We start from the raw sequence: 71,230 nt of genomic DNA, 5'->3' as shown, positions 1-71,230 counted from the left end.
GAACCAGGTTGGAGGCTAAACTTCCAGGAACAATGCCCCAAACCATTGCACGAGTGGCCTGCCACATATTACAGGTGCCCCTACCTCAAGCACAAGAGGAAACTGTTACCTCTGTGACTGCTGCTGAAAGAAATCAACCTTGAAAACACTGGAAATTCCCTGATAGAAAAAAAATAGCAGCTGCACTCAGAGCAAGTGTCTTCATGCTGCCCTGTTCCAAGTCAGAGTCTTGTGGAGGTGTTTCTGATTGGGGAGCCTAAGTCACATGGCTGTGGCTTGGCCAACAGGGAGACTGGCGATTACTCATATCTCATACACTGAGGAGGCAGGGCTCATAATGTGGCGATTTTTTCATAAATAGACTATTCAAATTTGAGGGCAGCCACAAGTATGACACACACAAGGCTGCTATCAACTAATACAGAGAATACAAAAGTTAAGGAGCATGGGGTAAGGAGTTCCATTTTGAACACGTGGTGCTGCAGGTGTCTGTAGAACAGCCAAATTTAGCAGCAGGTGATAGGATATTTGAAGCATGCAGGTAACAGTTAAAACAATAAGCTGAGGGGCCGGCGCTGTGGCGTAGCAAGTGAAGCCAGTGCCTGCAGTGCCAACATCCCATATGGGTACTGGTTTGAGTCCCGGCTGCTCCACTTCTGATCCGGCTCTCTGATATAGCCTGGGAAAGCAGCAGAAGATGGCCTAAGGTCTTTGGGCCCCTGCACCCACGTAGGAGCTCCAGGCTCCTGGCTTCGGATCGGCACAGCTCTGGCCATTGTGGCCATCTGGAGAGTGAACCAGTGGATAGAAGACCTCTCTCTCTCTCTCTCTCTCTCTCTCTCTCTGCTTCTGCCTCTCTGTGACTTTGCCTTTCAAATAAATAAACAAACAAATCTTAAAAAAAAAAAAAAACAAGCTGAGTGGGTGGGATGGTCCAGGGTGAGCACGTAGAGTAAGAAGAGAAAAAGAGAATCCTGGCTGTGGAGAAGAAACTTGCCTGGATTTCTAATGCCCCCATGAAAAGTCCTAGCACCTGAGCTACAAGAGCATATCCACTATGCTGTAGAGAACGTTTACTTTCACATAATGTACACACATTTCCCTTTCCACATACATGAGGATGGGATCTGCAGTCATTTCCTAGCAAACCACTCTGATTTATAAGGATAATAAAACTCATCTTAGCTTTACCCAAAGATCCAAATGGTTACCGCCAGAGAACTAGGTCTTTAGGTGCCAGGAGTACTGGAGCATTATTTCCCCAGGTATTTATGTTTCAAAAGAGTTGAGGCAATCTTTAAAAAAAAAAAAAAGAAAAAGCACGTGGGCACTGGTTCGAGTCCCAGCTGCTCCACTTCCGATCCAGCTCTCTGCTATGGCCTGGGTAGGCAGTAGAAGATGGCCCAAGTCCTTGGGCCCCTGCACCCATGTGGGAGACCTGGAAGAGGCTCCTGGCTCCTGGCTTTGGATTGGTACAGCTCCAACTATTGCGGCTAACTGGGGAGTAAACCAGCGGATGGAAGACCTCTATCTCTCTCTGCGTCTCCTTCTCTCTCTGTGTGTGTAACTCTTTCAAATAAATAAATAAATCTTAAAAAAAAAAAGAGTTGGGCCGGCGCCGTGGCTCAACAGGCTAATCCTCCACCTTGCGGCACCAGCACACCGGGTTCTAGTCCCGGTCGGGGCGCCGGATTCTATCCTGGTTGCCCCTCTTCCAGGCCAGCTCTCTGCTGTGGCCCGGGAAGGCAGTGGAGGATGGCCCAGGTCCTTGGGCCCTGCACCTGCATGGGAGACCAGGAGAAGCACTTGGCTCCTGGCTTCGGATCAGCGAGATGCGCCGGCCGCAGCGGCCATTGGAGGGTGAACCAACGGCAAAAAGGAAGACCTTTCTCCCTGTCTCTCTCTCTCACTATCCACTCTGCCTGTCAAAAAAAAAAAAAAAAAGAGAGTTGAAGGCCATTCAGCTGTGATCAATATTGGTTGTGGCACAATAGGTTAAGCTCCTGCCTGTGACACCAGCATTCCATCCCGGAGTATTGGTTCGAATCCTGGGCTACTCAACTTCCTAATAATATACCTGGGAATGCAATGTAAGATGGCCCATGTACCTGGACCTCTGCTACACATATGGGAGATGAGGACAGAGTTCCTGGCTCCTGGCCTTGATCTGGCCCCACCCTGGCTGTTGCAGCCATTTGTATAATGAAGAAGTGAATGGATTTAGGCGTAGAAGACGCATGTGGCAATGATATTCTGGCTGTGAATCTGGTTGACTAATAAAAGAAAACCTTTTTGCTGATTCACGTGTCTCATGTTTTCTTTAGTATGTATACATAATAAAGTACTTCAATGTGTAAGTGGGATAACATCTCAGCCTTTCACTGTTTTGGGAAAAACATTGGGGAACATTAACATTTAGATAGTGGAGGAGGAAATGGAGATCAAAAGAAGAGCAAACAGGAATGGTCAGGGAAGTACATATGGAATAACTGGGAAACTAATTCAGTACAATGGAGACCAGCAACTTTCTTTTTTTATTTATTTATTTGAGAGGCAGAGTTACAGAGATACAGAAGCAGAGAGAGAGAGAGAGAGAGAGAGAGAGAGAGAGAGGTCTTCCATTTGCTGGTTCACTCCCCAGATTGCCCCAACGGCTGGAGCTGCACTGATCCGAAGCCAGGAGCTTTTTCCAGGTTTCCCATGCGGGTGCAGAGGCCCAAGGACTTGGGCCATCTTCCACTGCTTTCCCAGGCCATAGCAGAGAGATGGATCAGAAGTGGAGCAGCTGGGACTTGAACCGGCACTCATGTGGGATGCCGACGCTGCAGGCGGTGGCTTTACCCACTATGCCACAGCTCTGGCCCCAGAACTTTCAATATATGGAGAGGTCCAATAACATCAACAGTGAAAACTAGCTATTGGCTCTGGCAGTTTGAAGGTCACTTTGCGGAAGGCAATTTCAGTGAAACCATTTTTCAGTGAGTTGAAGCATGAATGGGTATAAGGCAATACATATGTGTAGACTACTACTATTTAGAAAAGTTTAAACTGAGGAGAGAAATTTGTACCTGATGAAGATTCAGGATGAAGGGAATTTTGTTGTTATTGTTGTTTTAAACAGGTGGGACCAAAGCATGTTTAAGTCTGAAGAAAAGACAGGATAGATTGAAATGAGTGGCACAGTGTGTGTGTGTGTGTTCTGGAATGCTGTCACAGTGGGTTAAGCTACCACCTGTGGTGCTGGCATCCCATATCAGAACATCAGTTTGAGTCCTGGCTGCTCCACTTCTGATCCAGCTCCCTGCTAATGTACCTGGGAAAGCAGTGGAGGATGGCCCAGGTGCTTGGACCCCTGCACCCACATGGGAATCCCGGATAGAACTCCAGGTTTTGGCTTGGCCCAGCCCTGCATGCTGTGGCCATCTAGGGAGAGAACCAGTGGATCAATCTCTGTCTCTCTCTGTCTCTCTCTCTTTCCTCTCTCTCCCTCCTTGCTCCGCCTTCCAAAAAACAAAATTAATCCTTAAAAATAGTATAAATAGGGGCCAGCGCTGTGGTGCAGCAGGTTAATGCCCTGGCCTTAAGCACCAGCATCCCATATGGGCGCTGGTTCTAGTCCCGGCTACTCCTCTTCTGATCCAGCTCTCTGCTATAGCCCGGGAAGGCAGTGGAAAATGGCCCAAGTCCTTGGACCCCTGCACCAGCGTGAGAGGCCTGGAAGAAGCTCCTGGCTCCTGGCTTCAGATTGGCGCAGCTCTAGCTGTTGCACCCAATTGGGGAGTGAACCAGTGGCTGGAAGACCTCTCTCTCTCTCTCTGCCTCTCCTCTCTCTGTGTAACTCTGACTTTAAAATAAATAAATAAATCTTTAAAAATAATATAAATAAATAAAATTGGAAGGCCTACCTCTTTAAAAAAATGAGAGAAGGGATAATTAATGGAGCAGGGCGCTGGAAGAGATTGAAAAAGAGGGCATGTAGGGCACAGGTGGACAGGTGGACTTTGAACATGAAGATGAAATGAAGATAAGGACAGATATGAATGTAGTGTTGTTTGCTGAAGAGGTTCAGCTGAGGCTGAAGTCCATAGATTGACAGTGATTGGTATGGTTTTGTGAATTTTCTGTAGCAGGTTGCAAACATCCAGACGGAAGGAGAAGGGTGGTTTGTTGCACTGCCTGAAGGTTAGTGGTTTGTGGGTTGGTGTGGCAGACAGGAATGCAAAGGGAACGGAGGGTACTGGTGACAGAATAGTCCAAATGATCAAGCCTGGGATTAAGAAAATTATCAGGAAATGAGGCAAGGAGGGGCTGACAGACTAGGAGAAAATAAAGGGCTCAGAAGTCTGTAAGAAGTAAAAGAACCTCACACAGGGGCGGATGTTTAGCCTAGCTGGTAAGATACCTACGTCCTATGTCAGAGTACCTGGGTTCATCACCTGGCCGCAGCTCCTGGTTCCAGCTTCCTGCTAATGCAGCCCCTGGGAGGCAATGGTGTAGGCTCTCAAGTGATTGGGTTCCTGCCACCTTCTTGGGAGACCGGGATTGAGTTCTTGGCTGTAGGCTTTGGCCAAGCCCAATATCTTCGTGTCTTTCCCTCCCTCCTTCTCTCCCTCTGCCTCTCATATAAATAAATAAATTCATGGTTTTTTTTTTTTTTTTGACAGGCAGAGTGGACAGTGAGAGAGAGACAGAGAGAAAGGTCTTCCTTTGCCGTTGGTTCACCCTCCAATGGCCGCCGCAGTTGGCGCGCTGCGGCTGGCGCACCGTGCTGATCCGATGGCAGGAGCCAGGTGCTTCTCCTGGTCTCCCATGGGGTGCAGGGCCCAAGCACTTGGGCCATCCTCCACTGCACTCCCTGGCCACAGCAGAGAGCTGGCCTGGAAGAGGGGCAGCCGGGACAGAATCCGGTGCCCCAACCGGGACTAGAACCCGGTGTGCCGGCGCCGCAAGGCAGAGGATTAGCCTAGTGAGCCGCGGCGCCGGCCATAAATTCATGTTTTAAAGATTTATTTATTTGAAAGGCAGAGTTATAGAGAAGCAGAGGCAGAGAGAAAGTCTTTTGCTGGTTCACTCCCCAAATGGCCACAATGGCCAGAGCTGTGCTGATCTGAAGCCAGGAGCTTCTTCTGGGTCTCCCATGTGGGTTCAGGGCCCAAGCGCTTGAGCCATCTTCTATTGCTTTCCCAGGCCATAGCAGAGAGCTGGATCAGAAGAGGAGCAGCCAGGACTAGAACCGGTGATCATATGTTATGCCAGCACCACAAGCAGAGGATTAACCTACTGCGCCACGGCGCCAACCCCATAACTCCATTTAAAAAAAAAGAATCTCCTGTGTGAATGAGGGCCTGAGGGAGCAGGAAGGGGAGGAGAAGACCAAAATTGAATACTGGAGTTATACATGTGAGAGGAGACCAGTTCTGCACCACAATAAAGTTCAAGATGTGGTGCTGTGGGTGTTTGTGACAGAAATGAGACGGAGAGGGTTAATGGGATAGCTAAGGGACTGAGATGTTGCTGGTTATGTCACCTCCCTGGACAATGAGTGTGGGAGGTCCAGGAATTAGAATGAGGAGGGAGAGCTTGGGGGCATGTGCCAGTATCTTTTCTTAAGGAGGGGAAAGTGAAGAATATATGACTTGGGGCTGGTGCTGCGGCTCACTAGGCTAATCCTCCACCTGCGGCGCCGGCACCCCGGGTTCTAGTCCCGGTTGGGGCGCTGGATTCTGTCCCGGTCACTCCTCTTCCTGTCCAGCTCTCTGCTGTGGCCCGGGAGTGCAGTGGAGGATGGCCCAGGTCCTTGCGCCCTGCACCCGCATGGGAGACCAGGAGAAGCACCTGGCTCCTGGCTTCGGATCAGCGCGGTGCTCCTGCCACAGCGGCCATTAGGGGGTGAACCAATGGAAAAGGAAGACCTTTCTGTCTCTCTCTCTCTCTCACTGTCCACTCTGCCTGTCAAAAAAAAAAAAAAAAAGAATATATGACTTGGCTGGAGTGGGCTCACTGGGATGGAGGAGGGTGGGTGGGATGATCATTGTAGCTAGAGGGAGAAGAGCAGCCAGAGGCATGGTTGGAAGTGTGAAACAGCCTGATCTTTTTAAGGAAGTGAAACTGGTCTGAGTGACGCCAAGTGTGAGTACAGGGACGTGGCAGCAGATGAAGCTGGATTAGCCGGCAGAGTTGACATATGGAGGGCTTGTGCACTAAACCAGATGATGCAGAACCACTGCAGGGTTTAAGCAGACTACTGCCCTGATTCTGCTTGCTTTTTTAGATCTTCGAAGGGCATGTGTGGAAAGTTAAAGTCATGTAGGACTAGCGTCCCCGAGTTCAGTAAGAAAGCTGTGGTAATTGCCCAACCCAGTAGGAGCGAGGGGCGTGGCTCTGGCCGGGAAGGTGGAGGAGGAATTCCAGAGCTATTTTGATATCCCGCCTGGACTCTTGCAGCTCTCCGCCCTTTCACCTATTTTCAGCCCGCAATATGAGGCCTTGTAGGTTTCTCTTTTTGGTTAATGCTCTTTTGTGGCCCAGAAGCAGCCATCATGACCGCTGAGGACAGAGTCCCTATCACTAATATCTTTTGGTCTCAGCTACTTGACTTGACTGGCTTCTGTTTCCCTCTTCCAAATCCTTCCGTTAATCTGAGACACGAATTTGGTGCCTTGAACGTTGTGGAATTAGGCTGCTTCCCCTTTTGTCTATGATCTTCTGTGTAGAGGGCCCGCCTCCTTTCTTAGTGCTCTATTGTATAGAGGTCCCTAGGTGGAAAATTAAAGGGCTGGGACTGTACACAAAAGCTCCACTCAGTGTGTAACACTATCTGATTCCCACCCCCGCCCCATTAGCATTCACTCTCTTTGTTCAGTGTTACTCATTGCCATTTGTGGCGGGGGGCCGATATTTCCACAGCCTACCCACCAGCATGCACATGCTAATTAGCCAAACACTAAATCTAGGCACTGCTGTGAAATGATGGGGATCAAAGCGGTTGATTATAAGAAATAGAGATTATCGGTTGCCCCTCTTCCAGGCCAGCTCTCTGCTGTGGCCAGGGAGTGCAGTGGAGGATGGCCCAAGTACTTGGGCCCTGCACCCCATGGGAGACCAGGAGATGCACCTGGCTCCTGCCATCGGATCAGCGCGGTGCGCCGGCCGCAGCACGCTACCGCGGCGGCCATTGGAGGGTGAACCAACGGCAAAAGGAAGACCTTTCTCTCTGTCTCTCTCTCTCACTGTCCACTCTGCCTGTCCAAAAAAAAAAAAAGAAAGAAATAGAGATTATCCTAGGCGAACTTTACCTAATCAGCTCAGCTCTTTTTCAAGTGTATTTATTTATTTGAAAGGCAAAGTGAAAGAGAGAAAGAGGAGCGGGAAAGAGATCTTCCATCTGCTGGTTCACTCCCTGAATACCCCCAGCAGCTGGACCTGCCATCCTGGTCCTCCCACGTGAGTGGTGAAGGCCCAAGCAATGCCTAATGTGCTTTCTTCATGGCATGGATCACTGACTGAAATTATCTTGTTTATTTTAAAAAAATTATTTTCATTTTATTTGAAACGCAGAGAGACCGAGAGATCTTCTATCTGCTGGTTCCTTTCCCCCTCAAATGTCCACAACAGGGGCCGGCGCTGTGGCACAGTAGGTTAATCCTCCACCTGTGGTGCCAGTATCCCATATGGTTCTAGTCCCGGCTGCTCCTCTTCCAATCCAGCTCTCTGCTATGGCCTGGGAAAGCAGTAGAAGATGGCCCAAGTGCTTGGGCCCCTGCACCCTGGATCCTGGCTTCGGATCGGCGCAGCTGTGGCCATTGTTGCCATTTGAGGAGTGAACCAGCAGACGGAAGACCTGTCTCTCTGTCTCTACCTCTCACTGTCTGTAACTCTGCCTCTCAAATAAATAAATAAAATCTTAAAAAAAAGGGGTCCACAACAGCCAGGACTGGGCCAGGCTGAGGCCAGGATTCGATACACGTCTCCCTCATGGGTGGCAGGGACCCGAGTACTTGAGCCATCTCCTGCTGCCTCCCAGGGTGTGCGTTAGCAGGAACCCGGATGGGAAGCAAAGGAGCTGGGACTCAAATCAGGCACTCTGATATAGGATGTGGCAATCTTAACTGCTGTGCCAAATGCCCACCCCTATTCGTGTGTTTTGTTTAAGTTTGTGGTAAGTAACACAGGCAGTTGAGGCTTGGACTTTGCTTCGAAATCTGCCTCTACCACACACTAGCTATGCCCTTGAACAGGTCATCTAGTCTCTGTAGATCTCAGCTTCCTCTTCTGTGAGGTCGGCATCTTAGGATTGTTAGAATTAAACTACTTCCCAGGCACATAAGCAGGAAGCTGGATCAGAAGTGGAGCAGCCAGAACTCGAACCTGCCCTCTGAAATAGGATGCTGGATGCTGGTGTCATAAGCAGTGGCTTAACCAACTGCACCACAATGCCCATCCCTCAGCTGAGCCCTTAAAAGGGATGGAGTTCTTCAGTCCACGTATATGGGGTACTGAAAATAGATTCCTAGAAACAGAGAAGAAGGGTGGGCACTAGGGTTTGGTGGGGAGAGGGAAATGGGAATTGTTTTTGAATGGGTAGAGTTTCAGTTTTGCAAGATGAAAAAGTTCTGGAGAACTGAGTGCACTTAACATGTACAAATGGTCAAGATGGTAAATTTTTATGTTTTTTTTTTGCCACAATTAAAAGAGGAAGGAACTAGCTATTTCTGGTGAGAGCCAAAGTCATTCCTGTGAGAGGAGTGGCTGGCATTGTGGTGGAGGGGTTTAAGCCACTGGTTGCAATGCTGGCATCAAATAAATAAATAAATAAATAAATAAATCTTTTTTTAAGAAAGGTATGAGAGACTCCATTGCTTACTTTGAAGACAGAGGCAGGGCCACACAGCCAGGAATGTGGGTGGCTTCTAGGAGTTGAGTGGGCTCCAGTGGACTATCAATAAGGACATGGGGACCGGGGCCTGCACTGTGGCATAGTGGGTAAAGCCGCTGCCTGCAGTGCCAGCATCCCATATGGGCTCTGGTTCAAGTCCCAGCTGCTCTGCTTCCCATCTAGCTCTCTGCTATGGCCTGGGAAAGCAGTGGAAGATGGCTCAAGTCCTTGGGCCCCTGCACGCGCATGGGAAACCCAAAAGAAGCTTCTGGCTCCTGGCGCAGCTGTGGCCGTTGCAGCCAGTTGGGGAGTGAACCAGCAAGTAGAAGACTCTCTCTCTGCCTCTCCTTCTCTCTCTGTGTAACTCTGACTTTCAAATAAATAAATAAATCTTTAAAAAAAAAAGTATATGGGGACCTCCATGCTACAACTGCAAGAAACTAAGTCCTGTGAAAAGCACCTGAGTTTGGAAGAGGACCCTGAACCTCAGATGAGTTCAGAGCCCAGCTGACACCCTGATTTTAGCTTGTGAGACTTCGAGCAGAGGACCAAGATAACCTGGGACTGCATTCCTGATCCCAATGTGTGTGTTGTGACAGGAATTTTTTTATTTATACATTGTATCTAGAAGCAGGTACATAAATTCTCAAATACTTAATTTTCAGAAATGTTCAAGAAGTTACTAATTTTTTTTTTTTTACAAATCAAAACACACATTAAAATCAATCAATGGATTTGGGATAGTTCATTCTGTGGGATTCTTTTTTTTTTTTTTGACAGGCAGAGTGGACAGTAGAGGGAGACAGAGAGAAAGGTCTTCCTTTTTGCCGTTGGTTCACCCTCCAATGGCCGCTGTGGCCGGCGAGTCTCGCTGATCCAAAGCCAGGAGCCAGGTGCTTCTCCTGGTCTCCCATGCGGGTGCAGGGCCCAAGGACCTGGGCCATCCTCCACTGCCTTCCCGGGCCATAGCAGAGAGCTGGCCTGGAAGAGGGGCAACCGGGACAGAATCCAGCGCCCCAAGCGGGACTAGAACCCGGTGTGCTGGTGCCGCAAGTTGGAGGATTAGCCTGTTAAGCCACGGCGCTGGCCCATTCTGTGGGATTCTAAGTACAAATGGCACACACCAGATTTGAAACATACAGGAAAAGTCACACACTGTCATGACTATAAAATTTTTTTAACACCGGGGTGGGCATTTAGCCTACTGATTTTTATTTATTTGAAAGGCAAAGTTACTGAGAGAGATGAAGACACACACATGAGAGAGAGAGAGAGACAGAGACAGAGACACAGAGAGATTCCATGTGTTGGTTCATTCTCCAAATGGCTACAATGGTCAGGGCTGGGCCAGTTCAAAGCCAGGAGCCTGGAACTCCATCTGGGTCTCCCACATGGGTGGCAGGGGCCCAAGCACTCTTCCACTGCTTTCCCAGGTGCATTATTAGGGAGCTGAACAGGTGCCAAAATGGGATGCTGGTGTTGCCGGTGGTGGCTTAACCCCATAACCCAGATGCCAGAGTCCCATATGTGAGTGCCTAGGTTAGAGTCCAGGCTCTGTCTCCCAACTGCAACTTCCTGCTAATGTAGACCCTGGGAGGCAGCAGGTGATCACAGCTCAAGTACTTGGGTCCCTGCCATTCATGTGGGGGCCCTGGATTTTACTCTCAGCTCCCAGCTGGCCAAATCCCAGCTGTTACAAACATTTGGGGAGTGAACCAGTAGATCGGCGTTCTCTCTTGCGCTCTCTCTCTCTCTCTCTCTCTCTCAGAGCTCTCTCTCTCTTTAAATATTTATTTAGTTATTTGAAAGTCAGAGTTACCGAGAAGGAGAGCCAAAGGCAGAGAGAGTGAGCCAGAGAGAGAGAGAGAGAGAGAGAGAGAGATCAATCTTCCATCCACTGGTTCACTCCCCAAATAACCACAATGGCCAGGACTGAGCCAAACCAAAGCCAGGAGCCAGGAGCTTCTTCCAGGTCTCCCACGTGGATGCACGAGCCCAAGTATTTGGGTCATCTGCTGCTGCTTTTCCATCAGGGAGTTGAATTGGAAGTGGAGCAGCCGGGACTTGAACCGGCGTTCATATTGGATGCAGACACTGCAGGCAGAGGCTTAACCTTCTACGCCACAGCACCAGCCCCTCTCTTTGCTCTTTCTTTCTCTGTCTCTGTCTCTCAAATAAATAAAAAAAAAATTGAAATTCTATAATACAACATGTATACCTATTGCAACATTCTATAAGAACTTTTTTTAATATTTCTAGATAGTAGAACTCTTGATGTAAAATTTGGAAGGCTTTTCAGATATAGCAAGTATATATTTTGCCATGTTATAATTTAATAATAAAAATGATAGTTATTTTTAAAAAACCTTTTTTATAGGGTTAAAAGGCATTAAAAACTAACTTTGTGATTTAGTTATTAATACTTTATTTTTAACATTTTTAATTTATGTCTTATTTTAAAAATTTATTTGAAAGGCATAGATCTTCCTCTGATGATGATGCACTCAATGGTTCACTCCCATCTGGCGGTTCACTCAAATGCTCTCAACAGCTGGGTCTGGGTCAAGCTGAAGCCAAATGCCAGGAACTCCATCTGGGTCTCCCATATGGGTAGCAGCGACTCAACTACTTGAGCCATCACCTGCTGCCTCCCAGGGTACACATTAGCAGGAAGCTGGAATTTGGAGCAGAGCTAGGACTCAAATCTAGGCACTCTGATCTGGGATACAGGTGGCCCAAGTGGTGACTTAGCTGCTGTTTTAAACTCCCACCCCCAAAATTATTTTAGAAGTTCAAAGTGAGTTATGGAAATGGAAATTGTTCCTTATTAGATTATGCAACAAAACTGCCTATTGCTGATAGTATGATTTCATTTTAAAATTAAGAATTTGCATTTGGGGTTGGTGTTGTGACACAGCAGTTAAGCCACTGCTGTGATGCACATATCCCATATTGGAGTGCTGGTTTGTGTTCTGGCCATACCACTTCCAATCCAATTCCCTGTTAAGGCACCGGGGAAGACATACTGCTTTATGAATGAGTCAAAATATATTTTTCCACTTAAATCTTACTGACTTTTTATCAAATGCAAATTCTTTTTGTAAAATAGTTATTTGCTTGAAAGGCACAGCAGGCGAGAGACAGAGAGAGAAAGATCTTCCAGCCACTCGTTCACTGTCCAAATGGCTGCAACAGCCAGGGCTGGGCCAGACCCAAGCCAGGAACCAGGAACTCCATCCTGGTCTCCCATATGGGTGGCAGTGGCTCAAGCACTTGAGCCAGCATCTGCTGCCTCCCAGGATGCATTGTCAGGAAGCTGGATCAGAAACAAAGTATCCAGGACTCAAACTGCCACTGCACTATGGGATATGGGTGTTGAAAGGGACAGCTTGATCTGCTGTGCCACAATGTCTGCCCCTAACTTTCCTTTTCCAAACTAAAATTGCAACTACTTTTTAACAAAATTTAAAATGCTTTAAAAATTATTATTTTTTTTTGAAAAAGCGAGTGATCTTCCATCTGCTAGTTCCCCAAAAGCCCCTCAGCTGAGGCTCAGCCAGAGCTCACAACTCAATCTGGGTCTCCCCCTGGGGATGGCAGGGACCACTTGAGCTATCACCTGCTTCCTCCCAGAGTGTGTGCACATTCGAAGGAAGCTGGGATTGGAAGCAGGGCTGAAACTAGAACGCAGACACTCTGATATAGGATGCAAGCATTTCAAATGGCGACTTAAGCACTGGGCCAAAAGCCTGCCCCTTACATTTGCTTTTTACTACTTGGGAGGCAGAAACAGAAACAAAGAGAATTCCCATGTGTGGTTTACTTCCCAAATGCCCACAAAGGCCTGGGGCTGGGCCAGGGTCAGGGCCAAAGCTGGAAGTCAGGAACTCAATCCAGATCTCTCACACGGGTGGCAGGGAACTCAATTACTTGAGCCATCATCTGCTGCTTCCCAGGATCTGCATTAGTAGGAAGTTGGAGTCAGGAATGGGAGCCGACCTTGAAATCAGGTATTCCGATGTGGGAGGTGAGCATCTTACCCAGTGTTTGAACTAATAAATGAAATGCCTACCCCAGAGCACATACTAAAAAGTTGCAGGTACAAGCCTTTGACCTAGCAGTTAAAAGGTACAAGTTGAGACACCACGTCCCATATTATAGTGCCTGGGTCTGAGTCCAGGCTCCACTCTCCATTCCAGATTCCTGTTTATGCAGACTCTGGGAGGGAGCTAGTGATGGATCAAGTAGTTTGGTCCCTGTCACCCATTACTGATTCCCTGGCTCTTGGCTCTGGCTTGGCCCAGATCTAGCTGTTGTGGGTACTTGAGGAGTGAACCCAGTAGATAGGAGATATCTCTCTCTGCCTTTATTTTTTTTACAGATTTATTTATTTAGTTGAAAAGCAAAGTTACAAAGAGGCAGAAGCAGAGCGAGAGTGAGAGCGATAGAGAGAGAGAGAAAGAGGTCTTCCATCCGCTGGTTCACTCCCCAGATGGCCACTATGGCCAGAGCTGCACCAATCTGAAGCCAGGATCCAGGAGCTCCTTATGGGTCTCCCACGTGGATGAAGGGGCCCAAGGACTTGGGCCATATTCCTCTGCCTTCCCAGTCCATAGCAGAGATCTTGATCAGAAGTGGAGCAGCTGGGATTCGAACTGGTGCCCATATGGGATGCTGGCACTGCAGGTGGTGGCTTTAACTGCTATGCCACAGTGATGGCCCCTCTCTTTGTCTTAAAAAAAAAAAAAAAAACTTCAGATACAGGTTTTGCTCATATGTCATGTAAGTTACTATTCAATGGAATCCAAAAGTATAATTAGGAGTGGCCATTGTAGTTAAGGCCCTGCTTTCAACACCCACATCCCATATTGGGGCACCAGTCCGAGTTCCCCTGCTACTATGCTTCACATCCAGCTTCCTATTAAGGCAGCTGGGAAGCAGCAGATGATGGCTCAAGTACTTGAGTTCCTGCTGCCCATGTGGGAGACCCAGCTGGCTTTGGCTTGGCTCAGCCTTGGCTATTGCAGACACTGGGGCAGTCACAGTGTATTAGTAATAAATGCTTAATGGCTTCTCCATATTTCTAGAAGCATTTACACATACTACTCATGAAATTATGGTGTGCAGAGGTCTTGGGACTGCCCTGAACCCATTGTATCATGTGGACATAGCTTGTTCCTTGCATTTTCTTATATAACCCTATGTGTAAGGTCTAGCTATTAGGGTCAAGATTTTGGGGGCCGATGCTGTGGTGCAGTAAGTTAATCCTCTGCCTGCAGTGCTGGCATCCCATATGGGTGCCAGTTCTAGTCCTGGCTGCTCCACTTCTGATCCAGCTCTCTGCTATGGACTGGGAAGGCAGAGGAAGATGGCCCAAGTGCTTGGGCCCCTGCCACCCACATAACAATGTTGCAGAAATTCTGGTGTCAGTGTCTTTCTTTTTAAAGGTTCATTTATTTTATTTGAAAGGCAGAGTTACAAAGAGGCAGAGAGAGAGAGGGAGATCTTCCATTATGTGGGTGCAGGAGTCCAAGGACTTGGGCCATCTTCTACTGCTTTCCCAGGCCATAACAGCTGAAACAGAAGTGGAACAGCTGTGACTTGAACCAGTGTCCATATGGGATGCTGGCAATGCAAGCGGTGGCTTTACCTGCTACGCCACAGTGCTGGTCCCTGCCACTACTCTTAAAACACTGACATGGGGCTGGCAGAAGACCTGGAGGAATCTCCAGACTCCTGGCTTTGGATTGGCACAGCTCCAGCCACTGCGGCCACTTGGGGAGTGAACCAGTGGATGGAAGATTCTCTCTCTTTCTCTCTGCCTTTGCCTCTCAGAAAAAAAATAAATAAATCTTAAAAAAAAAAAGAAAGAAAAAAAATGAGTGGTGGCAGGAGGAGTGCTCCTGGCACTTGGGTCTCTCCCTGAGGCATGGCAGATTCTTCTTTTCACCAGATTCTTCAGGAGTAGCATAACTCTTGTGTTAGAGCTCTCTCCTCTTTGCCAGGTCACACCTTCTCTTCTCTGTCAGGTTCTTTGAGTGCTGCTGCCTTCTGGGTTACAGCTTCTTTTCTCTGCTTGCTCTGTCAAGGAGTGCTGCTGTCTCCTGGGTTCTTTGACTCGTGATCATGAAGAATGAGGCATATGGATAAGGAATGGGTGGGCAAAGCAAAGTACACTTATTGGAAACAGAAAAAGCTTCCTGGAAGCCCCAGAGGGCTGTCTGCCCCAAGCTGCCTCTCAGGACCACGTGGTTCATATTTTTCTGTGTTTCTTTTTTTTTTTCTGTGTTTCTAAAGCAGGCAGTTCTTGGGGCTGGCACTATGGTGCAGTGGGTTAAGCCAAGACCTGCAGTTCCACCAAACAGTATGGGCACCAGTTGGAGTCCCAGCTGCTCCACTTTCAATCCAGCTCCCTGCTAATGTGTATGGGAAAGCAGTGGAGGATGGCCTGAGTATCTGAGCATGTGCACCCACATGGGAGTCCCAGAAGTTCCTTGCTCCTGGCTTTGGCGTTGCCCAGCCCTGGTCTTTGTGGCCATAACCAGTGGATGGAAAATATCTCTCTTTCCTTCTCCCTGTAGCTTTGTCTTTCAAATAAATAAATAAATCTAAAAAAAAAGCAGCCAGTTCTCCCTGATTGGTCAAGGTGTATACTAATGAGACGTGCCAGAGTGAACTAATCAGATAACTGACATTGGAGTAGCCTGTTTTGCGCAGAAGTTCACAGAGTTCTGACTGATGTCCCTTTGGCCAACTCAACATCTGAAGAATACATTGTATATGTTTCCCTTATTTCCTGTCTCCCCATCCCTCAGGGCTCCTGGAGAATTACATCTTATGTTTTTTCTTGGCTATGTTTTGTCTTTCCTTTCCAGGGCCCCCTGGAGCCCCTATCAACAATATCTGCTATCTAACACAGATGCACAGAGACTTTTCACTAGATATATTTGCTTTTATATTTTTAAATATTTATTTATTTATTTGAAAGGCAGTTACAGAGAGGCGGAGAGAGAGAGAGAGAGAGAGAGAGGTCTTCCATCCATTGGTTCACTCCTCAGATGGCCGCAATGCTGCCATCCAAAACAAGGAGCCAAGAGCTTCTTCTGGGTTTCCCACGGGGGTGCAGGGGCCCAAGGACATGGACCATCTTCCACTGCTTTACCAGACCATAGCAGAGAGCTAGATTGGAAGTGGAGCAGCCAGGTCTCGAATTACTGTCTATATGGGATGCTGACACTGCAGGCAACAGCTTTACCTGCTATGCCACAGTGCCAGCCCCTAGATGTATTTTAAGTTGTTCAGTTTTACTAAAAAGAGTGGTTTCAGTTTCTTACATTAATTAGATAACAAGTTCACAATTCTTTTTTTTTTTTTTGACAGGCAGAGTGGACAGTGAGAGAGAGAGACAGAGAGAAAGGTCTTCCTTTGCCGTTGGTTCACCCTCCAATGGCCGCCGCGCTGATCCGAAGCCAGGAGCCAGGTGCTTCTCCTGGTCTCCCATGGGGTGCAGGGCCCAAGCACTTGGGCCATCCTCCATTGCACTCCTGGGCCACAGCAGAGAGCTGGCCTGGAAGAGGGGCAACTGGGACAGAATCCGGTGCCCTGACCGGGACTAGAACCCGGTGTGCCGGCGCTGCAGGCGGAGGATTAGCCTATTGAGCCACGGCGCCGGCCAAGTTCACAATTCTTTTAATAGTTCTTAAAATTTTTCCCATATTATTTGAAAGGCAGAGTGACAGAGATAGAGATACAAACAGGTCTTCCATCTACTGGTTCATTCTCCAAATGCCCACAACAGCCTGGACTGGGCTAGGCCAAAACCAGGAGCCTGCAACTGAATCTGGATCTCCCACATGAGTGGCAGGACCCAAGTTATCACATGATGCCTCCTAGGGTGCACAGTAGCAAGAAGCCAGAATCAGGAGCAGAGTCAGGACTGGAACCCAGGCATACTGACATGGGATGTGGGCATCCCAGCAGTGTCTTATCCCCTATGCCAAGCACCTGCCCATCTGTAATAGTTCTTTTTTTTTTTTTTGACAGGCAGAGTGGACAGTAGAGGGAGACAGAGAGAAAGATCTTCCTTTTTGCCGTTGGTTCACCCTCCAATGGCTGCTGCGGCCGGCGCATCTCGCTGATCCGAAGCCAGGAGCCAGGTGCTTCTCCTGGTCTCCCATGCAGGTGCAGGGCCCAAGCACTTGGGCCATCCTCCACTGCCTTCCCTGGCCATAGCAGAAAGCTGGCCTGGAAGAGGGGCAAACGGGATAGAATCCGGCGCCCTGACCAGCACTAGAACCCAGTGTGCCGGCGCCACAAGGTGGAGGATTAGGCTGTTAAGCCACGGCACCGGCCCTGTTTTGTAGCTTTTAAAGTATATAGTAGAGGACAGTTTTATAAGAATAAACAAGATATATACTTTTGTTGGAATCTGTCATCCTGGAACATTTTAAAATTAATTTAGGGCTCTGATTGTACAATACTTTGTTATCTTTGACTTCAAAGTTTAAAAAAATACTGGAAAAACCCGAGTTACATTAATTTATAAATTTAATTACTTTTTGACGGGCTGGTGCTGTGGCATAATGGGTTAAACATCCACCTGCGGCCCCGGCATCCCATATGGGTACTGGTTCAAGTCCTAGCTGCTCCACTTCCGATCCAGCTCTCTGCTATGGCCTGGGAAAGCAGTAGAAGATGGCCCAAGGATTTGGGCCCCTGCTCCCACGTGGGAGACCCAGAAGCTCCTGGCTCCTGGCTTCAGATCATCGCAGCTCTTGGGGCCAACTGGGGAATGAACCAGAGAATTTAACTCTGCCTGTCACATAAATAAATGAATCTTAAAAAAATAAATGTAATTAGTTTTTGTTACTTGTGCTAATAAAATCATTTGTGGCTTTAAATATTTAAAAAAAACTGACTTAGTGTTGCATGGTACTCCAACCCATTTATACAAATTAGTTGTATAAACATGTTCTCCCCAATGTAATGCTGGCTAAACTGATTAGATTAAGGTAAAACATTTACTAAAGAAAAGTCTAGATAACACAAAAAATCACTATCCTAAGCATCTATGATATCTAATATTTCTTTGATAATAGTTTTAGTTGTCTTTACATGTTATACCAATTTGTATCAGAGTTTAATGACAAAAAAGGCAGTTTCTGAATTGGTAGCAGGCATTTCCTTAAGATTTTAAAATGTAAGTCCATTTTTAAAAATAGACAAACCACATATGACAATGAAGGTAATAGAAAAATGTGTAACCAACACATTCACATAACCTTAAAAATGATTTAGGAAAGGGTGTTCTAAAAGACTTGTTGCAGATCTGTGTTCTATTACCCAAGATACTGGGTAGAGGATCAAAAGTTATTTTCAGTGTATGTGTCAATTCTGTGTCTTATCACACAAATACTTTTCTTCAAGTCTAACTTTTGGAAAGCGGCCCTTGCAAGAGACAACAATGTTTATTCTACAAGTTTCATTCAACTTTACTTCTGCTTGAATACCCGTGAATGTGCTTTCAGTCCCTAAGCATCTTGGCAGATAGCAGCAAAAAGACAGCAAGGACAGATGAAAGAGAATCTGCAAACTCACACCATGATTACTTTGCACACGGATACAAGATAATTCATACTCTAAAACCTCAAGGCTTTCCTTTTTAAGAAAACAACATAAACTCAAGACAACTTGCCAACCCTTCCTCATCCCTCAACATTTTGATAAACTTTTTACACATAATATTGAGTTATGGCAGCGAAAGGTTTTGATAAGGATATAAATTTGTAAACTGTATTTTGCCCTCTTCTTCTCCATGCCCATGTGCAAGTTCATGATCTTTCAGCTAAGCTGCTTTCTTTTTTGGGAGGTGGGGGTGGGTAAAAGCAATTTTTGAAATACATCTCTTCTGGTATGCTGACACAAAACAAAGGACCCAGGTACCGCAAAGAACAAATCTACATACATTGTGATATTGGATTGGTCAGTCTGACAGAGTCAATGGCAGATCCAGGCAACCAAAACCTTGAAAAACAAAAGGCTCCACTTTCAGAGTCCCTGGTTGAATGTTCAATTAGAACAGTTCATTGTCCGTCCACATCTGGTTGTTCATGAAAGCAAAACCTATCATTCGAGTGTTCAATTCTAGCGTGAAGTGTTTTACCATGGAAGCGAAAAAACAAAAAAGAACCATCTACCTACCACATCAGCTGCTTCCCTTCTGCCCCTGTGTGGTTGGTCTCTAGTACCACCTTTATTTCCCAAGTTTTTTCAGCTGCTCTGAATTAATCACAACCATATGACCACTGCTTTTTTTGCACCAAGACATAAGCTCCTGCAACTCCAGGTGTAGGGATCAAAATTTAAATGATAGTACATTTTTTTCTGACACACGGACAGCTGTTCCTGTGTCTCCTGAGGTTCCTTTTGATTTGATTATTCCGCATTGGAGGTAGCAATGATGAGAGTGGAGGAATATCATCAGGACATGCCCTTGGGCTCTGCAATGTGCCTCTCTTGGTGCCAGTGAATAAGATGGACCCACAGAGATCTCTGATGGCGATGGCCAGGTCCTGCTCTACCTGCTTCTTATGGTTGGGGAAAGAGTTCCCTCCCACTTGAGAAGGAAGTGCAGAAACTTCATGGGGGAAGAGCTGTCCAGACAATAGCACAGGATACAGCTTTCATCTAAAGGTACAGAACATCAAACCCAGTCTTGAGGTGAAAGTCCAATAACTACAGGCACGTATTCATCGAGGCGAAGAGGCAAGTCTCCATTTCTGCATTTCGAAACTCTTCAATGAGTTGTTTTATTCTTTGCATACAGGCAGCTTCAGGCTGATGATTGTCAGTGCAAATCTTCTCCAACATAATTCTGCGCTGGACTCGGGTTGGAAGAATGAACCAAGCCTTTGGCTCTCTCCTCCGTTGTGACAGGCGGATCCATTTGGTCAGTTTGCAGTTTGGAGCCAAGGGGGAGGGTTACGGGGATGACTGAGGAGGGAGGTGGACATTTTACTGGCCCTTGAGCAGTCACATCTTCAAGACTGTTGGTGGCGCAGAGGGGAAAAGGCGTCCTCACCCAGAGGAGCAGAGGGCGTGCTCCCCCTAGACTTTCTGCTTTTTGTTTTGCAAAAAGCCGCCTTTTCAACGTACCCATTAAGCTTTCAAGTGTTTGATCTGTTTTTATTTTCCACCTTTTTCATCTTCACTGTGGATCTCACAGCTTGCCATATCTTTACTGGAGCTGCTACCAAATAAGGAATCATCATCTCCAAATTCCCTGGCTAGTGATGGTGCCTGCTCTGCCATGAAATCAGTTCCCTGGGAGCCAACCTTGTACTCAGGTTAAAGGATTTCTGGAAGATTTTTCAGACTCGTTTTCTTTATTGTGACTGGTTGCCTAATTCAGGGGGATTAATTTCTTCCCAGAATACTATCTATCCGCACACGTGGCTAGGCCTGCAACTCTGTCTTCTTTTTTATCTCCGTTTGAAAACCTCTGGATGCATCTTCCAGCGGCAGCGGCGCGGCTGCGGCGGCCAGCGCGTGTCACCCGCTGGATCCTCCAGCGCGGCGCTATTGCTGCGAAACGGGTCTTGTCTGAAGTGATGCAGCTGTGATAATTTGTTACCCAGCAACAGCAAAGTCACACACAACGTTAGAGGGGTTGTTGGGGAGGCAAAGTTTGGGATAGGGGTTGAAGAAGCAGTTGAGTTATTTACAGATGATTTAAATTTAGAATGGCTGCCCAGAAAAGGGAGAGAGAAAAATAACTGGAAATCTCGGCAAAAAAGAAACATACAAAAGTAACTCTTTCGATGCCCACATCAAGCCTTTATCACCCTCCTCGTGCCTGAAGTGATTCTTGCTGCCTCTGATATTTTATAGACCAATGTATTTTTATCACCTAAACAATACTCTTGCATATGGTTCGCATTCGGGTTTTCTGTGTCTCCCCAACTAGGGTTCAAGTTCTTTGAAGGCAAGGATCTTGTCTTGTTTATTTTTGTGTCCCCCTACAGTGCCTTGTACACAGAGACTAAGTGTGCGTGTTACTTGATTGACTGAAGAAAATCTGCCTGCCTAATGAAGAAGTCCTTCAAACTCAACCATACTATCCAGGTGCTATTCCTGGAAGGTACGGAGCCAGGGTTCTTGAGACTCCAGTAAGGGGTTTTTCTGTACTGAGCCTCTCTGAGCCCCACCGGGCAGCTTTTCATAGAAACAAATTTGAGGACAAGGAACCCTGTCCATAATAGCCTACTTGACCGGCACCATGACCTGGCATTTAACGAGAAGAGTTTTACCTAATTAACTAGCACCCGCTAATCAGTAAGGCCTAAACAGCTGCCAGTGGAATCTGAAGAAGTGTGTGTAAAAGCGGAAAAGCTGAGTTTATTTACTACAAATGGGGCACTTGTAGTGGGGAGGGGGGGTTACCAGTTACATGAAAGGACACAAAGAGGTCAGCTCGCAATTTCCAGAAGAGTTTGTGTAGTGAACATTGTTGTTGTTGTTTTTTTAACTGCATGACGTCTCTTAATTAATTATAGGATAGAAGAAATTAACATGTATTATGAATTGTCTCTGTGCTCTCGGCTGTGATTAACAGTTTGTTGACTGCTCAGAAGAAATTGAAGCAGAATTTGAGGAATTGTTAGTTTTTTAAATGTAGACAAGGGGTTGGGTCGTAGAAACTTTTTGGAGACATTCATTAACATGTTTTCTTAGATCAAGGACTTCTTGAAATACAAAGGCTCTCAGAGCTCCAACTTATAACCTCTAGTGGCTTGTGATAATTTCTTGCTTATGTAGTGAGCTACCCAAAATCCTTTCTGGAAGAAGAGATGAATTATAAATTAATACCAATGTGACAAACTGAACGGTGGACTTGATTTGTTCAAGGGAGTGGAAGCAATTCCTGCCTCTAGACGTGTGGTTTCTGCAAATGGTAAGTGAATACATTTATTGCTGTTCTGCTCAATACGATCACCTTGTGACAATTTGCAGAGCTAATTGGTGGACATTAAGTCACAACTTGGAGGAGAGTCATGGATTTAGACGAAAATGAATCATCTTTAACATTTTTATGGCTGCCTTTGGAGTGCAAACTCACCATGTCCCTGAGTTATTAAGCATTTGTCCTATTACCAGGGGTAGAACTCTTCTGAATAAGAAAACGATTTTGAAATTTCGGGCTATGTAGCTAAAAGCAGAGGATGTCTGGGTTTATTTGGCCCTCTAAAACTATGCCTTTCTCATCAAAGTGCTTAAACCTAGGGCTGGTGTCAGAACTAAGGCGTGTTCCAATTGGAACCCTTGTCTCCCACCGTTTTTAAAGAACAGCTTGTCTTTGAAATACAGTCATTTAAATGTATTTGCTCAGAACTGGCCCATCAGCCTTGTAAATTTTTTTTTTTTTGAGTTGGATAAAGTTGCTTAAACTTTTGTGTACACCTTTGGCATTGCTGTTAAAATGTACTTCACTAGCTAGGTAACCAAGTGATACTACTTTGGCAAATATGTAACCAGTGAGTACATGGATATTTTTCACTCTTCCGCCTTACTCTTAAAAAGCACTTGAACAGTCCTGCCCCAGCGAGGGCTCTAACAGGGAGCCCGGTTGACAGGGTTGCTCGCATGCGCTGTCGGCACAATTCTGTTTGTCGCAATGGGCCTTGCGCGGAAGCTTACAGGAGGGCAAGTGACTTTGATTGTAGTCATTGGGTCTGTAGCTCTGGTTACGCGCTGCCTCCGCCGGGTACTTGATTGTAACAGAAAGTAGTTCCGGCCCGTGTTGTTTCGGCCGAGGAGCCTTCGCCGCCATTTCAAGACCGTGAGAGGTAGGCGGCCAACCAGAGTTCCTAAGGTTCCAAGTCCGTAACTGCCGCCACCACTTAAGCCTTCCAAAATTCTGGTACGGCTGCTGCCCTCTTACTACTACCTCCAGAACCATTCTTGCCCGTAGTGGCGGCAGTGAGAGTCAGTTACCCCCTTTTTGCTCTCGCTCAAGAAGCTCCAGATGGCGTCTTCCGTGGGCAACGTGGCCGACAGCACAGGTACCGGTGTCCCATTCTACCTTGTCAGACTCCCTTTTGGGGTCTCGCGCCGTCTTCTTCCTCTCATCATTCCCTCCCTCCCTTCTAACCATCCCCATTGCATCAGTGGCAGCGCTGAGCTTTTCGTGGTCTGCTGACATCTCGAATTTTGTGCTGTCGTCTGCTCAAATATTTCCTCTTTAGTGCTTGTTTGCTTTTTTTTCTTGGTTTGTTGCCCTCCTTTAAATGTCCTAGCCTTTCACTCTCTCGGGATACTTCTCCTGCACGTGCGCGCTTAGAATGTCTTGGAATGGACTGCATTGGAATCCCTGCCCTTCCACTTTCCTTTGCAACCGGTTTCCCCCCCCCGATTCCAGCCCGTAGCCCTCTCCTTTTTCCTCTCCACCTCCTCCTACAGCCCTTTGCACCTAGCCAGATTTCGTTCTTCTTTGCCGGTATAGGGCGGGGGTGCTATTCCGTTGTAACCATATTCCCTCTTTGCATCACCCAAGGACTAGCAAAAGCTCGTCACTGTTATAAGTAACCTCCAGATCAGACACATTGGGCAGCTCCCCGCAGGGCAGCGCCTTTCCGGCTTTCTTTCGGTCGAGCGGTCCCAGTTTCGATTGGAAATTTCCAGGGATTCCCTTTGCCAGGGCCCAATTCCACCCGCTGCCCCCAGCCTGCTTTTTCCCACCCTGTGATCCCTCTCCGCCCGCGAGGAACCACACCCTTTGCTTCGCGAGGTTTGCCAGCCCTACGGGCCACTTCCTACCCCCGGGGGAGAAGCCACCCCAATAGTGTTGCTTTGGCGCTGACCACCCTGCCCGCCCAATTCTCGCTTTGTGTTACTTTCACGATGTATTCTTCCGCCACCGCCGCCGCCTTTGGGTCTTTCATTCCCATTCTTTAGCCCGGTATCTCTTTATTCATAGGGTGTATATATATATGTTTTTTTTTTTTAAGTTTCCATCCCTGCTTGAAGAGTTTGTAAAGCAACTGGAGTGTAGCTGTACAATATACAAGGCTGTTGCCCTTTGAGACAATTCAGTTGCGAGCATTTGGTGCTAAAAATAAGAGAACAACCAAATTCTAGGAGTGTCCTTCGGCTGCCTTTCCATATTGAGGCTATTTGGGGCGTGCGGGGGTGGGGAATTGGACTGCGCTTCTAAGGTTTCCCACGAGGTTATTTCTTTTGGTTTTTCCTAGTTGAGATGGATCAAGGGTTTTAGTTACTGTTTTGGACATTTTGCAGGAAGTAATAGGTGAATCTGTAATAGTATCTTAGAATTGTATGGAGTGGGAGTAATTAGTCTGAGCTCTCCGTGCTCCCCCATCGTGATTTTCTGAGATTTTAGATTCTGTTCTAGCTTGCCCTTTTCTATAAGTGTTATTTTATTTGAGGAAGTTGTGTCAAGTGTTAAAATAGATGAGCGGCTCGAAAAGTGATCAACGTAACGTGTTAAAAATAAGGAGCTAGGAAATAATTCTAGGGACTTGTCTAAAATGTAATTTTCTAATTTCTAGTAGAGCTATACCACCCTCCCTCCCCCAATTTGGATGCAAGACTGTCCTGTTTGTGGTCAGATGTGCCTTCTGTCAGGAAATTTACTTTGCTTTCCCGGTCTCCAGAACTCTCCTCAGCCTTAATGACTGGGGGAGCCAGGCTCAAATTTGATCTTGTCACTGTGACCTTGGTAGAATTAAGTAATTTGTCCATGGTTTCGAATTCCACTCCTCTATTGAAAGTGTTGTGGTGAACTCCCAGTCATGTATCACTGTTGTTTAAAGTATTTATTATTGAGCCTTAGGCAGTTTTTTTCCCATCTCTGGGCTTTAACTATATATACCCTTTATGTATCTGAATGAAGTCACAGCAAAGTGCTTTTGTTTGTTAGTCATTCTGTTGTGCCTTATCAACTTTTATATTTGAGTGCCCCCCCCCCCTTTAAACCATTGCTGTTGTAGGTAACTGCTTAGTTTACATAGGGTTGTTTGTAATAAAATCTTATAGTCAGTGCCAGAGCTTTTTGGAAAATGTTAGTGCTAAACTAGCATGGGTGGGATTTGCCTAATTTAGTCTCCTTGTGAATTTGGAATCATAGAGGAGCAATATAATCTTAGAGCTTTATTTAAAATGTTTGATGATCCCTTTAAATATTTTGGCTCCTGACAAATGAATACATCTTGTTTATCAGCTGTTTTAAAAATAGCACCTTGACTTTTAGTTTGTTTTTTTTTCCCATCTTAGGCTTGTTTCTGGTGTTGCTATTTTAAAACATTAAATTGTGAAAGATAGAAGCATATCAATGTAATTTAAAGAGTAAGAAACATCTGGCGTTCCCACCTAGGTTAAGAGATAGTTACCAATACTCCGTCTCACAGAAATCCAACCTAAAACTTTGGACAAAGTATTAAGTTTCCTGGGAGGTTATTCAGACATTATTAAATCTTTGTGACCTTTGCAACCACTTTTTCCCCCCCAGTATGTTAAATAAGTTGTAAGGAATGATGTTTAGTGAATCTTTAGATACTACCTGTGTTTTATAATTTAAAAAGCACAAAAGTATTTTTTGTCATAAAATGTAATCTTACTTGGAAATAAATATGCCTATCAAGTTTGGGAAAGAAAGTGTTAATGGATGAATTCTAAAAATGCCAATTCTGCACCTGATGTTAACTTGGGGCTATAAAAACGTGCAGAACACTCTAGTGCTTTACATAGTTTCAAGCATTTTCATCTTTAAGTTTAGTATACCATATTTTTACATTTTTTTGTTTGCATTTCTAACTTTTTGTTTTCCCCCCTCCTTCCCTCAAATGTTTTGATGATTCTCCAGAACCAACGAAACGTATGCTTTCCTTCCAAGGGTTAGCTGAGTTGGCACATCGAGAATATCAGGCAGGAGATTTTGAGGCAGCTGAGAGACACTGCATGCAGCTCTGGAGACAAGAGCCAGACAATACTGGTGTGCTTTTATTACTTTCATCTATACACTTCCAGTGTCGAAGGCTGGACAGGTAGGAGATATGGGGGTATCTGTTGGTGATTGCTGCCTCTGGGTGCTGAGCTTGCAAAATGATACTTAAATGTTTGAACCTGGAATTTTTCCATTACTGGGTATCAGCTGAGCCACCAACACACATCTGCTCTCTTGCTGACTTGTGACGTACCCAGCTGCCAGTTTTCCTCCCTACTTTTGTGTGGCGGTGGTTATATTGTCAGTATGACTAGAGACCTCTTCTAGATTTTTCCACCTGGCTCTGCTGCTTTCTTAACTCTGTTCAGGTAATGAATTATTCTTAGTGTACGTCTGAGTATCCAGTCTCATCACTAAGACTTGTCAGCTTTAAGGACTGAGATGCTCAGAAATGATAGTGTGTATGTTGTAGTAGGCAGTGCATATGTGGTTCAGGTTGCAAATGCTGTCATTAACTTGAGATGTATTGCTTTTAGCTAATCAGTTGTATCAACAAAAGGGAAGTCTTTGTGTTCTTGTCCTTTTAATAAATTGTCATTCTGGCTTATTTAGACATTTGAAGATGTGCGTCATTAAATCTTAACAGATGGAAAATGAGACTCATGTACATAGCGTTTCATTCTTGATCTTAATGATCGTAAGTTGCAATGTGGTAGTTTGGTAATAAGACTAATAAGAATTGTATCTAGTAAGAAAAATTTGAAATTTTTGAAATTTGAAATCTGGACTACTACTTTTGAAAGACTTGCATAAATTTTCCTGCTATGAACTAGTTAAAAGGTAACATTGTTACATAATTACCAATAGCATAGGCTCTTCAGAAACTATTTAATTTGTATATGGGCCCTACCTTCTTTTCTGTATATAACATATACCCAAGCAGCGACACTTTTTGCCTTTTCCAGATCTGCTCACTTTAGCACTCTGGCAATTAAACAGAACCCTCTGCTAGCAGAAGCCTATTCGAATTTGGGGAACGTGTACAAGGAAAGAGGGCAATTGCAGGAGGCAATTGAACATTATCGACATGCATTGCGTCTCAAACCTGATTTCATCGATGGTTATATTAACCTGGCAGCTGCATTAGTAGCAGCAGGCGACATGGAAGGGGCAGTACAAGCTTACGTCTCTGCTCTTCAGTACAATCCTGTGAGTAATATTTTAATGGTTATTTTCCCTTCACAGAAACCCAGAAGCAGTTTGATACTAAGAGGCTTTTGCATGGAGTAGTCAAGAGTTTAGGAATGTTTGTGTACTTCAGTTGGTGAAATTGTTTTGACCTGGTCTAACCTATGTTTAAAAGAATCATTTTATATTGCAAGTTAAACTTAAAAAAAAAAACCCAAGAATTACTGTTATTGCGTGAAATTCTACATCAGGCTCTAAAAAAATTTATTTGGGGCCAATGTTGTGGTGCAGTGGATTAAGCTGTTGCCTACAACACTGGCATCCCATATGAGCAAGCAGTGGTTCCAGTTCTGGCTGCACCAATTCCAATCCAACTCCCTGCTAATGTACCTGGAAAGGCAGCAGAAGATGATGCAAATGCTTGGGCCCCTGCACCCATGTGGGAGACCTGGACAGAGTTCCATTCTCCTGGCTTAGGCCTGGCCCAGTCCTGGCTGTTGTGGCCATTTTGCAAGTGAACCAGCAGATGAAAGATCTAAGATCTGTCTATCTTCCTGTCTGTCTCTGTCTATCTCTCCCTCCCTCTCTCCCTCCCCCCTCCCCTTCCTGTCTCTCCCTCTCTCCGCCTCCTTCCCCCTCTCCCTCTCCCTCTCTGTCTCCCTCTCTCCCCCCCCTTGCTCTCCCTCCCTCTCCTCCTCCCCCTGTCCCTCTGTCCCTCCCTCCCTCCATCTCTTTTTTTCTCTCTCTCTGTAGAAACTCTGCCTTTCATATAAATAAATCTTTAAAGAAATTTTTTGAGAGGCAGAGTGAGCACATACAGCATGCTTCCCCCAGAACCAGGAGTTAGGAACTCGACCCAGGTTTCCCACGTGAGTGGCAAGATCCCCATTACTTGGGTCATCGCTGCTGCCTCCCAGGGTCTGGATTAGTGGAAGCTGGATCCAGGAGCTGGGGCCAAGAATCGAACCCAGGCATTCCAATGTGGGATATAGGTGTCTTAATCACTAGGCTAAATGCCTGTAGTCCTCCTATTAGCAATTTTTTTTATTATACTCATAAAGTAAATGGCATGTGAACCTTGTTTCTTTGAGCTGTTTTGATTAACTTTGGATAAGTTCTGATAGGCATTTGTAACAATTCATTGAATTTTATGGGATGATGGGTAAAGGGTCTTAATCTGTAATATAAAATTATTAGGTGGCAATATATGGATTAGTAGATAGGAAAACTAGGTTCAAAATTTGTTCCTCAATATTCTGTTCTCTTTTCTTTCAACGTAATTAGAAGTGGTGGAATTGAGGCGGTAGTGTGCACACCAGGCTTTTGATTGCTTCTTCAAATTTTTTTTTCCCTAAGATGCAGATGTGCTGTGGGGAGTGAGTCCCAGTTGGCAGACATTAAGTTCATACTGTGTTAGGGTCTCTGAAAGATACAAAAATGTAAGACTTGTCCTCAGAAATTTGATGTAGAGAAGGTAAGTGTAAATTTAAAAGGTAGTGAGGGGTTCTAAGGAATCCAGAAAGAGTTTAAGAATATATTCTTAAGCTTTGTTGTCTGCGTTCAGTTTTGTAGCTACTCTGGAAACGGTTAATAGTTGTAACTATTATAGCTACCATTTATTGAAAGTGTACTGTGCTCAAACATTGTGCTAACCACTCCAGATGATTGGTCTTACTTACTCCTCACAGTGATCCTTCAAATTGGTAGATGGGATTATTTCCAGTTTCTTTATCAATTTTTTAGAAAACACGGAGTCAGATTATGTGACATTTTGGGGATCACCCAGCAAGTAATGGTGAAGTGGATGTTAAAACCTCAGCCTGAATACCTTCAAAGAAAGTGTTGAAACAGAAAAAATTAAAAAGGGCATATTGTGCCCAGAGGGCACCTACCCTCAAAAGACAGCCCTTGAACACAGTTTGCAAACCAGTCATATCCTGCTGTCCCTAAGTCCCCATTTTAGAGGTTAGGAAGCTGAGACTTAGTAATTTGCTTAATGATCCAAAGTCATTATGACATCAGTTAACAATTTTTTTAGTTAATTTTGAGAGCTTATATTTTATAATTTGAGAGTTTATATTTTTTCTTCATTGCCTTTTAAAACATTTATTTGAAAGACACAGTTACTGAGAGTTGTAGAGCCAGAGAGAGAGAGGTCTTCCATTCGCTAGTTCACTCCCCAATTGGCCACAACGGCTGGAGCTGCACCAATCCAAAGCCAGGAGCCAGGAGTGTCTTCCGGGTTTCCCACAGAGGTGCAGGGGCCCAAACACCTGGGCCATCTTCCACTACTTTCCCAGGCCGTACCAGAGAGCTGGATTGGAAGAGGAGCAGCCGGGACTAGAACCGGTGCCTATATGGGATGCTGATGCTGCAGGCGGAGGATTAACCTACTGCGCCATGGCGCTGGCCCCTTATTCATTGCTTTTTTTATGGATATAGTGAACAGTCACAGTTACCCTTCTGGTAATGAAATGATTTTCTTAGGTATCCTTTCAGAGATACTCTGTGTAGTATGTGTAAATTTGAGTGGCTTTTGTAATTTTTATTGCAGTACTATCTAGCTAGTTACTCACAGAAAGTTCTAGGGAATCTTTTATATGCTGCCACAGTGCTTAAACCCTGTTATTACCAAGACCCAGGGCTCACCTGTGTACCCAGTGTGTTAAAGTAGTTCTTTCCCTTCATTAATCAGGGCTGCTTCCGCCTTTCACTTGTTGTTTGAATGTGAATGTCCTTGTGCCCTCTTGCTAACCAGTGGTCCTGATTAACTTTAGCTTTGATTTTTTTTTTTTTTTACCTTGGCTTAGGTTTTCAGTTGCCTGTACGTGTAGCAGAGCAGTCATTACTGTTGACAATATTCCAAATCATAGGACTATATTAAGGGAAAAAGAAAGTGGGAGACAGTACCATGCTAATTAACCTGTTAACAGGAAGCTGATCATTGTGCCCTACCAAAGAAGTGACAGTACTAAAATAAATCATTAATTACCTCTTGAAGACACTGGACAGCCCCGTAGTCCCACCTAGTTTTATGTTTAATGTGTTGCTTTATTTCTGTTTTTACCAGAAAGAGTAAAATGGGATTGTACAAACTCCCTTGATTTCTAATTATACCACGGTGATTCTGTTTTATTTCAGGATATCCAGTCTTAACTAGATTTTAACTCCCTGTCAAATGCTTGTTGTCAATTCAGTACTGACAGAATCTTGAGTCTGTTCCTTACCTGTGTTCTTGTTGACAGTGTTTAAATGCCTCATGCATCGTGGGCCTGAATCATAGGGTTATTTTGGTTTTGCAGCAGTGAAAAGGTGAAATGTGAAGGTAGTATTTATCTTTTTAAGTTAATAGGTCTCTGTAGAAGTTACTCCCCGTGACTTGATTCTAGAAATTACCTCTAAACCGTAGAGCTGTTTCATGTTTTTACATTCTGTATTGTCTTCTGTAACACTGGATGGTTTAAAACTGTTGCTAAAATTTTAGTCTTTTCGAAGATGGCTGTTGCTGCTGGTGTGTTTTCACATGATGGCTCAGTACAGTTACCCATACTCAGCAGTTGCTTTCATGATGAGCATAAAATTGTCCTGTCTAGAGCAACTCTGTTTCTGAATCTATAGGTTGTTGAGCCATTGCTTCTGCTTGGATTATGGATGCACAGCACTGAGAGCTGCTGTTATCCTGCCCATCATGTGTTAACTGTCATTTATTACTGTCATGAGCCTCACATCCACAGCTGAACTGTAGAAAACCCATGTACTACTTTTCCTCTCTGTTCTGCTTTTTGTTAAGGTTATCTTGTAAATGTCACATTTAAATGTTTGCCTGCTTATTGTGTGTACAGTGCTTTGTTAAGTTTGGCTAAAGTTTTGGGTTATAATATGAGACAGGACCTGACTTATAAAGAAAAAAATGTGTAAGTTCCTCAGATGATTATTGTTGGAGAGTATTAATCAGGCGATTTCTTTGAGTGGGTGCTTATAACCTAAGCATTCTGTAGGAAGGTAAATAGCAAGTAGACTTCCTTGGCTGAAGTGGTGAGTCAAGTAGTAACAAGAAGTGAGTGTAGTAGAAGAGAGTCAATTGGAAGATTTAAAGAATAGAGAGGCTGAGGAGTCTGAATTTAATTTGAGAGGCCATTGAGAACTACCATAGGTTTTTTTATCTACCTCATTTTACTTCACTTTATATATGGTACATAGATGTTAAAGGTGGTAGCAAGGGGGGCGCTGTAGGAGGAAAGGCAGGAAGTGGATGTGATTTTTAGGAAGGGTAGTTATATAGGAAAATCTTTACTTATTTTCTTATGATTTTTCCTTGTTTACAAGGCCCTCCTCTTCTGTTAAAACTGTATTCAACCTTCATGATCCAGCTTAAACTTCTCCTTTGTGCTCATCTTTTTCACTAAAACTCTTAAAACACTATGTGGGCATTTACTATATGCATCCCTTGTCTTTCCATATACATTGTAAGCCCCTTAATAATGAGGACTCTGTTAAATTTCTTTTCCTTCTAGTCCCAGGCATATTGTTGACTAAAGATTTGCATGAAAGGTATTAACTTGGGATGGGTAGGATGAGCTAGGTTTGAGAAATGTGATTCTCTTAGCAGGTACAGTTTTGATTTGACAGGTGAAGCAGAATTTGATGTCTTTTTTTTAAAGATTTATTTATTTGAAAGATAGAGAGGGGAGTAGGGGAGGGAGAGCTCCCATCTGCTGGTTCACTCCCCATGTGCCTGCAGTGGTGCTGGAACAGGGCCGAGAATGAAGCCAGGAGCTTCTTTCAGGTCTCTTAAGTGGGTGCAGGGGCCCAAGTGCTTAGCAGGGAGCTGGATTGGAAGTGGAGCAGCTAGTACTTGAACCTCTGCCCATATGGGATACTGGTGTCCCTGGTCATGGCTTAACTTACTACGTCACAGTGTTGGTCCCATCATAGATTTTGGATTTTGGGGAGAATGGTGGTATCCTTGTATTTTTTTAAAAAATATTTTATTTATTTATTTATTTGAAAGGCAAAGTTACCGAGAGGCAGAAGCAGGCGAAGGTCTTCCATTTGCTGGTTCACTCCCCAAGTGGCCACAATGGGCAGAGCTGGGCCAATCCGAAGCCAGGAGCCAGGAGCTTCTTCTAGGTCTCACACATGAGCCCAGGGGCCAAAAGACTTGGGCCATTTTCCACTGCATTTCCAGGCCATAGCAGAGAGCTGAATGGGAAGTGGAGCAGCCGAGCCTCGAAGTGGCACCCATATGGGATGCTGGCACTGCAGGTGTTGGCTTTACCTGCTACGCCACAGTGCTGGCCCCAAGTATTTTAACTGTGGGTATTTTGTTAACTTGATTTAGTATGCTGTAATGGACCCAGATGATATAACTGAATCTATAGATAGGTAGATAGGTATACTGTCAGAACTTGGATGGCATCCATCCAAGAACTTTATAGAAACTAGAGGGTAAAATTATGCAACAGTTGGCTAAAATGTACAGCCAATTATGGTCATTGTTGGAGAATTATTGCAAGACTTCTGAATATTATGACCCAGAAAAGGCCTAGGACTTGGTAAAAGTCCAAAGATACAACTGTAATTATCAAGTAGTAGATTGGGTTATTCAGTCAGTCTGCCAAAAAAGAGGGCTAACCCTTAAAGTTTAGGGGAAAAAGAGCTGTAGAAAATAGCAAGATTATAGTTTTCATTACTTCTGAGAGTATAAATAGGGTTAAAAAGCACGTATTAGGGTGTGGGTGTTTGGTGCAGCAGTTAAGATACTGCTCGGGATGCCCACATCCCATATTGAAGTGCGTAGGTTCAAGGCCCCGCTCTGCTTCCTATTCCAGCTTCCTACTAATGTGAGTTCGTGTTACCTACGCGGGTGACTCGTACTGAGTGCTCAGCTCCTGACTTGTGCCTGGCTCAGCTTGGATTTTGGGGGGCATTTGGGGTGGGAAGCAGCAGATGGGAGAGTTCTATGTCTTTTTCTTGTCTCTGTCTGCCTTTCAAATAAATAAATTTAACAAAAGTACTTATTACACTAATTCGAGGAGGGTAAGTTTGTAATATAAGTGGTACCTGTGATGGTGTTTTGAGGATTAGAATTGACTTTTTGTGCTTGAGATTGTGGGAGACAACCAGACTCTCCCACAACAATGGTCATTGTCTGAGGGACAGCAGTGAATCTGGCAGGTAGGGAGCTGACCTGCTACACCTACCGTGAGTGTGAGTGTTCTGTGGCAGCCTGTATTTTGTTGGCAGACTTTTGGGTTTGCCTTAATGGATGATAATATATAACCACAAAAGCTGTTGATCAGTAAAATTAATCAACTGATTCTGGAAACCATAATATAGTGGCAGGGAGAATAATATACATGAGGATTCTTTGGCACAGTTGACAAAATTTCACTTTCTAGGACTTAATTTAAGGCTTTCACCCGCAGAGCAGTTTGGAACGATAAGCATGCTTCCGATTGCCATTATCTCTGCTTGTTGACTGATACATTCTACCGACAAAGGCAAACTAGGGCAAATAAAATTTGAGCTTGCTGTTCTAATGAGTGTCTCACACTGATGAACGGACGGGTGAGTCAGATGACTAGCACCACCATTGAGCTGCTAATAAAAAGCAGAGTCAACGGCTTTTCATTATTCACCCACTCAACTCTAATGGTACTTAATACTAATGAGGAATCTAGTGGCAGGTGCCAGGACTGAGGCTTTGGTTGGATGGTAATCCTTCGGTGCAAACATGAAGTGAAGTCAAGGTTTCTGAATATGCCTGGCACCCTAAGGGTAGGTCTGCGCGTAGGTAACCATGTGCTAAATAGAGTACTGTTTTTCAGCTGTGGAAAATTTTCAGCCCTTGTTACTGGAGTGATTCATCATAACCTTGAATAAAACAGTTGAATGAGTGTTTTTTGCTTGCTTGTTTGTTTGAAATTACTGACATTTGGAAATAGGAAGCACTTTAGTAAGGTCCCAGTGTCTTTTTGTCTGGAACTGGTAGGGCCAAATCCTTTTCAACATTTCAGATTTCTTTGGATTTTAGAAAGCTAGGTATGCCATACGTAAAACTCTCCATCAGATCTGGAGCAGTACCTTACAGTAAAAGACATTTTATAATTTTGCAGCAGAAGACAGGAGTATTCATACTAGGTGAGATGTGCAGGCACATTCTATAAATAGCTTCTTGTCAGTTCGGATCAGGTTTAACCAGCACATGAGTATTTGGAACTTTCTGGGATTTGGAATTGCGGATGGCAGATGGTGGTCATGCACATAAGTTGGTCAGGCAGCATTTTTACTTGCACAAAGAAAATTGCGGGGAGCCAGGTATATAAAAGTGATTACAAGATCATTTTGATTCACGAAGCAGAGTATAGTTAATGACGGTGTGTCTCTGGGCTTCTAGGATTTGTACTGTGTTCGCAGTGACCTGGGGAACCTGCTCAAAGCCCTGGGTCGCTTGGAAGAAGCCAAGGTAGGTGTTTGATAAAACACACTTACACATCAGTGTTAAGGAAACTTGTCCTTTTTGCCAAGTCTTCAACTCTTCATTGAGCTATCTTCACAAAACAGTCCTATGAAAGAGGAAAACTGACGGCATGACTCGCCTCAGACTAGAGCAGGGCCAGCCTTTGGCATATCTGTTCTAAATCTGGGGATAAAGCAAGACCCTGAACATTGTGGAGCCTTTCTGCTGAGCTAGATCAACTTTATAACAATGGGCTCCGTCATGATCTTATGTGGGAATAAATAACATTCCTTCAAATCTGAGGCTTGCCTGCTGGTGACAAGCAGAGCGCCTGTGGTTTGGCTCAAGACTCCTATATGATGCAGGTGCCATTGAAAATGCTGCTCTTCTAAGTCCTTTGTGGCTTGTAAGTGGAGAAGAATTTCATCCAAATGTTACCCTGTAATACTGGCATTTAAAATTCTTATTTAACCTTCCTCCCTTCATCTTCCTCACCCTTTTTACAGTGGAAGAAAGGCTGTTAAAATGATTGTGAATTAATAATTGGAAAATCCTGCCCCTTGTCCTCGTTCCCTCCCCACAAGTTCCTTTTTCCTCTTTTCCAATTCTAGTTGTCTACCTTCTTTTCTCCCTTACTTCCTTCTTTATTCCTCCCCACCCCACCTTCTTAAAACAAAAAAGTCAGAAGGACAAAGCTGGTTTGTTTGGGAAATGGACTGATCGAAAGAAAACTTGCCAAAGTGGAAAGGTGGCTTTTAGCATTCTGTGTTTCCAAATAATGAATTTGAACACCAGGTTGGGTTAATTAAAGCTTTTGGTATCATTTAAAATTAAATTTATAAATGCAGTTGTCTTGTTACAAGCCACCTTACGCAACCGCGCTGCAGGGGTGAGGAGTGGGGAGAAACCAGAATGCTTCTGAAACTCCCACCTGTTGCTCTGAGCCCCACGCGCATGCTAATGCGTGGAGTGTATGCGCAGCGTAGCTGTCTGTTTGACTGCTTCATCCAGGGAGGGAGAAGGCTTTTCAGCACCAGCTAATGCTAAAAGGCACTAGTTTTCAGTGCATAGCTCTCATAAATTCTGCTGACACTTTGGATTAACCTTATGTAGGTTTCCAGCTACTGAATTGTAATTGATTTCAATCTTAGCTGATGAATCTAATTGGTAATTTAGAGAACAAATATTTGATAAGCTCCTATTAATTGTCACCCCACCAAGCGGACAGCTAACATGAATTGCACTTCACTGCAGCTTTAGAGATCGGTTTAGGCTGAGACATTGCGCCTGCCTTAGGTTGCTGACTTCTTTATTTCAGAGCTCTGGAGACACCTAGTTTGAAAAATGTTATTCTGTTTTTTGTGAGAACTTAGTAAACAAGAAAATACTCTTGAGTGAAATGCAATGTATTTCTTTTGTAATCAGTGCATTTGAAAATTCAAGCCAGCATATTCCTAGTAGTTGGAAGCAAAATTAAGTTGTCTTTGTAGAAAACGAAGAGCCTTTCTTCCAGCAAAAATCCCTGCTGTATGCAATAGCCCTGATTAACCCTCTCCCTTCTGCATGTTTCCCATGTTACAGACTTGAGACTGTCCTCATTCCCATATGTAATAGACATCCAAAGAATTTCAATTGCTTTGTTGAACTTTTACTAATGATCTTGTTTTTATTTTCTCTCTTGTTTTTGGTTTTTCACCATTGATATTGTATTTAGAAGGTTTCAGGTGGGTGAAACCTCCTATTCCATGCGTAAGGTGCCTCGCTGAAGGGAGCTCGAGGCCTGGATCTAGGGCAGACACACAACCTCCTCCTCCTCTTCCAGCAAGGAACGCACCGAAAAGTCACATGATGAGAAATATGGTAACGGGTTTGTAACTGCCACAGCAAAACAATTTGCCTCCATGCCTGAATCTTCTGTCTTGTGGCTTCAGAAACAGCTTAAAATGATTTTATTTACAAGCAAGTTATGTAAGAGAATGTTTTATACTATAGCCACAATTCTGTCAAAAATAAGTAAAAGTTAATTAAGATATTAAAATTATTAGAGATAATTTACTAGTAAAAGCTTCTAACTCTTCTTGTTGTTCATTTTTTTTTCCTTTTTTCTTCTTTGTTTGGATTGCAGCATTCTGCTCTTCTGATGATGCGCTGTGACCCTGCAGTAGCGCAAAGGCTGCGCAGCGTTAATGCGCATTGCGTGCGAATGAGCCCCTGTGAACGGTTGACTAGATGAGTAATCTGATTGACTGGCTCCCTGAGTCCTATTCTGTAGCCGTTTTGGATAAAATTGGGTTTTAACATACCTCGAGTCCAACTAATCTCATTAAACAAATATTCTCTGTGGGCCTGTCTAGTAGATTAATGGATCTGGTTGGCCGTTTGCTGCGTCTAGGGGTGTTCTATGTAGCGCAGCAGTTCGCAGCGATTGCGCAGTGCGATGCTGTTAGGTTGCGCAAGCGATGTTTGCGCTCGCATTACAGGGACCTCAACCTAGGTGCAGTCCTGTCATGTGAGGTTTCAGCTTCAGTCCTCCTTGGCAGACAGGGCATCGTGACGACGTAATTGACAAGCCTGCCTTTAGAATACCCCACTCGGCAGAAAAACGGTTTTCTCTCAGTAGCACAGATGTTAGGGAGGAACATTTCGCTGAGAGCAGCATTTCCCAAAATGTGTTTCATAGTATTTTAAGAAATTCTCGATGAAAGAAGAGTTCCATGGTCAACTAAATTCAGGGAATCCTATAAATACTATTAGAGGCTTATGGAAGACCCGTAGCAGAGAAACCTGTTTGCTGATCTAATTTCCTAATTTATTTGATCATGAAATCCTTTTTTGCCTTGTGATACCTCTGGTAATACCTGGTAGAACACACTTTAGGAAATGGTGAAAGTAGGAAACTTGGGGCTTGAGTGGTGCCCCCTAGCGATCACTTGAAAGACATACTAGCCCTTAGGTGTTTATCATTGATCATTGTTTGGCAGAACTGAACATGGTGGTTTGCACTTGGGTTCTGGTGGCGCAGGCGCAGGAGCAGCCAGCTGTGGCAGCGCATTAGTTTTGGCGCAAGCGAGCCTATGCTGCAGGGTCACTTTTGACTGGTCAGAGAAGGAATAATGATATCACCTTCTTTCCCCCTCCCCAATCTTTTTTTTTTCCCCTTTACAAATTTTCCCCTTTCCCTTTACCTTCTTCCCCTCCCATCTTCTTTCATTAACCCCTCCTAAGGCATGTTATTTGAAAGCAATTGAGACGCAACCGAACTTCGCAGTAGCTTGGAGTAATCTTGGCTGTGTTTTCAATGCACAAGGGGAGATTTGGCTTGCAATTCATCACTTTGAAAAAGTGAGTAATCAGACTGATCATTAGTGTTTTTGAAATGCTTATAATATGTTTAGAGTGTTTTTACTAGAACTAAATAGTAGGTCTTTCTATAACCAGTCACATACTGCCTTTGTTTCTCTGACATTGTGGTATTTGTTGGGTAGTATGTGGTATGGCAGGCTCCAGTTTAACTTTGAGAATGTACCTTGGTAATTAAAAGTTTTTGTTTGTTATTTAAAGAATTTTTAAAAAATTTATTGATTTGAAAGCCCGAGAGGCATACAGAGATCTTCCATCTGCTGGCTCACTCCCTGAATGGTTATAACGGTTGAAGCCAGGAGCCTGGAACTCCACTCAGGTGTCTTACATGGGTGGCAGGGGCACCAAGCACTTGGGCCGTCTTCCTCTGCTTTTCACAGATCCATGAGTAGGGAGCAGGATCTAAAGTGGAGCAACTGGGACTCTCAAACTGGCACTCATGGGATACTTGCTTCACAAAAAGTGACTTAAAGCTGCTATGCCACAATGCTGGTCCCAGGTGTTTTTTCTTTTTTTTTTTTCTTTTTCTTTTTGACAGGCAGAGTGGACAGTGAGAGAGAGACAGAGGAGACAGAGAGTAAGGTCTCCCTTTTGCCGTTGGTTCACCCTCCGATGGCCGCCGCGGTAGCGCGCTGCGGCCGGCACACCGTGCTGTTCCGATGGCAGGAGCCAGGTGCTTATCCTGGTCTCCCATGGGGTGCAGGGCCCAAGGACTTGGGCCATCCTCCACTGCACTCCCGGGCCACAGCAGAGAGCTGGCCTGGAAGAGGGGCAACCGGGACAGGATCGGTGCCCCGACCGGGACTAGAACCTGGTGTGCCGGCACCGCAAGGCGGAGGATTAGCCTAGTGAGCCGCGGCGCCGGCTATTTTTTGTTTTTTAAAGATTTATTTATTTATTTGAAAGTCAGAGTTACACAGAGAGAGAAGGAGAGGCAGAGAGAGAGAGAGAGGTCCTCCATCCGCTGGTTCACTCCCCAATAGGCTGCAATGGCTGGAGCTGCATGGATCCAAAGCCAGGAGCTTCTCCACGTGGGTGTGGGGACCCAGGGACTCGGGCCATCTTCTGTTGCTTTCCCAGGCCATAGCAGAGAGCTGGATCAGAAGTAGAGCAGCTGGGACTAGAACCGGCAGCCATATGGGATGCCGACACTGCAGGGGGAAGCTTTACCTGCTATGCCACAGCGCCGGCTCCCCCAGGTGTCTTTCAAGTGGGCAGCTTTACCTTAAAAGAAGTCCTTGGGCCCCTGTACCCACATGGGACACCTGGAAGAAGCTCCTGGCTCCTGGCTTGGGATCAGCTCGGCTCCTGTTGTTGGGGTCATTTGCAGAGTGAACCAGCGGATGGAAGACCTTTCTCTCTCTCTGGCGCTACCTCTCTCTGTAACTTTTATCTTTGAAATAAATAATTCTTTTCAAAAGGGGAGTTTCTAAATTAAAAAGCTGATTCTGTCTCTGGAGCAGAAAATGTAAAATTTGCCTGGACTATTTTGTCATACCAGAAAGCAAGGAAGCTGTAATATGTTACTTTGATTGTATCAGAAGAATTCAGGAAGCAGCTTGATGAGGTTCCCACTGGCTAAGGATGGGACTTGAGCATCACTAGGAATGAGAACTAAAATACATTAAAGCTTATCAGATATGTTTAGGTCCATGAATTCATAATCACACTAAAAATATTGTTCACCTTTGGAGAATGATAAGTAACAACTCATAAAAACTGGTTAGAAAAAGAATAATGAATATTTTGAGAAAGCTCCATACTGTTTACTACAATGGCTGTACCAGTTTACATTCCTATCATTAGTATACAGGGGTTTCCTTTAATCTATATTTCACCAGTGCTTACAGTTGTCCTTTTGATAACAGCTATTCTAACAGGTATGAGGTCATTTGTGTCTCTATGATTATTAAGATAAACATTTACTTTTGAAGGATTTATTTATTTACTTTGAAAGAGTTACAGAGATAGAGACTGGGGAGAGGGAGAGAGATCTTCCATCCACTGCTTTACTTCCTAAATGGCTGCAATGGGGCTGGCCAGGCTGAAGTCAGGAGCTTAGAATCTGGGTCTCTCACGTGAATGGTAGGAGCCCAGGTACTCCGGCCATCTTCTGCTGCCTTCCCAGGCACATTAGCATAGAGCTGGATTGGAAGTGGAGCAGCTAGGACTCGAACCTGTGCCCATATGGAATGCTGGTGTTACAGCAGTGGGTTAACCCGCTGTGCTACAACACTGGCCCCAATGATCTTTTCTGAGAAATGTCTGTTCAGATGCTTTGCCCAGTTTTTTTTTTTAATTAATTTATTTGAAAGTCAGAGGTAAAGAGACTAGAAGAGGCAGAGAGACAGAGAGATCAATCTTCCATCCACTGGTTCATTCCCCAAATGGCCACAGCAGCCAAGGCTGGGCCAGGCTGAAGCCAAGAGTTGGGAGATTCTTGCTGATCTCCCACGTGGATGCAGGGGCTCAAAGACTTTGGTCATATTTTGCTGCTTTCCCAGGCACATTAGCAGGGAGCTGGATTGGAAGTGGAGCAGCCAGGATTGGAATTGGTATAACAGGTGGCAGCTTAAAGAAGGTTTGATTTGGGGCCGGCGCTGTGGCATAGTAGGTAAAGCTGCCGCTTGCAGTGCTGGCATCCCATATGGGCGCCAGTTCGAGTCCTGGCTGCTCCACTTCTGATCCAGCTCTCTGCTGTGGCCTGGGAAAGCAGTAGAAGGGGACCCAAGGGCCCCTGCGCCTGGGTGAGAGACCCGGAAGAAGCTCCTGGCTCCCGGCTTCAGATCAACACAGCTCTGGCCGTTGCAGCCAGTTGAGGAGTGAACCAGCGGATGGAAGACCTCTCTCTCTCTCTGCCTCTGCCTCTCTGTGTAACTCTGACTAAAGGATTTATTTATTTGAAAGGCAGAGTTTGAGGGGGGAGGGAAGAGGGAGATATGGATCTTCTATCTGCTGGTTCACTCCCCAAATGTGTGCAGTGGCCAGACTAAAACCAGTGGGCCAGGCTAAAACTAGAGGTGCCAGGAACTTCATCTGGGTCTCTGACGTGGATGATAGGGCCCCAAGTACTTGACCATCATCTGCTGCCTTCCTAGGCACGTTAGCAGAAAGCTGGGTCAGAGGTGGAGCTGGTGGGACTCCAACTAGCACTCAGATATGGGATATTGGCATCATAAGTGATAAGTTAACCCACTGAGCCACAGTGCCAGCCCCTCAAAAGCATTCTTGTCCCTGAGGTACATGTTGAAATATTTTCAAGTGGAATGATATGTTTTAGAATTGTGTCAAATGATCTGGGAAGAGGGGAGTAGCAGATTGGAATATATATTAAATGTGATTGAATATGATTTATGAATTGTTGAAGATACGGGCTTGAGAGGTTACAATGTTTCTTTTGCTTTTGTATGTTTGAAAATTTCTGACTCAATAAAATTGAAGCAGACTCAAATTTTTAATTTTTCCCTTCAGGACCCATTTTCTTCATGAGAACATGAGTCTTGTTAAGTTATTTTGATAACACTGAGGTTTGTAAATAATGAGAAGGTACTAAATATTCAGGCTTTAAAAATAAGGTTTACTTATACTAGAAAGTTAATTGGAGGTCTAAAATGACCTTAGAATAAAATTATAAGTTAATCTAGCAGAGTCTTAACTTCTCTAAGTAATTGTTCTGTACTTTTTAGGCTGTCACCCTTGATCCAAATTTTCTGGATGCATATATCAATTTAGGAAATGTCTTGAAAGAGGCACGTATTTTTGACAGGTGAGAGAGTATTCTACTTGATAAATTCTCGAGTCTTCATTATTTTGAAATTATGACAATGATGGCTGAAACATTTTTTTCTAGTATGTTTTTCCATGCTTGTGATGTCTGCTGTGTTACCTTTTATTTATAGATATCAGTGCCTGAGTTTTCATTGTTGGCTCTCATAGCCATCGCTCATCTCATTGAGAGTTCAATTGAAATTCCCTTGATTGTTAAACTATTGAAATGCTGATCTCTTAGACTAAGTTATTCCTTTTTTAAAAAAAAAGATTGATTTATTTACTTAAGAATTACAGAGAGAGAGGGAGAGACAGAGATCTTCCATCTGCTGGTTCACTCCCCAGATGACTGCAACAGCTATAGCTGGACTAGGCCGAAGCCAGGAACTTTATATCTGAGTCTCCTACATTGGTGCAGGAGCCCAGACTTGGGCCATCTTCTACTGCTTTCCCAGGCCATTAGCTGAGAGCTGGATTGGAAGTGGAGTAGCCAGGACTCAAACCAGTACCAATAAAGGATGGCAGACTTCTCAGGTGGTGGCTTTACCTGCTATGCCACAATGCTTGCCTCTAAATTATTCCTTTGATCTGATTCAGAAAGCTACATAAATCCTGACCTTTTGTTGTCAAAGGATAGCCTGTTTTTTACATGGGAATAGATAACATATCTTAGTGTAAGACTACCTTTTATGAAGATGGGATTTTGGTTTGAGGTATAGTATAGAATAGATTAATTATAATTAATTATATGTTTTGGTATAGTATAGCCTGAATTAATTGTAACAAAGCATTGATTAAAGATTAGTTGCATTTTGTGTGTGTGTGTGTGTGTGTTTTTTATTTTTGTTTTTACAGAGCTGTGGCTGCTTATCTTCGCGCCCTAAGCTTGAGTCCAAATCATGCAGTGGTGCACGGCAACCTGGCTTGTGTGTACTATGAGCAAGGCCTGATAGATCTGGCAATAGATACCTACAGGCGAGCTATTGAACTGCAACCACATTTCCCTGATGCTTATTGCAACCTAGCCAATGCTCTCAAAGAGAAGGGCAGTGTAAGGATTTTTACTCAGTCTATTTCTTTGTTATCTGGTAGGATTAAGAAAGTTTTTTTGTACATATTGTAATCGAGTACTGATATGTTATTGATCTGCTTTGGAGTTTTGGTTGATGGGAAGAATATTGGAAAATACCCATTTGCTGGAGTATTATCAGCTGTTAGGCTTTACTAGGCAATTGTAAAAATTGCTAAAACAATATATCAGTGGTAGCTGTATGATTCTTCTGCATAGTGTTTGAATAGTTTGTTTTGTTTTCTAGGTTGCTGAAGCAGAGGATTGTTATAATACCGCACTCCGTCTGTGTCCCACCCATGCTGACTCTCTGAATAATCTAGCGAATATCAAACGAGAACAGGGAAACATTGAAGAGGCAGTTCGCTTGTATCGTAAAGCATTAGAAGTATGTTGAGGGTGCTGTGGCTGGGTGTTTAGTCTGTGTGATAGTAGAGGGAAAGCAGTGAAGTTTACCATGTCTTTTACTACTTTTCATAAAAGTAGAAGTGGTTGAATCATTTAAAAGGGTGTTACTTGTTGAACTACACATTGAGTATCAAAAGTATGATGTGAAGTCCTGTGTGACATTCAAAAAAAGAAAATCCCTGTGTTCAGAATTCATTATTTTATGGATAGATAAGATCTCTACCCCCCCAGTAGTAGAATGGTAAGTCACAGTTCAAGAGAAGTTACCAATAAATAAATAAGTTCAGTGCCTAATGGCTGTTGGTAGGTGGGGTAGGGGCTTGGAACAGAGAGTTTGATGGTGCTTGAGTGGTCAGCATAAACTCAGAGGAGAGGTCTACTGCATTATGTTGGAAACAAAGGGAGATACAAAATAGAGCAAGAAGCGGAATTTGAGCTACTAGGCCTTGAATGAGTAGACCTAGATAGAGAAAGCAAAGAGGAGTTTAGTGGTATAAAAGTATTTGAGCAATATTATTAAGATTGTGGTGAATTATTACTGCTGTTTTAGCAGGGTTTTTTTTGTTTAACATAAAACTTAATTATGATTTTGACTCACTTATAGGTCTTCCCAGAGTTTGCTGCTGCCCATTCAAATTTAGCAAGTGTATTGCAGCAGCAGGGAAAATTGCAGGAAGCTCTGATGCATTATAAGGAGGCTATTCGGTAAGAAACTCTCAACTTTTTCTTAAAAATTACACTTTTTAAAAATGGCCTTTGGCAAGTATAAAATGGCTTTTAATAACAATAAGATAACATTACAAAGGGTTAAAGGTTTTTGTGCTAGAAAAATAAATCCTTTGTCTTCTCCTTTAGAATCAGTCCTACTTTTGCTGATGCCTATTCTAATATGGGAAATACATTGAAGGAGATGCAGGATGTTCAGGGAGCCTTGCAGTGTTATACTCGTGCTATCCAGATTAACCCAGCGTTTGCAGATGCTCATAGCAATCTGGCTTCCATTCACAAGGTACTGCTGTTTACTATGCTGCGTGCATCTTAGCACCTATTAATTTTAGTAGGTCTTAATTTTAAGGAATTTTTTTTTTACCTTGCCATTTTTTAATTTCCAGGATTCAGGGAATATTCCAGAAGCAATAGCTTCTTACCGTACAGCTCTGAAACTTAAGCCTGATTTTCCTGATGCTTATTGTAACTTGGCTCATTGCCTACAGGTAAAGAAAAAAAGGCCAATAATTGGCTTTCAGTATATAATCACTTCTTCATTGTTATTTGTCATAACAATCCAAGCCTGCCTGGAGGTAGTTCTTTTGTTTTTAAATTTTACTTGAGAGGCACCAAGAGAGTACTCCTCACTCTACTGGTTGTTCATTCCAGAAGAGAGAGCACTTACAAGCATTCCCATCCACTAGTTCACTCCTCCAAGTGTCCAAAATGGCTGGTGCTGGAGTGAGAAACTCAATCCATGTCTCCCATGTGGATGTTGGGAACCCACTTACTTGAGCAATAACCTGCTGCTTCATGGGACCTGCATTCATGGGGATCTAGAATTAGCTGGGGCTGGGCATCGAGCAGGCATCTTTAGTAGGCCAAGTGTCCGTACCAGAGACAGTATTTTTTTTAAAAGATTTATTTTTTATTTGAAAGGCGAAGTTACAGAGAGGCAGAGAGAGAGAGAGAATCTTCCATCTGACATCCCTTTAGGCCAGAGAGGTAAAATATTAAGTCTTTGTGGTGGAGTTTTCTGAATAATTTTGCTTTGCTTCCTCTAGATTGTCTGTGATTGGACAGACTATGATGAGCGCATGAAGAAGTTGGTCAGTATTGTAGCTGACCAGTTGGAGAAGAACAGGTTGCCCTCCGTGCATCCTCATCATAGTATGCTGTATCCTCTTTCTCATGGCTTCAGGAAGGCCATCGCTGAGAGGCATGGGAACCTTTGTTTGGATAAGGTATGATTCTTTTGTTTCAACCTCTTTTGTTGTAAACTAAAACATAGGTATAGAAAGCTTTGCGGACAAATGTATGGTGTAATGAATTACCAAGTGAACACTATTCAAGTTGAGAACAACACTTTGTCAGCCACTCCAGAAGCCCCTTCCATCATGTCTTGTCTTGAGCAGAACTGTTTCCATTCCATGTAGAATCTTCTTTTGAAATTGTTTATTTTTATCTACTTGAAAGGTGGGGGACAGAGAGAGAGCGGGAGAGGAAGACAGAGATGGGTACATATTGATCTTCCATTTGCTAGTTCACTCCTCAAATGCCTCCAACAGCCAGGAACCTGGAACTCCATTTGGGTCTCCCATTTGGGTAGCAGGGGCTGAAGCTCATGAGCCCTTACCTGCTGCCATAAGCGGAGTAGCCAGGATGCAGATCTGGCACCCCTAGATGGGGCGTGGGCATCCTAAGCAGAGGTTGAACCCACTGTGCCTCAATGCCCTCCATTTAAGGTAGAATCCTTAACAACAAACTGAAGGTGACAACCATAATGCTTCGTAAAGTATCTGCTGTTTTTTACTCACCTTTGAGGATTATAGCACTTTGTGATCAAAGGTTGAAATTTACTCCTGAAAAACTCGTGTGCTAGATGTTACTTTTTTCTTGTAAATGCTTCCCTACAGAATTTTCTAAAATGCTGCAGGCTTTGGCATATTCTGTCCATAGTGCTTCATTTGTGCAAGTTTGAGATATGCTCAGTCTGTTTCATAGGTCTCAGGAACAGGTCATAGTATGAAGCATGTCACATAACACTGCTGAGTTTGCATTGAACTGGCCATATGGAAATGAAGTGTCACGGGCAAACCTTGCTGAACAGATGGGAGGTGCAGCTTTGCTGTGTTTAGTCACTTTTCTTAGATGAAAATTCTTGGGTAGACCCAGCTTTACTAACAAGCATTTGCTTCTTCTGGTAGATTAATGTCCTTCATAAACCACCATATGAACATCCAAAAGACTTGAAGCTCAGTGATGGTCGACTGCGTGTAGGATATGTGAGTTCTGACTTTGGGAATCATCCTACTTCTCACCTGATGCAGTCCATTCCAGGCATGCACAATCCTGATAAATTTGAGGTAAGACTAATGTTTCTGTAGAATCACTGTTGGTTAAAAACAGCATAAAACTCCACAGTGGTGGGTGTATTGTCATCATTAGGTGCTAAAACCAGTGTCTTTGGAAAGATTTGAGCCCAGGTTGTTAAATATACACTGTGGTACCCTTCAGGTATTCTGTTATGCCCTGAGTCCAGATGATGGCACGAACTTCCGAGTGAAGGTGATGGCAGAAGCCAATCATTTCATTGATCTTTCTCAGGTAGGTGAAACTTATACTTTCAGCTTTTTTATTTTGAGCAAACTTGAGTACAACTGTGGACATACAGTTTGTATTTTTAAGAATAATTTTTATGTATTTGAAAGGAAGAGACAGAGGCAGACAGAGATCTCCCATCCACTGGTTCACTCCCCAAATGCCCACAAGGTCCAGAACTGGGTCAGGCTGAATACAGGAGCCCAGAACTCAAACAGATCTCCTGCATGGGTAGCAGGGGTTGAACTACTTCAGTCATTCCCTGCTGCCTTCCAGGGTGTGCATTAGCTGAAGTTCTGAGTGAAGCTGGGACCTGAACCCGGGCACTACGATATGGGATACAGGCATCCCAAGCAGCATCTTAACCACTAAGCCAAATGCCTGCCCTTATAATTTGCATTTTTTTTTGACAGAGTGGATAGTGAGAGAGAGAGACAGAGAGAAAGATCTTCCTCTTTGCTGTTGGTTCACCCTCCAATGGCCGCTGCGGCCGGCGCATCGCACTGATCCGAAGCCAGGAGCCAGGCGCTTCTCCTGGTCTCCCATGCGGGTGCAGGGCCCAAGCACTTGGGCCATCCTCCACTGCACTCCCGGGCCATAGCAGAGAGCTGGACTGGAAGAGGGGCAACCGGGATAGAATCCAGTGCCCCAACCGGGACTAGAACCCGGTGTGCCGGCGCCGCAAGGCAGAGGATTAGCCTGTTAAGCCACGGCGCCGGCCTATAATTTGCATTTTTAAAAATACTTTATTTATTTAAAAAGGCAGAGTTAGAGACAAGAGACAGAGGAGAGAGAGAGAGAGAGAGATCGATCGATTGATCGATCGATCGATCTTCATCTGCTAGTTCATTCCCTAGATGGCTGCAACAGCTAGAGTTGGCCAGGTTGAGACCAGGAGCTTCACCTGGGTCTCCCATGCAGGTGCAGGGCCCCAAGCACTTGGGCCATCCTCTGCTGCTTTCCCAGATGCATTAGCAGGGAGCTGAATTGGGAGTGGAGCATCTGGGACTCAATCAGTGTGCCCTTATGGATTGCTGGAGTTGCAGGCAGCAGCTTTGTCCACTATGCCACAACGCTGGCCTGGACTTTGCATTTTTGATGCTTAAGTATTCAATACTAGTACATGTGGACAGTTGCTTCAGTATTGTTTCTGGGGCTGACTTTGTGGTGCAGTAGGTTAAGCCTTGCCTACGACAAGCAATGGAAGTTGTCCTGAGTGCTTGGGGCCCTGCCACCCACATGAGAGAACTTAGTGGAGTCCCAGGCTTCTGTCTTCAACGTGACCCAGCTCTGACTATTTGGGGAGTGAATCAGTGATAGAAGATCTCTTGCTCTCTCTGTCTCTCCCACTTTTTGCAGCTCTGCCTTTCAAATAAATCTAAAAAAAGATCTTATTTCCTTGGTTATTTACTTGGTTATTGATTATAAAATCAATCATCACTTTTGCTAAGGTTGCAAATGAAACAGACGTGCTATATTTGAACATGGAAATACAGCTTCTCTAAGGTTTGAGCCAGCACTTTTGACAGTAGATACTTAATAAATATTAACTGAGAGAATTCAAAAATGGTGGCTTAGGAGAATAATAAGTAGTTCCTCTTAGTGTCTCTGTATCCATGAGCTTTTGCCTTTGCATATCTTTATTCCTACACTTGTTCTGTTGTTTTCTCTAGGTAAGTTTTGTGGTAGATTAAGATTGAAACCCTTGGGAATTGCTGACTATGTATACTGGTGTTCTTAAACTATGTTTTTAAAGATTGATTGATTTCAAAAGCAGAGTTACAGAGAGGCTGAGAGAGAACGGTCTTTGATCAGCTGGTTCACTCCCCAAATGTCCACAACAACAGGAGCTGGGCCGATCAGGAGCCAGGAGCTTCTTCCGGGTCTCCCACGTGGGTGCAGGGGCCTAAGGACTTGGGCCAACTTCTACTGCTTTCCCAGGCCATAGCAGAGAGCTGGAAGTGGAGCAGCTGGGACTCAAACTGGCACCCATATGGGATGCCAGCACCACAGGTGGCGGCTGTAACCACTATGCCACAGTGCTGGCCCCTATCCTGGTGTTTTTTTATAGACTCTATTGGCCACTTTTGTAATTAATAGAGATAATATGTGGCACATAGAGTTGTCTTAGTGGGGGATTGATTTCAGGACTCCCTGAGGATATCAATCTGGGAATGTTCAAATCCCTTACATAAAATGGTATGATATTTGCATATAACCTAAGCATATACTCCTGTATACTTTACATCATCTCTGGGTTATGTATAATACCTAATACAATGAGAATGCTACGTAAGTAGTTGTTATACTGTATTGTTTAGGAATGATGACATGAAAAACATCTGTACATGTTATCGTTGATCTCTGATTGATTGAATATGTGGAATGCATAGATAATGGAAAACTACATAGTGAGTGTATAAAATTATATGTTCATACAGTACATGTATGTATGCTCATGTGTATGTAAATACACATGCATGCACACATGTACATATATAAATTTATTTTTGTATAAATCATTGAATTCCTAGCGGAAGAGTTGTGAGACTCTTGTCATTTAATAACTAGTGTGCACCAGTATCTTTTACAAGAACTTCAGAAAAATGCCTGGCCATTTTTGATGTATGGTTGAACTTATGTGACCAAGAAGAAAACCACTCTCTGTCTCTGAGACCTTCACTCGCTAACTGCTTGTTGACTGAAATCTAAACTCTTTCAACATGGCTTTCACAACCTTACTAAGTTGTCACAACTTTGCTAGTATTTTTTTAAAGATTGATTGATTTATTTGAAAGAGTTACAGAGAGAAAGGAAGAGAAAATCTTCCATATGCTGGTTCACTCCCCAAATGACTGGGGCTGGGCCAAGCTGAAGCCAGGAGCCTGGAGCTTTATCTGGGTCTCCTGTGTGGGTGCAAGGGCCCAAGCACTTGGTCTATTTTCTGTTTCCTAGACTCATTAGCAGAGAGTTGGGTCAGAAGTGGAACAGGGTCAGCACTGTGGCATAATAGGTAGAGCCTCCACCTGCAGTGTGGTCATCCCATATGGGCACCGGTTCTAATCTCGGCTGCTCCACTTCCGATCCAGCTCTTTGCTATGGCCTGGGAAAGCAGCAGAAGGGGGCCCAAGTCCTTGTGCCCCTATACCCATGTGGGAGACCCAGAAGAGACTCCTGGATCCTGGCTTTAGATGGGCCCAGCTCCGGCCATTGTGGCCATTTGAGGAGTGAACCAGCAGATGGAAGATTTCTTGCTCTCTCCTGTCTCTACCTCTGCCTCTCTGTAACTCTGCCTTTCAAATAAATTAATTTTAAAAAGTAGAACAGCTGGCACACACACTGGTGCCCGTATGGGATGCCTTGCCTGCATCATAGGTGTACCACAATGCCAGTCCCTGTTTGCTAGTACTTTTTTGTTTTAAGGTTTATTTTATTTATGTGAAAGAGATACAGAGAGAGAGAGAGATGTCTTCTATCCACTGGAGAGAGAGAGAGAGAGAAAGAGAGAGGGAGGGAGGGAGAGAGAGAGAGAGAGAGAGAGAGAGGTCTTCCATCCACCGGTTCACTCCCCAGAATGCCACAGTGGTCGGAGCTGGGCTGATCTGAAGCCAGGGTCCAGGAGCTTCTTCCAGGTCTCCCACATGGGTGCAGGGGCTCAAGGACTTGGGCCATCTTCTACTGCTTTCCCAGGCAATAGCAGAGAGCTGGATCAGAAGTGGAGCAGCTGAGACTCAAATTGGTGCCCATATGGGATGCTGGCACTGAATGCAGTGGCCTTACCCACTACACCACAGTGCTGGCCTCTGAGGTTATATTTTCAAATTCCCCCTCATTTCTTGTAATCTTTGAAGATCTTTTTCAAATATTAACTCTGCTATGACATGTCATTACTCCAGACATTCAGTTCAGAGGTAAACTCTTCTTCCTCTGTGTCCTGTTTCTGTAATGCTTTGAGCGCATATTAATGGCACTTACACATATTTTGGCCTTTATCAGTGTAGTTAATTTCTGTTAAATACTTTTGCATTAGGGATTCTGAATTCTGTTTAATGCCATTAAAAATAACCACATTATTCTGAGATTATATGTGCTGAATTCTTATTTTGTGTTCCACAGATTCCATGCAATGGAAAAGCAGCTGATCGCATCCATCAGGATGGAATTCACATCCTTGTGAATATGAATGGTTATACCAAGGGTGCACGAAATGAGCTCTTTGCTCTTAGACCAGCTCCTATTCAGGTAAAGGAATTAGTCACTTGGGATGTATGTATCTTGGACTACAAAGATAGTGATGTATTTTTTTTCCCTTAGGCTAACTGATACATGAAATAGAGCAGACCTAGTTATGTTTTAGAAACTACAGTTCTTGAAATGTACAGGGACAAATAATTTTGAGTGCAGAACACAGTGCCTCTGGGTACATGCATATGGAGACATGCAATTCATGGTTGAATTATACAAATTTGAAAAACATTTTGGCACTTAGAAGATTAGTCTAAAATACTACTTTATTGCTCTTGGTTAAAGAAGTTAATCCTAATTGTTAATTCATTTAAATTTGGAACAGTTTTTAAGGTTTATTTATATTTATTTATTTATTTATTTATTTATTTTTGCCAGGCAGTTAGATAGTGAGAGAGAGACAGAGAGAGAGAGAGTTATAGACAGTGAGAGAGAGAGAGACAGAAAGGTCTTCCTTCCGTTGGTTCACTCCCCTAATGGCCACTATGGCCGGCGCTGCGCCAATCCAAAGCCAGGAGCCAGGTACTTCCTCCTGGTCTCCCATGTGGGTGCAGGGACCCAAGCACTTGGACCATCCTCCGTTGCCCTCTCGGGCCACAGCAGAGAGCTAGACTGGAAGAGGAGCAACCAGGACTAGTACCCGGTGCCCCAACCAGGACTAGAACCTGGGGTGCCGGCCCCACGGGTAGAGGATTAGTCAAGTGAGCCACAGTGCTGGCCAAGGTTTATTTATTTGAAAGGCAAAGTTAAAGAGAATAGAGACAGAGACAGATCTTTCATCCACTGGTCCACTCTCCAAATGGCCTCAATGGCTGGAGCTGGGCCAGGCTAGAGCCAGGGGCTTCATCCAGGTCTCCCACTTTGGTGGCAGGGCCACTTGGGTGGGTGGCTTTTCCAGGTACATTAGCAGGGAGTTGGATTGGAACTTGAACAGCTGAGATTCCAACTGGCAGTGGCTTAATCTACTGTGCCATAAATGCCAGCCCCTAAATTTGGAACCTTTTAATGAGTTGTTCTCATGTTTTTTTTTTAAACACTTTATTGAGGTGTGATGCATGTACAAAACAGTCAGTCTATCCATCTTTAATGCGTACAGTTTGTTGAATTAAGAAAGAAGTATACTGATGAAGGTTCTTAATCAGTTTCTGGTCTTTTTCTCTTTTGAAGGCGATGTGGCTGGGATACCCTGGGACTAGCGGTGCACTTTTCATGGATTATATCATCACTGATCAGGAAACATCACCAGCAGAGGTTGCTGAGCAATATTCTGAGAAATTGGCTTATATGCCCCATACTTTCTTTATTGGTGATCATGCTAATATGTTCCCTCACTTGAAGGTATGTAGAAAACAGTGCTGAGGGGCTGGGATTCAAAGAATTGTAGTCATGTATTTCCTTCTTGTTGCTCATATGCACCCTAAGACATGTCTGAAACATTTTTTCCATTAGAAAAAAGCAGTCATTGATTTTAAGTCCAACGGGCACATTTATGACAATCGGATAGTTCTGAATGGCATCGACCTCAAAGCATTTCTTGATAGTCTACCAGATGTGAAAATTGTGAAGGTGAGAATTTCGTCAGTGTTACCATTGAAATAATGATAACTGCATTTGAGATCTTTCCTTAATGTATTTTGTATCCTTTTGTGTTTTTAGATGAAATGTCCTGATGGAGGAGACAATGCAGATAGCAGTAACACGGCTCTTAACATGCCTGTCATTCCTATGAACACTATTGCCGAAGCAGTTATTGAAATGATAAATAGAGGACAGATTCAGATAACGATTAATGGATTTAGTATTAGCAATGGCTTGGCAACCACACAGGTGAGAACAGAATAATAGACTGTTACGTGTGCTACCAAGCGTGCGTTTATCTCCTTTAACCCTCACAGTTAACTCTAGGAGGGAAGCGTCATTATCCTCATTTTACAGATGAGGACATGAGTTCAGTGGCAATTGGCGTCCTTGTAGGTTTGAATTTAAAAGTCTCTTGTATTCAGCCAGCAGGTTGCTGAGAGATAGTTTACTGTGTTAATATCTTGTTATTCCCTGCCTGTGGCTTTGCTCTCTTATCATATGGTGAAATGTGTGTCCTTTTCCTGGGCTAAATTGTACTTAGACTTTACATTCAGACAGCTCCTCTCAATAATCTGTTCCTTTACTTAAGCTCTTGCCTCTTCAGCCCTTCTCCATTGATAACCTCTCTGTTGTGTTTTTGTAATATTTGAGATATTCAACAGAAGACATTATCTCTGTGTCCTCCAGTGAATTGAATTACTCTAGGGCATGTGTGTTAACCACAATAATGTAATATGCACTCAACAAATAATGTATTGCGTGCTTGAATAAATGAGTATGCACCTCTGTTAAAGAGAGTGTGAGGCTAGGATCCCAGACCTCTTAGGAGTTAACAGTTTTGTTGAAATGGCTGTACCTGCCTGGAATAGTTAAATAACAGCATAAGGCAGTACTCGCAAGTGTGGGTTTGCAAGATAAGATAGAAGCTCAGAAATGCTGATGATCAATGTGGGGAGAGACAGTTGTGAGAGGAGACCATTTGGAGGGATAATTTCAGTTTAGCCTTGAAGGGTGATGCAATTTAGAAAAGGAATATTTCATTCATGAGAAAAAGAGTGAGCAAAAGCTTGCCGTTGAATTATTAATAGGGTACTGGGAAATTTGGTTAGAGCAAGAAGTTTCAGGGCTGGCGCTGTGGCTCACTTGGTTAATCCTCTCCAGATCCCATATGGGCGCCGGGTTCTAGTCCCAGTTGCCCCTCTTCCAGTCCAGCCCTCTGCTGTGGCCCGGGAAGGCAGTGGAGGATGGCCCAAGTGCTTGGGCCCTGCACCCCATGGGAGACCGGGAGGAGGCACCTGGCTGCTGGCTTCAGATCGGCACAGTGCTGGCTCTAGTGGCCATTTAGGGGAGTGAACCAACGGAAGGAAGACCTTTCTCTCTCTCTCTCTCTCTCTCTCTCTCTCTCTCTATCTCTATCTCTATCTCTCAGGCCTTTCTCTCTCTCTCTCTCTCTCTCTCTGTAACTCTACCTGTCAAATAAATTAAAAAAAAATGTAATGTATGATGGCATTGCTTCATCAAACAGAAATTACCAATGAATGAAATTACTTTAAAAGTTTCATAGTGTAGTCCTCAAATTAAGACAGTGTTGCAGCCATTTCCTTTTTTTTTTTTAAGATTATATTTATTTGAGAGGTAGAGTTACAGACAATAAGAGGGAGAAGAGACAGAGAGAAAGGTCTTCCACCCTCTTGTTAACTCCCCAAATGGCCACAATGGCTGGGGCTGGGTCAATCTGAAGCCACGAAACTAGGAGCTTATTCTGGGTTGCCCTTGTGGGTGCAGGGGCCCAAGTGCTTTCCCAGGCCATGGCAGAGAGCTGGATCAGAAGAGGAGCAGCCGGGACTAGAATTGGCCCCATATAGGATGCTGGCGCTTCAGGCCAGGGCTTTAACCCCATTGCACCACAGCGCCGATCCCCCCCCCCCCTTTTTTTTTTTAACTTAATGTATCATGAATATTTCCGAACTGTGGTTCAGGGACGTGACTTTTTAATGGAGATACCATTTTGCATCTTACAGATTCCTTATCCATAAGATGCAGGTATGTGTTAAAAGAATGGACTGTCTTGCCTTTACATACAGTCATGCTCTTTTCCTTGTTTTAGATTAACAACAAAGCTGCAACTGGAGAGGAAGTTCCCCGTACAATTATTGTAACTACCCGTTCTCAGTATGGGTTGCCAGAAGATGCCATCGTGTACTGTAACTTCAATCAGTTGTATAAAATTGATCCATCTACTTTGCAAATGTGGGCAAATGTGAGTATATACGGATTCATCATTAATGTCTGAGACTAGTACAGGCCATCTTGCTTAGGTTGACTCCCTACCCTCATTTGGGAGCTGTTGTGCTGATTTCTAGTCTTCCAAAGAGTTGTACATTTTTCAGTCATTTTTGATTCTTCTAGTGTCTAAAGCATCACATTATGAACCCTTTTAAGTTTATATATTCAAAATGGTGTTGTGTCTTAATCAGAGGTCAGTAAATGTTTTTCTTAAAGGACCAGAAGTAAATATTTTCGGTGTTGTTATCTGTACTCTTTAATCTGCTGTTGCAGCATGAATGTAAATGGATGAGTATGGCTGTGTTCCAGTAAAATTTTATTTACAAAAACTGGCAGCATGCCAGATTTGGCTCAAAGGCTGTAGCTTGTCATCTCCTGGACTAAACTGATAGCTGAAGCTGTCATGTATGTGCCCGCATGTTTAACATTTTTTACAAGATTAGAGTTCTAAACAGGAAGGAGTTTATTTATACCATTACTTCTCAGTTCATCAGACCAGTTTGTATACTAAGCAGGATATTAGCTATCTGTAGCTGGCTTAGTCCCTAGGACTAAAATGGCACATTTCGCTTCTGGTAATCTTAATTGCCTTTTCCCCCTCTCCTGATACCTGAGAGTAGTGCAGAAGAGGAAGCAGGTTAGTACAGGGCTACTGCCCCTGCATGGTCACTCACCCTTATTCCTCACTTGCTAATGTCCAAACGTTCTGAAAACCAAAAGCTTTTTTTTAAGTCAGTGTCAAATTTACTTGACAGCCAAACCACTGAACTGACATTAGGCTATTCATGGTCTTTTTGTTTCATTTATTATGATTATTTCTGCATCTCAGTGCAAAGATATTAAATATAGAGAGTTCCTGCCGAGGGTGTTTTGTAATATGCACTTTACTACTTTTTTTTTTAAAGATTTTATTTATTTATTTGAGAGGTAGAGTTACAGACAGAGAGGGAGAGATAGAAAGGTCTTCCATCTGCTGGTACATTCTACAAATGGCTGCAACAGCTGGAGCTGTGCTGATCCGAAGCCAGGAACCAGGACCTTCCTCCAGATCTCCTACGTGGGTGCAAGGGCCCAAGGACTTGGGCCATCTTCTGCTGCTTCCCCAGGCCATAGCAGAGAGCTAGATCAGAAGTGGCGCAGCCGGGACTCAAATGGGTGCCCATATGGAATGCCGATACTGCAGATGGCGGCTTTACCTGCTATGCCACAGCACCGGCCCCATGCATGCCTACTTGTTTTCGTACTATCTATGCCTGCTTTCAGGCAACAGTGATTGAACAGTTATAACAGTCCCCATGGCCACAGAAATGTTTTTGTCTGGTCTCTTTACAGAAAAAGTCCACTGGGGTGGCCATTTGGCACAATGAATATAAGGTGCCTCTTGGGATAACGGCATCCCATAGTAGAGTACCTGGTTTGAGTCCCAGCTCCTCTATACTTTTCTTTTTTCAGATTTTATTTATTTATTTGAGAGAGGTAGAGTTATAGACAGTGAGAGGGAGAAGAGACAAAGAGAAAGGTCTTCCTTCCACTGGCTCTCTCCCCAAATGGCCACGATGGTGGGAGCTGGGCCGATCTGAAGCCTAAAGCTTGTTTCGAGTCTCCCACGTGGGTGCAGGGGCCCAAGGACTTGGGTCATCTTCTACTGCTTTCCTAGGCCATAGTAGAGAGCTGGGTTGGAAGAGGAGCAGCCAGGACTAGAACTGGTGCCCCTATGGGATGCCAGCACCACAGGTAGAGGATTAACCTACTGTGCCACGGCACTGGCCCCTCCTCTGCTTTTGATCCAGCTTCCTGTTGCTGTGCCCCCTGGGAGCTAACAGGTGCTGGATTAAGTGCTTAAATCCTTGCTGTCCATGAGAGAGACCTGGATTGAGTTCTGGGCTCCTGCCTTTAGTCTGGCTCAGCCCTGGCTGTTGAGGGCACAGATTTCTCTGTCCTTCCCTCTCCCCCTTTTGTTCCTGTTGTTTTTGTTGTTGTTATTATTTTAGGCTTGCTGACCTTTGTTCTACCATAGGCAAATAAATTTAGGCAACTGTGAGTAACTTAGTTGTGATATGGTGGGGGTATTTAAAATTTGGAGTGGAAAATTCCTGTCTCTTCAACAAAACCCACTGTCTGTTATTGGTTCCTGCAGGATATAGCTGCCTCAGATTTTGCCAGTTACTAACTTGTTTTGTGTCTTCTGACATCAGTCTCCGGTCTGTCTTCAGATTCTCTCTTGGGACAGCTAAACAGGACAAATAGTAATTCAGTTGACGTAATTCTTCTGTGTGAAGGAAGATTTTAGTTCACAGTAGACTTCTCTGGAGGGAAAGAATAGAGTATGGTAGAATTATTAGAGACCTATGGGAACCTTAGTTGAGCAGGGCAGATCTGCTATTAGTAATCATTCTTATTTTCCCTGTTGCAGATTCTGAAGCGTGTTCCCAATAGTGTGCTATGGCTGTTGCGTTTCCCAGCAGTAGGAGAACCTAATATTCAGCAGTATGCACAGAACATGGGCCTTCCCCAGAACCGGATCATTTTTTCACCCGTTGCTCCTAAAGAAGAGCATGTGAGGAGAGGCCAGCTGGCTGACGTCTGCCTGGATACTCCACTCTGTAATGGACACACCACAGGGATGGATGTCCTCTGGGCAGGAACACCCATGGTGACTATGCCAGGTAAGCTGCTGATCACTGGGCTCATTGGAGTCTTCCTTGGAGGGGAGGAGGGACTACTTCCTGAGTGAAATCATATGTCATGGGAGCAACATTTCAAACAAGATGATAGAAAAGACTAGTTCGTGTCTGAACACTTGGCTCCATTTCCCTTATCTGTATTGTGTGGATACGCCACGTAAATGACATTGATACCTATGTGCTGTTTTTATATTCTCAGATGTGCAGTTGTTCTCTTTTGCATTACAGGAGAGACTCTTGCTTCTCGAGTTGCAGCTTCCCAGCTCACTTGCTTAGGTTGTCTTGAGCTTATTGCTAAAAATAGACAAGAATATGAAGACATAGCTGTGAAACTGGGAACTGATCTAGAATAGTAAGTAAACTTTTCTGTTAACAAGTTATATGGTAAAGTAAAGGGAATATAGTTGTTATAAAATGGAACCATAAAATAAGGGTAATATAAAATGAGTGAATTAATTGATCCCTGGATGGGAGAACTTTCTAAACTTGCGAAAGTCATCACTAGGTTTTTACTACATAAAGGGTAAAAGTCTTAATAAAAATTTTAAAGAAAAGTAAAAGGCAAAAGAGGGGAAAATCCTTGTTTCATGTATCAAAATATTAACAGCCTGGCCATTTAAAGAGTGATGAACATTTAGAATCAAAATCCTTGATGTGAAAGGAAACAAAGGAATGACCAGACAAGTCACTGAAGTGGAAATACACATAAAAGAAAAAGTGTCAGCCAATTAAAACAATGCTAAGGCATATCTGTTATTGGCCTATAAAATAAAACAATTCTTTTAAAAGACTTATTTATTTGAAAAGCAGAGTTACAAAGAGGCAGAGATTTTCTATCCCCTGCTTCACTCTTCAAATGGCCACAGTAGCTGGGACTGGGACAGGCTGAAGCCAAGAGCATGGAGCTTCTTCCAGGTCTCCCACATGGGTGACATAGGCTTTAGCACTTGGGCCATCTTCAGCTGCTTTCCCAGGAGCATTAGCAGGAAGCTGGATTGGAAGTGGAGCAGCCAGGACTCGAACCCGCGCTCATATGGGATGCTGGCATTGCAGGCAGCAGCTTAACTAAGTGCACCACAATGCCAGCACCCATAAAACATTTTTTTAACTTTTATTTAGTAAATATAATTTTCCAAAGTACAGTTTATGGATTACAATGGCTCCCCCCCCATAACTTCCCTCCCACCCGCACCCCTCCCATCTCCCGCTCCCTCTCCCTCTCCCATTCCATTCACATCAAAATTCATTTTCAATTATCATTATACACAGAAGATCAATTTGTATATATTAAGTAAAGATTTCATCAGTTTGCACCCACACAGAACATAAAGTGTAAAATACTGTTTGAGTACTAGTTATAGCATTAATTCATATTGGACAACACATTAAGGACAGAGATTCCACATAAGGAGTAAGTACACAGTGACTCCTGTTGTTGACTTAACAATTTGACACTCTTGTTTATGGCGTCAGAAATCTCCCTAGGCTCTAGTCATGAGTTTCCAAGGCTATGGAAGCCTCTTGAGTTCGCTGACTTCGATCTTATTTAGACAAGGTCATAGTCAAAGTGGAAGTTCTCTCCTCCCTTCAGAGAAAGGTACCTCCTTCTTTGATGGCCCATTCTTTCTACTGGGATCTCACTTGCAGAGACCTTTCATTTAGGTGTTTTTTTTTTTTTTTTTTGCCAGAGTGTCTTGGCTTTCCATGCCTAAAATACTCTCATGGGCTCTTGAGCCAGATCTGAGTGTCTTAAGGGCTGCTTCTGAGGCCAGAGTGCTGTTTAGGACATCTGCCATTCTATGAGTCTGCTGTGTATCCCACTTCCCATGTTGGATCGTTCTCTCCCTTTTTTATTCTATCAGCATAAAATGATTTTTAATATGATATTTTTGGAGAAGGAACATTGAGGTACTGGCCTTTTCATATATTGGTGACTAAATTGGTACAACTCTTAAAAAATTTATTTATTTATTTGAAAGACATAGTTACAGAGGCAGAGAGAAGTCTGTCATCCACCAATCCACTCCCCAAATGGCCACAATAGCCAGAGCTGGGCCAATTCATAGCCAGGAGCCAGGAGCCTCTTTTGGGTCTCCTACATGGACTGAGGGGCCCAAGGACATAGACTATCTTCTACTGGTTTCCCAGGCCATAGCAGAGAGCTGGATCGGAAGTGGAGCAGCTGGGTCTTGAACCAGTGCTCATGTGGGATGCAGGCACTGCAGGCTGCAGCTTTGCCTTCTATGCCACAGTGCCAGCCCTGGGACAACTCTTTTTACTCTTTTTTTTCTTAAAATATTTATTTTGTTTATTTAAAAGATAGAGTTAGAGAGGTAGAGCCAGAGAGAGAAAGAGAGGTCTTCCATTCCTCTGGTTCACTCCCCAAATGGTTCCAACAGCCGGAGCTGTGCCAATTTGAAGCCAGGAGCCAGGTGCTTCTTTTGGGTCTCCCACGTGGGTGCAGGAGCCCAAGGAGTTGGGCCATCTTCCACTGCTTTCTCAGACCATAGCAGAGAGCTGGATTGGAAGAGGAGCAACCGGGACTCAAACCTGTGCCCATTTTTCTTATTTCTTACTCTTTAAAAAAAGTAAGACCTGGGGCTGATGTTATGGCACAGTGTGTTAAGCTGTGGCCTGCAGTGCTAGCATCCCATAAGGGCACGGGTTAAAGTACTAGCTGCTCCACTTCCCAATCCAGCTCCCTGCTAATGGCCTGAGAAAGCAGTAGAAGAGGGTCCAAGTGCTTGGGCCCCTGTACGCACGTGGGAGATCTGGATGAAGCTCCTGGCTCCTGGCTTTGTCCTGGAGCCATTTTGGGAGTGAACCAGTGGATGGAAGATATCTTCTCTACCTCTCCTCTTTTTCGAATTCTGCTTTTCACATAAATAAATAGATCTTTTTTAAGTTAAACCTTTGACCCTAATATTGCACTTTTTCACTGCAGCATAAGGAAGAGAAAGCATGAATTTTTTGAAAAGAGATTTGTTTTGTTTTTATGTAAGAGAGAGAAAGAGAGAGATATCCCATCCCTTGGTTTGCTTTCCAAATGGCTACAGCAAGCCAGGTGAAGTCCAGACCTGAATCAGGACTCAGGAACTCCATCCTGGTCTCTCACATGAATGGCAGGGGCCCAAGCACCTGGGCCATCTTCTGCTTTCCCAGACACGAAGGGGAGCTGGATTGGAAGTGGAGCAGCTAGGACTTGAAGTAGCGCAGTGATAGAGGATGCTGGCCTTGTAGGTCGTGGCCCAACCCAGTGAGCTACAAAGCTGTCCTACAAAAACATAATCATTAGAGGAGTGAGGCTTAGATCAATGAAGCTTTGGGGCCGGCGCTGTGGCGTAGCGAGTTAAGCCTGTAGTGATGGCATTCCATATGGGTACCGATTTGCATCCTGGCTGCTCCACTTCTGATCCAGCTCTCTGCTATGGCCTGGGAAAGCAGTGGAAGATGACCCAAGTCCTTGGGCCCCTGCACCCACGTGGGAGACCTTGAAGAAGCTCCTGGCTCCTGACTTAGGATGGGGCAGCTCTGGCCCTTGCAGCCAATTGGGGAGTGAACCATCAGAAAAGATAAATGAAGCTTTATGCATTCAGTGAAATAGTATTTATCTCTTAAATTTTTTCTTAGATATTATGGTTGATTTTTTAAAAAATATTATTTATTTGAAAGAGTTACACAGTGAAATGAGAAGAGAGAGGAAGAGGGAGAGGGGTCTTTCATCTGCTTTTTCACTTCCCAATTGGCTGCAGTGGCTGGAGCTGTGCCAGTTCAGAGCCAGGAGCTTCTTCTGCATCTCCCACACAGGTGCAGGGGCCCAAGGATTTGGGCCATCTTCCACTGCTATCCCAGGCCATAGCAGAGAGCTGGATCAGAAGTGGAGCAGCTGGGTCTTGAACCAGTGACCATATAGGATGCCAGCACTGCAGGCGGCAGCTTTACCCGCTATTCCATAGTGCCGGCCCCTAGAACAGTTCTTAATGGAGGCAGCGTTGTGGCTCAGTGCTTAAGTTGGCATCCCATAAGGAGTGCTGGTTGGAGTCCTGGCTACTCTGCTTTCAATCAAGCTCCCTGCTAATGCATCTGGGAAGGCAGCAGAAGATGGCCCAAATATCTGGGCCCCTTCCACCCATGTGGGAGGCCTGGATGGAGGTCCAGGCCCTTGGCAGCCATTTGGGGAGTAAACCAGGAGATAGATGGAAGATTCTCAGCTCTTTGGAACTTTGTTTTGTCCCCGTGATATTTTTCCCAAATATTTTTAAAAGAAAGTTTTAAATTTTGAAATAAACATTTGTCCATCTCTGCTTTGATTTTTACCATTAACTTTAATACTTACTTTAGTGTATATCTTTCCATCTATTCCTTGTTCCATCCAGCAGTCCATTTTACTCGATAGAATTTGAAATAAATGGCAGACATCAGTACACTTCTCCTTAAATACTTCAGAATGAGTGTCATTAACTAGAATTCACTATTTTCTTTTGAAACAGGCTTTACAAAACACAATGAAACACAAATCTTCAACTGTTCAGTTTTTTAACTCAAACCTGTATCAAGATACAGAACATTATTATCGTTCTGGAAAGTTCCTTTATGCCCTTCTCATTTAGTCCCCCTCAGCAGTCCTTAGAGACAGCCACCATTCTAGATTATGTTTTTCACCATAAATTAGTTTTGTCTTTCTGGAACTTTGTATAATTGGAACCATATGGTATGCACTGTTCATTTTTATTGCTGAGTAGCATCTCATAGATGTATTAACCCAGAGAACTTAAAAAAATATAATACTTACTTTGAGAAGCAATGAGAGAGTGCTTTTATCTGGTTTACTCCTCAGATGCCTGCAGTGGCTGGGGAGGGTCCAAAGCCAGGAGTTGAGAACTCAGTTCAGTTGTTTGACAGGAGTGGCAAGAACTCAGTTAACTTGAGCCATCACTGCTGGCTCTCAGGGTCTGCTTGGGCAGGAAGCTGGAGTCAGGAGTCAGAGCTGGGAACAATCTGGACATTATGCTAAGGGATGCCAGTGTTTTAACAGCTAGGTCAAATGCCTGTACCAACACAGAACTTTTTAGGGAAAACAGATGAAAAAACATTAGCACAGATATAACAGTAATAGGGACACAATTTAGTTGAACCAACAGATATGTGCAACTATTTTATTATTTGTCACAACAAATACTAGCTTTTTATTGCTTTTAAAATGCACAACTGTATTTTGACTTCTGGTGAAGTAATTCCTAATCTGAGAGTAATTGTGTGAAAAATAACATTCAGAAAGAATGAAGAGAGAATTCTTTCTCCCTATTTCTAGAAGAATTGATTGCTTTCCCTGTAGTTTTTAAAAGATTTATTTAAAAGGCAAAGCAACAGAGAGAAGGGGGGTTGGGAAGGAAGGTTAGAGAGAGATAGAGATCATCCATCTGGTAGTTCATTCCCCAAACGCCCACAACAACCATGGTTGGGCTGGACTAAAACCAGGAACCTGTAACTCCATCCTGATCTCCCATGTGGGTAACAGGGACTCAAGCACTTCGGCCGTCTTCTACTGCCTTCCCACGCACATTTAGCAGGAAGCAGAGTAACTAGAACTTGAAATGGCACTCTGATATGGGATGCCGGCCTCACAAATAGCAGCTTAACCTGCTGCACCATGGTACTGGTCCTCTTTCCCCTATTTTGGAACAGAACCATAGTCTAACTGATGTTAGAAACACATCTAAAGAAGCAATTCAGTTCAGGTACAAGTGAAAATTATGCCAGTATGTATGCCTTTTCCTCTTGAATATTTTCCTATTTCATTGAAATCTTCATAAGCTGAATACTTACGTTTGTGCCTTAACTATTGTATATGATGCTTCAGTGAATGTCTTTGCATGATCATGTGTATCTGCTTCTCTGATTATTTCTTTTGAATATGTTGAAAATGTTAGTTATGTCACAGTGTTAGGAACATTTAAGATTCTTAATATACACATTGCTAAATTGCTTACACCAAAGCAGTTTATACAGTCTTTAAAAAAATAAAGATTTATTGATTAATTTGAAAGAGTTACACAGAGAGAAAAGAGGCAGAGAGAGAGAGAGAGAGGTCTTCCATCGGGAGGTCTTCCAACGACCAGAGCTGCACTGATCCGAAGCCAGGAGCCAGGAAGCTTCTTCCAGGTCTCCCATGTGGGTGCAGGGGCCCAGGGACTTGGGCCATCCTCTACTGCTATCCCAGGCCATAGAAGAGAGCTGGATTGGAAGTGCAGCAGCTGTGTCTTGAACCGGCGCCCATAGGGGATGCCGGTGCTTCAGGCCAGGGTGTTAACCCACTGCGCTGGGCCCAGTCTTTATTTTTAAAGTTAGTTTATTGGAAAGGCAGTGTGATGGAGAGGGAGACAGGGAGCAACAGAAATCTTCCATCTCCTGGTTCACTCTTCAAGTGGCTGCAGTGGTTGGGGCTGGGCCAGTCCAAAGCCAGGAGCTCAGAACTCTGTTGGGTTTTTCCATGTGGGTGGCAGGGGCTCAAGCACTTGGGCCATCTTTCACTGCTTTCCCAGGTGCATTAGCAGGGAGCTGGATTGGAAGATGCTGGCTTCATGAGCAGTGCTTAACCTGCTGTGCCACAACACCAGCCCATAACAGGTAGTACATAGGAATAGTCACTTGCTGTCACCAGTTCTTGTTTATGTTTGTATCCCCTGCATATACTTGTTTTGGAAAGAACTAAATATTTTCAGAGAACCTGGGGATGAACTTGGTTATGCATTTAGCATTGTGTTAGCTGTGACCATTCTCTTTATCAGTTTTGAGGTAACAGGGGCCAATCAAAAGAAAATAATAGGAACTTTGGCCTATTTGGATGATCTCTTTCTCTCTCTAACCCTCCTTCCCAACCCCCCCTTCTCTCTTTTGCTTTGCCTTTCAAATAAATCTTTTAAAAACAAATACAGGGAGGCTGGCGCTGCGGCTCACTTGGCTAATCCTGCGCATGCGGCGCTGGCACCCCGGGTTCTAGTACCGGTTGGGATGCCAGATTCTGTCCCGGTTGCTCCTCTTCCTGTCCAGCTCTCTGCTGTGGCCTGGGAGTGCAGTGGAGGATGGCCCAAGTCCTTGGGCCTTGCACCCGCATGGGAGACAAGGAGGAAGCACCTGGCTCCTGGCTTCGGATCAGCAGATCGGCTGCAACGCGCCGGCCATAGCGGCCACTTGGGGGAGTGAACCAACTTTAAGGAAGACCTTTCTCACTGTCTAACTCTGCCTGTCAAAAAAAAAAATTAAAATACAGGGAAAGCAATCAATTCTTCTAGAAATAGGGGGAAATAGGCCAAAGTTTGCCCCAAAGGTAATTAGATATTTATCCAGTTTAATTCCAAGTTTCTGCTCTGATTTGTAAAGTTTGATTCTCTCTCTCTTTTTTTTAATTACCTAGCCTGAAGAAAATTCGTGGCAAAGTCTGGAAGCAGAGAATATCTAGCCCTCTGTTCAACACCAAACAATACACAATGGAACTAGAGCGGCTCTACCTACAGATGTGGGAGCATTATGCAGCTGGCAACAAGCCTGATCACATGATCAAGCCTGTTGAAGTCACTGAGTCAGCCTAAATAAAGACCGCACAGGAGAATTGCCCTATACCTGAGCCTCAACCTTCTGGGGGAAAGGGAACGAGCTAACACACTTTTTACTTATCTGTCCAGCACCGTGTTGCAGATGGGTGATCTGTAATGGTAATAGAATAGCACAGCCAAACTTGCTTCCTGCATGATAGGGAGAGACACAAGCAATGGGAAACTGCTGTTCCACAAGGAGTCTCCATAGAGTTTTTGCAGCAACCAGGTGGTGCATAGGTCTGGAAGGTCTGATCTCCCTTGGTCTTCCATGGGATGGTTAGTGTGGAGCGGAGATATAGATTGTCCAGCCGTTTTGTGATTCCACAGATTGATTGAGTCTTCTGGATTAATTTTTTTTTCTTTATATTTTGGATATTGGAGCTTTTAAAAATGTTTGGTTTCAGGTATTTTTATTCATGTGAAGTGTGTATGATTCTATTGAGATAAGGTTTTAAGCTAAAATGTTGTTCCCTGTTTTAGTTTCTGAACTCTGACAGATTAACGGGGACTTTGCTGGTGTAGTCTTTTTATAGGTTTTATAAACCACTTGAGCCTATATCAGTCGTTTTAGTGTCTGACCTGATGTTTGGAGCTATCAGTGCTTTGTTGATTTAGATGATGACTCTTGATTTTTTTTTCTGGTCCATCTCCTTCCTCCCATCCTTAAAAAATCCTCCAATAACTCAGCTGATGAAACGAAGTATGATTCAAAACATCCCAGAGATTTTCCTAAACACGTCATTTGGTGCCAAATGAAAATTCTTAGGAGTGATTATTAATTAGGGATACGGTTGTGGTACTGTCATTGGTAGTAATGTAGATTATTTTTTGCCTAATTTTGACGTATTTTGCCAGTGTTTTACCCTTCACTGCCCCTTCTATGCTGCTTCCAAAAGTGATAGTGTGTGATAAGATTTTTACCTTCTTTTCTAAAGTTTGTTTTTTTTTTTAAAGTGAGTCCTGTTCTTCCTATTTCTTTCAGCAGAAATGAAATCCCAGGTAAGTATAAGTATTCAAATATTTGATCAGTAAGTTGCAGTTATCGCCAATACATAATATTTGGGATATTTAATTGAAATAATTGAAACTTTAATTGAAAGTCTTGTTATTGATAAAAATCTCTGAAGGACCATCTGTGTATACAAGTAATTATTTTTCAGACCTTCTAGGGTATTACATAATAATTGTCTTCTGAACTTGGTCTTGAAGTCTGTATGAATTCAGCCTCAGTAATAGTGAACTGCACTGCTACTTGGTTTGGAGTACAAATTAGACTTTAGCCCTCCTGGAGCTTGAGTTCTTGGTATTAAAAACCATAGGAATAAAATTACTGATTTTCAACAAAGGATTGAGGGCTTGAGGCTTAAACAAGCCAACATATGAAATATGTTTTGTTTTGCTGTACTGCACTTATGCTACCCAGTCACAGATAATTTTTTGTCTGCTAGTAGTGTTCTAGATTATGTCTTTCCAAAGCGCTGAGGCAGTGCACCTATTCTGTAGTTGCAGCCGTTGCCTGAATGTATTCTAGCTGACAAATTACTGAATAAGAACTTGAACTTCTGAAAGATGATTACTGCTAACCAAATTCTGAGCAAGAAGCCTCAAATGTAATTCCGAAGCAGAATTACATGTCAATGAACTGTGTACCCATTAACATTGTGAATCAAGAAACATCAGTTAAGGGATTTCTTAATTTATTTTTACCTGATTGAGAGTTAAAGGTTGCCAGCATGGTTGCAGATACACTGATGTTCGAAGTTCACCGAATTACTTAACGTGGAATAGGATGATATACTTCCAATGCCCTCGAGGCTGTAACCTGACAGCCGTCTTACATAGCACATCATTCCTCCTATAGGGATGAACTTTTTCCTGGCACGAAAAGTAGCCGCTCTGGTTGAAGCTTTGCTTATTGTAACAGGCTTTTATTTCCAGGTAACATGTCTGTGGAAGACTTAATTCTGAATAGAGATATGGATATTACTGGAAACTAATTGTTTTTTCTATTCTATTCTGCTTTATCAAAAAAGTAAAACATTTAAATTGTGCTACAGAAATTCAGATGTTGTCTTGCGATCTTTAAACAATAAATGAATGATTTCCCCTTAATATGGCTGATGTATTTTGTGTCCTGTTATATAGAGTGTTGGACAGACTATAAAAGTTATCCAGTGATGAAACATGCATTTGTATGACTCAACAACACAGAATGAGCAGATTTCCCTAATGTAGCTATGATACAAGGAATTATTTTGCTTTCTCATTCATACCTGGTGAAGGGGTATGGTTGGTATGTGATCTGATCAAGATGACAAAACCTGTGACCCCCAGCACACCCATCCAAGCTTCTTCTGGTATCATGTATAACATTTGTAGTCTCTCCCTCCCTCTTTCTTTCTCTCTCTCTCTCTCTCTCTTTCGCCTTTCGCCTTTCTCTTTCTCTTTTTCTTTTTTTTTTCTCTCTCTCTCTCTCTCTCTCTCTCTTTCTCTCTCCCCCCCCTCTTTTAAATTTATTATTTTGGAAGACAGAGCCACACAGAGATCTTTCATCTGCTGGTTCATTTTGCAAATGCCTGCAACAGCTAGGGTTTGCCAGGTCAAAGCCAAGAGACAGGAACCTCAGTCCAGGTCTCCCACACAGGTGGTAGGGATCCAAGTACTTGAGCCCTTGTCTGCTGCCTCCCTGGGTGCACATTAGCAGGAAAGCTGGATTGGAAGTGGAGGTAGGACTTGTTTCCCAGGCATTCTGATATTGGATGTGGGTGTCCCAAGCCTAAGCTGCTGCACCACGATACCTGCCCATGTAGTCTCATTTTTGTGAACTGTTTTCTTGGTCCTTTCTGCTCTGTCCAGTAGTTGAACTCAACCATGAATATAAGGGGGAAGAACATCAATGCATGAGGGATAAGAACAGGCTGGTTGGGGGACCAGCGCTGTGGCACAGTAGGTTAATCCTCTGCCTGTGGTGCTGGCATCCCATATGGGTGCCGGTTCTAGTTCCAGGTGCTCCACTTCCAATCCAGTTCCCTGCTAATATGCCTAGGAAAGCAGCAGAGAATGGCCCAAGTGCATCCACATGGGAGACCTAGAAGAAACTACTGGTTCCTGGCTTCAGATAGGCCCAGCTCCTGTTGTGACCATTTCGGAAGTAAACCAGTGGATGGAAGACCTCTCTCTCTCTCCCTCTCTGACTCTGCTTTCAAATAAGTCTCTTTGGTCCAAACCCAGGAGCTTCCTCTGGGTCTCCCACGTGGGTGCAGGGGCTCAAGGAATTGGGCCATCTTCCACTGCTTTCCCAGGCCATAGCAGAGAGCTGGATCAGTAGTGGAGCAGCTGGGACTTGAACTGGCACCCATATGGGGTGCCGGCACTGCAGGTGGAGGCTTAACCTACTAAACCACAGCTCTGGCCCCACGACTGCCTGTTTTTAAAATATTTTATTCCAAGCCTACCCACTCTTTTGGTTGAAGCATACCTAATACCTTAATTACATCTAACTTTTAGGGTCTTTGTCAACATCTCTGAGGTAGTTATTTAACACCCTCTTTTTTTTTTAATAGAAGAGGCTTATAGAGATTGATTTGCAAGTTTGTCTTAGAATTAAAATGAGCAGCCTCTTTAATCCAATTCCCTATCAACTCAGTAATTACCTTTTTTTATTTATTTGAAAGAGTTACAGAGAGATAGAGACACAGAGAGGTCTTCCATCCGACGGTTCACTCCCCAGATGGTTGCAATGGCTGCAGCTGTGCCAACCTGGAGCCAGGAGCCTCCTCTGGGTCTCCCACGTGGGTGCAGGGGCCCAAGGACTTGGACCTTCTGCTTACCCAGGTCATAGCAGAAAGCTGGATCGGAAGAGGAGCAGCTGGGGGCTAGAACCAGCACTTATATAGGTTGCCAGTGCTTCAGGCCAGGGCTTTATCTCGCTGCGCCATAGCACCGGCCCCCAATAATTATATATGTAGACTATTTAGTGCGTAAGAGTAGGTTTTGAAACGAGTGCTGTTGGGGTCTGAGTCCATTTTGCCCCTTCTTAGATGTGTGCTAACATTGCCTACTTTTAAAAACTCATTGTAAGGATTACATCCAGATAAAAATAAAACAGTGGTACAGAAGAAACTGAAAGGGATATTTTGTTTGTATTTTGTTGGCAAAGTAGCTTATATTATGATATACATGGGTATTGGCAGGAGTAATGGCACAATCTAGAAGCACGCACTTTATCTTTTTTTTTTTTTGCTTTGGTGGAGACTGCAAAAAAGCTTCAAGTACATTTTTTTTTTAAAAGATTTTGTTTATTTGAGAGGCAGAGTTAAAAGACAGAGGGAGCCAGAGGGAGGGGTCTTCCATCTGCTGGTTCAGTACTACAAATGGCCACAACGGCCAGAGTTGGACCGATCTAGAGCCAGGAGCTTCTTCCAGGTCTCCCACTCAGGTGCAGGGCCCAAGCACTTGGACCATCTTCTTCTTTCCCAGGCCATCAGCAGGGAGCAGGATCAGCAGTGGAGCAACCATGTGGGATGCCGGTGTCTCAGGTGGAGGCTTAACCTATTACATCACAGTGCAGGCCTCTAAACCTGCCTTTAATCCTAGGATTTGGAACATTCTGGAAGCAAATGTCCAGTGTTGCTGGAGCTGTTGAGTTGCTGCTGCCTTGCTCTTGGGATCTAAATGCCTTTCCCCTGCTACCACAAAGTGGGGGTGGGCTTGGGCAAGGGAAGCAAGGAACAAGGCTCTTACTCAAGTACTCAGGGCTGAACTTTTCTGAAGGTGGATTCAGAGTGATTTTCCTATCACTAGAAGTGCAAAAAACAAATCACATTTTCAATTAGTGCTTCAATAAAATCGTTACTAGAGCTACTAAAAAAAAATCTTAAACCACAGAATGGGCTCAGGATTATGAGCTGAGGTGAAAGGGCTCTTTCTGGCAAAAGTAAGCCATGTCCCCGTGGATTGACCAGAGGGTTACCTAGAGCACTGTGCCTGGGCACAAAACTCATTCATAATCCAGAGGGTTCAGCCTGGGTTTTCGTTTACACTTAAAACGTTAGGGACCTTGACCCACAGAAACCGATTAGGACCCTGAGCTCTCAGTAGTGAAAGGACACTTTCTGGCGTAAATAAGAACATCTCATGGAGTGATGTCTTTCCAGGAGCATTGCTCCTGGGTGCAAAACTCAAGTCCTTAACTTGGGGGATTTCATTGTGTTTTTTCCTGATCATTTAAAACGTCAGCTACCTTTAACCACAGAATCGGCTTAGGACACTGAGCTCCGGTGGGTGGCGCTCTGTGGTAGAAGTCAGCAGTCCCATGGAGTGATTGAACAGTGTCCCGGAGCAGGGAGCCAGGGCGCAAAACTCAAGTTCACAGGCAGGTGGAATCAGGGCGGTTTTCCTAATCACGTAAAACGCTACGGATCCGTTCGGCTCCAGCCTTGTGGCCATTTGTGGTGTGAACCAGTGGGTAGGGGCCGGCGACGTGGCTCACTTGATTAATCCTCCGCCTGCGGTGCCGGCATCCCATATGGGCACTGGGTTCTAGTCCCGGCTGCTCCACTTCCAATCCAGCTCTCTGCTATGGCCTGGGTAAGAAGCAGAAGATGGCCCAAGCCCTCGGGCCCCTGCACACACGTGGGAGACCCGGAAGAGGCTCCTGGCTTCAGATCAGCGCAGCTCCAGCCGTTGTGACCAATTGAGGAGTGAACCAGCAGATGGAAGACTCTCTCTCTCTCCCTCCCTCCCTCCCTCCCTCCCTCTCTCTCTCTCTCTCTCTCTCTCTCTCTCTTTCTCCTCCCCCTCCCTCTCTCTTAGCCTCTCTCTGCCTTTCAAATAAATAAATAAATAAATCTTTAAAAAATGTTAGAAGCCAGTTAGTGCCCTGAGCTTATTGAAATGGTGCTTTGTGGCACAAATAAGCAAAGTTTTGTGGAATGATCGAACTCTTTCTGGGAGCACCATGCCTGGGCACAGCACTTAAGTTTTTTATTCGGCGGTTTTTGCATAGCTTTTCCTAATCACTTAAAACGTTAAGAACATTTAGCCACAGAATCGGCTTAGGACCAGGACCTCCGGTAAAAGGGTGCTTTGCAGCACAAGTAAACAACGTCCCATGGAGTGATCTAACAGTATCCCTCAACGGTGTGCCAAGACCCAGAACGCTAGTTCTTAGCCCGGGGATTCAGTGTGGGGCTTTCCTAATCACTTAAACAGTTAGAGACCTTAACTCACTATGGGTGTAGAACCTGCCCTGTAGTGTAATGCCAAACTCATGTTCATACACGGGGGATTAGGGTGATTTTTCCATATTACTTAATTTAGGGCCTCTAAGCACAGATTTGGCTCAGAAGCCTGAGCATTGTATTGGAACGGCGGTTTCCGGCGCCAGTTAGCAACGCCCCGCGGAGTGATCGAACTGTTTCCGGGTGCGTGGTGTCTGG

At 44.1% G+C, this 71,230-nt stretch overlaps 1 protein-coding gene and 1 pseudogene across 2 annotated transcripts; one reads left to right on the top strand and one right to left on the bottom strand.

Moving 5' to 3' along the window:
* Positions 1–18,757: 18,757 nt before the first annotated feature.
* LOC133752726 (suppressor of cytokine signaling 6-like) lies at positions 18,758–22,832 on the bottom strand (annotated as a pseudogene).
* OGT (O-linked N-acetylglucosamine (GlcNAc) transferase) lies at positions 22,677–65,348 on the top strand. 2 transcript variants are annotated; one of them, XM_062183695.1, is made up of 22 exons: positions 22,677–22,935; positions 25,785–25,935; positions 26,801–27,044; positions 34,423–34,491; positions 37,711–37,827; positions 41,532–41,611; positions 42,469–42,664; positions 42,930–43,070; positions 43,695–43,795; positions 43,946–44,099; positions 44,203–44,304; positions 44,863–45,042; positions 46,006–46,164; positions 46,316–46,405; positions 50,516–50,641; positions 51,812–51,982; positions 52,094–52,210; positions 52,301–52,471; positions 54,333–54,485; positions 56,925–57,177; positions 57,424–57,547; positions 64,610–65,348. In XM_062183695.1, exons 1-22 carry the CDS (start codon positions 22,899–22,901, stop codon positions 64,782–64,784), a joined length of 3,111 nt encoding a protein of 1,036 aa, XP_062039679.1. In that variant the 5' UTR covers positions 22,677–22,898; the 3' UTR covers positions 64,785–65,348. The 2 variants fall into 2 exon arrangements, with proteins under 2 accessions (XP_062039679.1, XP_062039678.1); XM_062183694.1 differs by having other exon boundaries at positions 22,678–22,935; positions 25,755–25,935.
* Positions 65,349–71,230: the final 5,882 nt, after the last annotated feature.

This window comes from Lepus europaeus, chromosome X (genome assembly GCF_033115175.1).
Source record: "Lepus europaeus isolate LE1 chromosome X, mLepTim1.pri, whole genome shotgun sequence".
NCBI classification, from domain to species: Eukaryota; Metazoa; Chordata; class Mammalia; order Lagomorpha; family Leporidae; genus Lepus; species Lepus europaeus.
This window is presented reverse-complemented; position numbering and strand designations above follow the sequence as displayed.

Coding starts and splice junctions, on each gene's coding strand:
- OGT (XM_062183694.1), top strand. CDS start 22,899: ATGGCGTCTTCCGTGGGCAACGTGGCCGACAGCACAG. Junction 43,071..43,694: donor TGTATCGTAAAGCATTAGAA/GTATGTTGAGGG, acceptor ACTCACTTATAG/GTCTTCCCAGAGTTTGCTGC. Junction 57,178..57,423: donor ACCCATGGTGACTATGCCAG/GTAAGCTGCTGA, acceptor TTTGCATTACAG/GAGAGACTCTTGCTTCTCGA.